Below are 72,089 nucleotides of genomic sequence, written 5' to 3'. Positions count from 1 at the left end.
TACAAGCTCCCGCCGTCACTACGGACCACAAACTGCAGTCTGAGGTGAGTAATGAGTCAAAACCTGAATCACTGTACCTGTTGTTTAATTTTACCTCAGACGACCTCAAAGTTAACTAAAGTGAGAATGTGGTGATCTTCTCGTCTGTGATATCCAGACTGAATCGATATTTTGTTTTCATTTTTTGTACTTTCAAAATTAAAATTATCTCAAAGATTTGTACTCCAACATGCTCCACAGTAGCAGACAGCCTTCTGCCAGTGCTGTCGTAGCTGCACTTGATTCAAACGTTGTCTGTGAGGACATCTTGTATTGAGGAATGTAATGTGTTTGAAGGTTGTTCAGTTCTTGCAGCTCGATAAAGGACCATGATGAAGTTCTGTGTGTCCGTATTTATGCAGATATCGGCGAAAGGGATGATTAGATAATGAGGGAATTTTTATTTAGGGCAGAACTGCTCCTTTAATCCCACTTACCCCATCTTAGCTCCTGGCTGTACAGCTGAATGAGCTCCACTCAGTCCCATCTCCTAATGATTTCTGGTGGCTAGAGGGAGATGAGTTCACTAAGGTCACTTCCTGGTTGCCCTTTAATCACACTATGGAACCTGTGACAGAAGGACCATCAGTCAGATAAAAAAAAAATACTTTATGTGCCACATGAGTGCCGACTTCTCGTGCATCTTGTATTTAGTGTTAATTAGCAAGTGTTATCATGCTTTTACTTATCATTATTTTTTTAAATTGCTCTGTGTTCACCCACTGTTCATTTTGTGTTTTGGTGGTTGCTGCGAGTAGTTTGAGGATGTGCATTTGCAGAGAGAGTGTACTCTGTGAGACAATATCTTAGATAACAGTTAGTATATTACATACCATAATGTAGTTTAGTAATGCATTTTCTTTTGAAGATTATTATGCACAACAATAAAACCACACAGGAACTGCCCTCAAGAATTTATGGCCTGATGTAGGCTATACATACATACATACATACACACACACACACAGGCAGCCTTTATTAGCATTAATTGGATGAGCAGTAAAGGCAGTTAAAGGATGTCTGATGGACACGTAAAAAAAGAAATGAAAAGACGCAGGACGAGTGATACACTGTGGCTGTTGTAATTGTATTGTATAATATGTGTGTTTCTTACTGCTGTGTGGGTTTGTGTTTGGCCAGAGAATGTGTGTGTGTGTGTGTGTGTGTGTGTGTGTGTGTGTGTGTGTGTGTGTGTGTGTGTGTGTGTGTGTGTGTGTGTGTGTGTGTGTGTGTGTGTGTGTGTGTGTGTGTGTGTGTGTGTGAGACCTAATCTGATCCCGGTACACAGAAGCAGATGGTGATGATTGTTTTGGCACACAATTAAAATAACAAACTCTGAGGACAACAAAACTATCACATCTCCACACTGCTTGGATAAATGACTGTATAATGACTTGCACTCCGACACACACACAATAATACGCAATTTACTATGCTCAGACAAAAACTATTAGGCCTCCTGACTGTCAGGAGTAACTGACATGATAATTGCTAACACACACACACACAGACAGGCACACAGACAGACAGACATGCTCATCAAACCTGAAGGGAAATATACACGTCACTTGTAAAAGTTGTAGCCGACAAACACGTGTCTTACTTTATGGTATCTGACCTTCACTGTGCAAAATGAAGCCTCCTGTTATGAGAATGAACTTTTTATTTTCTTTAACTTAATAGCAGGGTTTTACACAAACAAGGAAAAGCGTACTTTATATCGTATCTGATTATTCTGTAAAATGCCAATTTGCTTTAATGTTTTTTTTTTTTTTTATGTCTGTCCCATTTTGCAGTATTGAATCTCATTGTTGGGGCACAATATTTGAAACTCAATAAAAATATTTGAAAAACAAGGAAAAGCAAACTTAATACAAAAGTTAGATAACACAACACTGAGACAGGAACATCATTGTTGTGTCGGATTTAGGGCCTGAAATAGAATATTTACATCCACTGTCTATTTATGGCACTTGGAAGTTTTTTCAATGGGCATTGGATTTTATGTAGTATATTTGCCACAGACTAAATGGCAGGTATTGTGTTGTCATTGGTTGTTTCTACCCAGAATCAACCAAATACATAGTATATATGTCTACATATACAAAGTAATTGAAACGAGTCAACAAGATGTGCAAAGGATATGGAGATGAATCCACTGGTTCGTCTCACGGAAAAATGTTCTGTTCTTCTAAATTTATTATCCAGCGAATATTGTAAATGACTAAGACAGATCCACCATACACCATATTCAAATGGTGACATTTAATCTGTGTAAGTGTACTTTGTAAAAAGTGCCTCCACTTTGTTTTTCAAGAGAGAGAAAGAGTTTCGTCTTACAGTCTGGATTTAAACAGTTTTCTGTCTTCTTAAATTCACAGCATTCAGACCTTTAGACTTTGCTCACTCCGGCGCCCTTCATGTTGCAGTGAAAGTCATGCATCAGTTGGTCACTCGTAGAAATGCCCTCAGAGTTTTTGTCAGTAACGAGCAACAGCTACATGCTGATGGCCAGTGTGTTCAAGGTTCACAATAGAAATCATGTTTTACTGTCACGTCTGGCCCGCATTGAAACACAGAAGGAGTGTTTTTAGTGATTTTTATGTATATTTGTCTCGCCAACTTGTTAAACGGGCATGGAAATCTTGCAGATTTCACCAAAAGGTGTTCTACGATGTGAATGTTATCACAGTGGAAGTCTTCTGAAAGGTTTAAGTGCAGGAAGTCAGCGACAGCACCGCATACTCGTACACAAGGGGAGCGCTGAATGTATGTTAGAAAGGACCCCCGACCTTCTCCAATTTCTCAATAGATATTCGTACAGCAGAGTGAATTTTCTCAAGCTCCAGACGGGACATTTTTACTCTCAAGGTGTTAAAAATGTGTGGGTGGGATTAGCTTCCTTCCAGCTCAACAGTACTCCTCGTCTCGCTGGAAGACTGTCAAAAGTTACATCGTTACATGTAGTTGAGTTCAAATGTGAATCTTCGTCGGCATTGTGAACGCGGGAGGTTGGATTCAGTCACAGTTTAGAGTTGCGAGAATGTTTTAAATAAATATTTGCAGGAGTTTTCTAAACTGTGGCGCAATGCATGATTTCTGTTCTGTTTGTGAAGCCAGTGTGTTGGTCAGTAGAGCTGCAACGACTAGTCTGTAAATTAATCAGTCGATCGAAAGAAAATGAACTGCCAACTCCTGCAAAAAATCGATTCATTATTTTGAGTCATTTTCTAATTGAAAAATAATAAACAATTGGATTCCAACTTCTTAAATGTGAATATTTCCCCCCCATTATAATAAACTGAACATTGTTTGGTTGTGGACTGTTGGTTGCTACATGTTAGGCTGCACTTTGAGTCTTGAGAAAACACTGGCAAACATTTTTCACTATTTTCTGACATTTTAAAAACCTGCGTGTTCACTTGTTATATTTGCATTATTACGGCACACTCTTTAACAATGAGCTAATGAGCAGCACTTAGCGTTGGACGCTGCTTTGCTATTTACAGGGGACGTACGTGAGACGCAGCAATCAGCACGAGGTCACTTTTGCAGTAATTACATCTTGGATCACCCAGAGTCACGTTTACACATGCAGAAACAGTTTTACGGCAGAATTTTACACCAATACAAAGTGAGGTTGTAAGTGATGAAGACAATTAAATATTGGAGGTGTTAATGATCTCGGGTCGCTGCTTGAGTCTTCACTGGTTTGTACAAGGGATTAACAAACGTTCCCAACTTTCTCAGGAAACTGGAATTTCGACCCTGCATCATTAAAGTCTTTGTCGACTCCAAATTCTAAACAGGTCAACTCTTAATAAAAGCTGAGACTGAAATTTCACGCTTTCTTTGTAAATTCTTGTAATTCTATGATCTAACAAATGACCTCTTTTTCTACGTGGCACATGATTTATACATTATTGATTTGGTCTAAATGAAATGAGCTCATTAGGTAAGTAGGACAACTGCACAGTTGGAATGTAGGTCTTTTTTATATGTCAATTACTCTTGATGAAATCTGATGGCTTCCTGACAAAAAACAAGATACTTTGCTTAGGTGGTCCGGCTTATTAGGAGTTAATCAATCTTAGAATGATTAACCAATTCATTGATTTGTTGGCCAGCAGAAAGTTCATCAGTATTCTTATTTCCAATTAAGTGTTTTCTCGGGGGGAAAAAAAGAAAGATTTTGTAGTTTGTCCAGTGTGGGGATTTGCTGCTTCTTTGTCATTGTTTTCTCTGTTTCACATCATTGTTATAGTTTTTGGGGGTTGTTTTTTGGACGAACCAAGACATTTGATCACCTTCCCTTTGGCCTAATCCATTAGTCAAAAAAATAAAAATATTAAAGCAATATTACACCCTGATAAAGAATGGGCTTATCTGCTCTGTCAATACTGTTAAATATTTTCACCTCTTCTTTTCCTCGTAGCTGCAGACATTTGAATGCACCAAAATTTTATTCTGGCGATGATGAAAGTCCAAACGAACAAAGCAAAGTCAGATTTTGCGTTCAGTTGCTTAACATCACCCCTGTATCGCCCCAGTATGTTGCACTTGGACAGTTCAGTTGAATCTCAGAGTTGCAGCTGATGGATCGTCTCCAAATCCCAAAGCTGCTACCTCACAAGCCACTGTGATTTTTTGGGGGGGATTTTTTTAATCTTGGAAATGCTGTTCTGTGTGATAACTCTTTTTTTACGCACCCACTCGCTCACTATGTATCTTTTTTGTAGGTCTTCCATTTCTACGCACCAGTTCTAGACTTGGTTCAGCTGGTTAATCTGTCAGACCTGCCCAGCTTTATGATGTCCAGCAGCCAGTTTGAACTGTATCCTCATTTTAAAGGGTGTGTGTGTGTGTGTGTGTGTGTGTGTGTGTGTGTGTGTGTGTGTGTGTGTGTGTGTGTGTGTGTGTGTGTGTGTGTGTGTGTGTGTGTGTCTTAAGATTTTAGCCATATAATGTCACATGCAAACTGTATGTCTGTCTTAATAAAATGTATCAAAAGTGACTATTAAATTAGATTTCACATATTAATGTTAAAAATGGCTTTTTACTTTGTTGCCTGAGGAATTTTCCTGTTTTTAAAAAACTCTTACTCCTGATGTTGTAATGTTCCTTCACAATGAACACACAGAGGCCTGTCTGGGAAATCAGTGAAAGCTAAACTTCTGTTGGACCAGCTGAGGTCACTGCGTGGAAAGGTATCGTTCCCAACACTTACTTCAGCCCTCAGTCAAATATAGATACAACATAGAAGATAATGTCCAAGTTTAATCTTGAATATGTCATTTATGTAACAGGGGGACAGTGCGAGTGTATGAATATCTACTGTGTTTCTGTCTCTAGGCTGGAGCTTTGTTCGGCCTGTCCTGTATAATCACTCCCATTGCCCAGCCTGCAGCCAGCCAACTCAGCTCCCAACGCTGGAGAGAGTCTCTAGCCAGGAGACCAAAGACCTTACTGGGTAAGACTGGAAATGTTCAAGTCCTTTTCAAAACCTCGTTAAATGGATGACCGCTAGGCAGCAACAGAAAGGAGCCATATTCTCCTCTGCTGGGAAATTAATTGGTTACTACGAGTACGCTGACATAGATAAAATAGTCTTACATTGGGAATGCAGACTTATATGTGATACTGAATTGATTTGGAAAACACAGCCTGAAATATAGGGGGGAAAAAAACGATAAAACAAGATATAACTGATTAATATGCCATACATTTTACACTTTTTTTTGTGTGTATGATATAATGAGTTGAAATGTATGAATTAAATAACCAGAAAATATGATAAGGACCATTGTGAGAGCAGTAGATATTATAGTGAAATATGAAACATTTCTCGTCTGTCGTGGATTAACCGTCATCTCTCGTCTTCCTGCCTCATCCTGTAGCGCCTGATGTCGAGGTGAAAGGTGAGAGCGCACTCTACTTCCTGTTGGTCCAAGGCTCAGACGGCGTTGGGTGTGGAGCCTGCAGGGCCAGAATGTTGCACTCATACAGTCAAATTAACGGAGCGGCTGCCATGGCAACCATCTCTGGGTTGCTGAGAGAGAAGCCTTTGTCATCATCAGGTATTTTATGAGGAAATGTTCATGTTTATGTGTATTTCTGTGTGCCGCTGTCACTGTGAAGGTTCTGCTGTCACTTTAACTTCCCTGTTGAATCGTGTTAACTTTGGCCTCACAGTCTGTTTGAGAAAGTGAAGAAGCCTCAATCAAAATGAAGATAAACCTGCCTATAGTTTTGCCTATATTTATTTACATTTTGGAAAATGAACACCTTTAGTAGTATTAGCTATTACCAGTTCATGCAATGTACCCATGGCTGTACATACAAATATTGCTTTGCTTTACTTTTAAAGAAACCTTAAAAAAGTGATGGTTGTCAGGCACTGAACGATGGTAGTAATTGTGTCGTTGGTAAAGAGTAAGTAACTGACTTTATAAAAGGGTTTTAAGCAGTCTTAATTGTCTCTGAGCTGTTGGTCACAGCTTCTGCTGTAGCTCCGACTGACCGGCGGGCTAAATCAGTTGTCCAAACTACAATAAATATCATGTAGTTGTTGCACCAGCTCTCACCTGTTTCCTTCACCTCACACAGTTTTGCCTCCTTGAACAATTCCACGTCCAACTCCTCTTGGGAAGTGCGCCTCACAATTTACTCTCATCGGATTTAAGGAGCATGCTGGTACTTTATCAATATATTTGTAGGTTTTGGAAAATCTAGCTCTAATTTGTTGTAAAGAAAAGCCCTTCAAGATCCCTGTTGTTTTAAAGCAGCTCCTCAGCTTGATTGGAGTAGAAGCCCTTCTCTTCATTGACAGAAGTTGAAGGGTTGTCATTGTTCATCATGTAAACTTGTGTTACAAAAACTCATAGTCTTCAGTGCTGTTGGCCATCCGGACTCCACAGTTTCTTTTATTAGAGCTACATGTTCCTCTTTTTCTGCCCTTCTCTTTCTTCACTGTTCCCTTCCTCTCTCACAGCACTGGATAGTTTCCTTATCTTTGACTCTAACATGTGAGAAAGGGACTGGGAATAGATATTAGTTGGATGGATTGATTGACAGACAGAAGAGAGGAGGAATCACTCAATCACAGGTTAATGATTGAGTGACGTGTGGACATTTGTGCTTATAGATGGCTGGACATCTATTGAAATGAAAGTCTTTTTTTGTTTTGTTTTGTTCCCTGGACTAAAAGCTTCTCCTCTCATAAAAGTCCTTCATTATTCTCGTGCTTTATATGATATTCAAGAGACACAGTATGATGTTTCCTCCTGAGAGTTTCTGTTCTTGTTAACATTTTATGCAACCTTCAGGATACTTCTCTTTTTACTTTAGATACTTTTAAATGCAGACCATAAAAGGTGCCCTGACTGCTTCAATGACACGACAGCGATTTCAATAAAAAAAAATAAAAAAAATAAATACACACCAGAAGGTTGTTGCACCTGAATACAACCATGACATTTTAAACACACCTTTTGTATTCTGCGCCAGTCAAAAGTTTCTGGGTGATTTCAAAGTCTCTTTTGCAAGAAAAGAGGTGACAAATTGAGTCAATCATCCATATGTTTACTGCATCGTATTAGAGCAAAAACCTGAGCTTGGTCTTCTTGTTTTGGTTTGTTCGTTTGCTGATTTGATGGTCCCCAACTCTTTGAACCAATGAAGCCTTAAAGTAAAGCATTGTATACTTGAAAGCCTCGGTCACATGTGGCATATGCAGAAAGATTACAGACATTATTTTGTGTTTAACAAAAAATATCCTCTTGACTCGACAGGTTTGTCTTCTGACACTTTAGAGGGGTCCTGACCAACCTGGGAACCACTGTATTAATCCATTGAGCAAATATAAATATTTGCAGGATCTGACTGCAAAAGTTGTAATCCTTGTTGAAAAGTTCTCGATACTCACTTTTAGTCACTATTATGGGTCAAGTTCCAAACATAAAATCCTATCGTAACTGTTATCTTTCATTCGGCCATCTCTAACTCTTCCATCCTCTTATTCAAACTCAATGCTCTGAGTTTTCATTGCAGGTTTTCTGTCAGATATTTAAGTTAACTGACTATTTTGTGTGTAAAATCAGTAGAGTGTCCCCCTGAACTGTCAGTTGCTTCTGATACCGCTTGACAAAAATCAATATGCTGCAAGAGTTTCATCAAAAAAAAAAAAAAAAAAATTCATTCACTGCCTATATCTTTTCGATCAGGAGCAGCTTCAGGCAACATCTTCCGCCTCCTGCCGTGTCTCCAAGGAGACAGCCTGCTGCAGAGAGAGAAAAAGGTGGCCCGGGTTCAGACACTGTTACTCAAAGAATACCTGAGTAAGTACGACATTTGAAGATTACGTTGTAGCTCTGAAAGGAAAAGAGAGAAGAAAAAAAAGTGAAAGGTTTACAAATCAGCATTGTGTAAACAGTAAAGCAAACTATTGTAGTCTGAGTTCATCAGCTTTTAGTGATCCTATTTTGTTTTTATCAATTGCTCGCTTGTCAATGTATGATCATATTTAGCCTTTAACACAGCACCTTCAGCTCACTTAAATATATCAATCTAAATTTTAAAGCCTCATAATTTACAGTCTCTCACAACATCTTGGCAACTACTTTATAAAATAACTTATTTATTGCCAAACATTTGCTGGTATCAGCTAATCAAGTATAAGGATTTCCCGCTTTCTGTTTTCTTATGTGTTATTTAACTGTCTTTGATATTTGGACTGTAGATAAGATGCTGTAAGACAAGCAAATTAAATAAATCAGGTCGGACTTTGGGTAATTGTGCTTTGGGCTGACGTATTGACAATGAACACAATTGTCAGCTGCACCTTGAAATTAAGTTACAATGTGATAATTAGGTGAATACTGTTTTGAAAACAAATAAAGCAAGACAGTCAGTGTGCAGAGGAGTGGAGCCAGATTAAAGGAAGCGGAGTGAAATTTGTCAGAGTTGAAGAAAAGCAATTGGCTATTCTTTGAAAAGGCCACGAGCAGAGTGTAGATTCCTGACAGACCACAGGCCTTAATGAAATTCATCTCTATTTATTCTGACTTGGCATTAAATTGGGAAACGGCATGTCCGTATAAATTTGTTAAAGTTAGAGGCACAGTTGGAATTTTTTGGGGATTATTGTGAAGTGTGTGTGTGTTTGCATAGTCATGGGTCTGTCTTTTTTATCTCAGGGACTGTAATCAGTCTTTGTCTTTGCATGTGTGTGATTAGCATGTGTGTGCCAAGGACTTCATTTATCATTCTGTTTCCATTTCACTGGATTTTTAACTCTTAACTATGAAACCACCAAAAACCAAATTAAACGGATGTTCAAAATCTAGTGTATTTTAGAAGCCAAAGCATTTTATATACCATGAATTTAAAATGGAAAATTGAATTTATTTTGTTTTTGACAAAAAGGCACTTTGACCTAGTATTTTTTTTCTGACGGTAATGAAGTTTCAATTCATGAAACGTAAAACTTTGAGGCTAAATTGTTTCTTTATTGAGAAAAACGATTAAAAAAAAAAAATTGCCACTCATCATTTCATCTGCTAAGTGGAGCTTTCGGATAAAACTAATTAAAGCAATAAATTCCTGTTTTGGATGAAAATCAATCCTCAAACTGCAACTTTATTATGTAACATTATGACCACTGATGCCAAATTTCTTCCACCAATTGTAAGTTTGCCAGTAAATCAAAATCTAAAACCTGCTTCTTTTTGTGACCAGGACAGAAAGAAGAAGCTTCAGGCTCCACCTCAATACCCATAAATGAGCTGAAGGTCATCCTGAGTCTGGCTAGGGAGCAGTATCTGAAGACGGTGGACGCCACTTTGCCCTTTGCTGCCACCTGTCTGACAGACGATCACTCAACCAAAAACTCAGGTATGGGACGAAAACAAGACAACGCTGCAGTAGATGCAAACAAAGTGGCCGGTTGACTAAAAAGCAGATTCGCCTCTATTATCACGCAAATTTTAATCCTCAGTTTTGTCCTGCTTTACTTTGACTTCATTTATTGTGAACAAGCAAAATATCACAATACCCTGATGACATCAAGAAAACCAATGTTGTTTACCCATTTTCCAAAATATTTTGACTTTTTCCACAGCAGCACATCAGTATGCACTAAACGTGCCTTCGTGGGACGACCGTCTTTGGGGAACAATACCAGCTAATAATTAGTAAATAAATTGTTAGCAATAAACCAAATGCCAGCTTGCAGCTATGTGCTACAGTGAGGGCAACGCTGGTTCTGAAAATATAGCTGTGGGGAAATTGTGTTAGGAATGTCTGCACAACGCTGTCCATCATTATGTTTATTGCATAATTATCTATGCTTGTAGATCGAAGCATCGGCTCACCGTGTGTAACAATATTAGCATAAACGGCAATGGATCGACACCATTACCAGAAAAACGGTCGAGTTGCTGGAAACAGCCCACATCGTGGCCTTCCAGTACATTAATGTGTATCCTGTTTTGAATTTCATATTTTGTATTTTGTGCCACTTCCATGCATTCATCTGTCCCAGACCTCCCACAAAGGATGTAGTTGAATTATATAAGTTGTGAACCAGCCAGCGTCGAAGCAGCAGCGATAATATGGTGAACACATGTATAGGTGCACAGTGCAAATCGGGTTATTGTTGCCCATAATCCTTTCCCACCCTCTGCTCTGGAGACGGGAATGTCTTTTACCGCCATCCACCCGATATGTCTTTTTCATTTGTGCGTCTGCATCGCCTAAAGGTGGGAATGACTTTGTGTGGGCTGTCAAACCGCTGGCGGAGAGCTTCAGTCTCCCAGCACGCTTTCATCCTCGGGCCCTCGTCTCGCCAGCGAACCTGCTGGATCCTGATTTATCACATTTCTGTCCTCCTTGAGATAACATACGATCTCCTTTCCAAACACAAGAAAAGTGCAGCGTTGCTGATATTTTGGGATTCGGAGAATTCGTACTGTTCGGGGTCCCGCCTGCCAAGAGTTCAGTGTGTTGATCTGCACTGAGTGAAAGTTCACATGACTCTTGCAATCCATCATGCAGTATATAGCGATTATATTACACAGCGTGCAGAGAAAGGGCACTGCAGGTTATTTTATTCTTTGTTGGGACATGAGGTAGTTTCTCCATGTTTTACACATCTTTTTTTTTTCCCGGTAACAACAAATGATGGATGACTCCCAATTGTTCTCTCATGTCATCAACTACTCTGTTTCTAGGCTGAGCAGAGACGAGCATTATAGCATCATCTGAGGCACAGCTGTCATTTGGATTTTTAGGCATGTCCATATCTAACAGCTGAAGCCTTTTATATGCAGCTGCACCTCTTTCTTTACAAATGAAGGCTCATTTACTAGTAAGCTGGTCTGGAGGGACAGTATTCTCGTGTTTCTATTGGTTATTGCCATTTAAAGGAAATCAAAAAAATGAAGGGTTTTGATGGAGGAAGAGGTTAAAAGTGAGTTTTTCAACTGTTGGTCATATTTTCAATCACTGCAACATCTGATTCTGTCTTGTTGTTTTCATTTCAGGTTTTCAGACCGTTTCCCAACAGCCGTCTGACTGGCCCGAGAGAAGCGTCCTTCACAACATAGAGAACCTCCAGAGGAAACAACAGAAAAAAAAGTAGATGGGATTGTCTTTTTTTTTTTTTGGTGCTAATTTTGTCCTGAGTACTTTTCATTCTTAAAATATCTGATCTTCATTTGTGTGGTTTTTTGTGTGTGTGTGTGTCTTAGATTTGGTCTGTTAGGTCCAGGCTTTACTGACAGTCTGCTGGGTCCTAAAGACAGTCACAGGGGCTCGTCTGCTTTACTGGACGCCAAAGAACTTCTAAAACACTTCACATCTGATGGTCTGCCTACCGGGGAGCTACAACCACTGGCTGTCAATAGAGGGTAAGTTCAGTCATCAGATTTCTGATGGCACCTCCCTGACTGCATGAACTGTATTTAGCACTAGTTTATGGATTTTAAATCCATAAACATCAACCCACTAAACGCCTTTACTCAGGCAGACAGAACATTTTCCGATTTACAAACGAACACACGCGTATAGCATCCAAGGTAAACAGTATGTGTGCGGTTATGAGTGTGTTTCTACGATGGATCTGAATTAGATCCATAATTAGGATTTGATTATGACCATTAGCTGTCTAAAGTGAGCTTACAACCTTGAGAGGAAGATTATTGAGCTGGGTTACAAGAATAGAGCAGAGCAGTGATCAGTGAGCGTGAAAAAATCGTGTGTTCAATTAGGTAAATCATGTTCATGTGGTTTAATGAAGATAATATTAAATTGAGAAGCGAGACAAACAGTAATTTCACCCTCCCATCTCTCTGTCTCTCTCTCTCCCATCTCCACTCGTCTTCCCACATTTTCCTTTCTGTTCAGTAATAATGTGTTTCAGTTGTCATCAGACCTCTCCCCCGGGAGAGTCACCAAGATGTCGTTTGACAAGGCCTCAGCCTCACATTACCATGGCATAGAGTAAGTTTCTACAAAGTATACATCGACTGTTCCACTACAGTATTTAGTATTATACTGGACGGGCACATATAAAATATTAATCATGATCAGCAGCAGCTTAGACTCTTAACTAGAAGGCACATCAGTCTGTAGTTCATGCTTCTTTATTTATCAGTCCCTCCAGGAAAATCGCCATCTTGTGATCAGAATAATTCATTCTAGTTCAACCGATCACTGAAGTATTTACAGGAGCTTTCAGTTATAGTAAATTCCTGTGTTTTCTCTGACATAAAGATACTCAATTGAAACTCTGCTGAAGGTGTTACAGCAATAAGTAAACCTTTCCAAACAAAAATAACTCCTCATTTTAAGTCAGCGAGGCTCTTTAACCTCTCATCATCAAACAAACCACATGCAGATTCGTTGAAAAAAAAAAAAAACAGGACGCGATGGGATTTATGGAGAATGTGTTTTTAATTGAGAATTAGACGACCAATCATCAAACTTCCTTGAGTCAGTCTAATTATACAGTACGTGTTTTATTACATGAGTTTTATGCCTATACCTTATGCCTTTCAATGGTAAGAGACCGCAAATATTTTGTAACTTTGAGCGCAGGGTTATCTAAGTTCAGAAAATAAACATTGACGAGAACTAAAATATCTCCAGCTATTTCTGTTATGTACAGCACTAATTATCATAGGAAGTAATTAGATAATGAGTCTTTCTTCATGAGGTTGTAGATTTGGCTATTTTTGTCTTTTCCAGCAATTTTACTGGAAAAAAAACAAAAACAACTAAATATCACATGGAACTCTGGAAACGGCATCACAATTTTTGAGAAAAGCAGCTCCAAAATCAACCATTTTTTAAATTGCAACTGTCACCAAAAATCTCAGTGAAATCCTGGAGGCACTGATGTATCATTACACTTCTTCATGTATTTGTTCATGTAGGTTCTGCCTGGATAAGCAGCAATCCCTAGAACGGGACCAGGCCTTTGTTCGGCTCCAGTCCCGTCTGATACGTTACGAGACCCAAACCACCTGCTCCAAGGAGCCCTGTGCTCTGCCCTTTGCCCTCAGCCCCGTCCCTTCGCCAGCTGTGATGTCAGAACCAGGAAGTGTGCCTGATGGAGAGACTCTGCAGAACAATGATGTCGCACGGCTCAAACGCAGGTCCTGGGAAACGGACATCGTTGGAGGATATCCTCGCAAGAGGTGTGAGGACGGTTGTTCCTCCTGTTTAGGGCGTGAATTAATAAATCGATGGACGGATTGAGTGAATTTGGAGATGAAATGTCTGTTTATTTGAATGATCCAGGCTGGTGAAGTCAGAGAGCAGTGACTCGCTCTGTTCTCAGAGCAGTGGAAGCAGCGGGACACACCCTGTCATCAGGTCGCTACGACAACAGCCAAGCAGATCCCTGTCCGCCTCCTCCTCCATGAGCACTCCCTCCTCTTCAACCGCAAAACGGAAATCGGGTAAAACGAAACGGGTGACCCTTAGGTCTGCGGCATCATCTTTTAAAAGAGGGTGTGCTCGATAACAGCGCACTATTATAATTTTTTCTGACCTGACCTCTGCTTTGGTCATTATATTTTGGCAGCGCTCTGCTGAGAGTCACAAAGCTAACAGATGCAACAAAACAAATAGCATAGTCGGGTAGTTGTCAATCAGGCCGTCTGTACGATCAGTCTGGCTACAGTGACTCTTTTCAGTCTGTTTTTTAATTACTATTTGTTCACCAGAGTTCACTTAATAAAAGATTAGCGTAACTTTTATCTTGTGTTTTTTTTGTTGTTGTTTTTTTATATATATTTCCATAATTCTGTTTTGAATGTAGGACTTGTACTGCTGTTGGTGTGATACCTTATTGTTCATTTTTGTCACATCACTCCCCAGGTTTGGTGACTCTCCCCTGTGCTGACAGACCTACACAACAGCAGAAGACGCATCAGGGACCCACAGAGGACAAACCTGGCAAAGAGTCACGCTCCCAGAAACACAACAGGGTGAGTGCATGGAGGAATCTTATTTTGAAAGAGATGTCCTGCCTTCCCTTTATGCAATTATACTGATTATTTTCTTTCTCTCTTTTTTTTTTTTTTTTAAACACATTCATGCTTTTATGATGAAAGCAAAAAATAAGTGTAACTCCGAATGATTGTAACCATGGAAACTGGTTCTCATCAGCACCAACAACCTCACTTGTTTGTGCATTTCAAGTACGCTTCCATTCACGTACAGGATTGCAAAAGAATTGAAGAGCACTTACTGTGGACCTCTTAGATATAATGTGTTACAGGATTTTTTTTTTTTGGTTCATATCTGAACTACAGTAAAATAAATATGATAATAATTCAAGTTTTTTCCTTTGTGTTTCCTGTTATAAAACGAAAAGCACATTAAACTTGCCAATTAAAGTCACCGATCACACGTTATACAACAATAGCGAGACTTCTTTATAAACTATTCTCGCAGAGGTCATGTTTCTGTCGTAAGAAATGAATCCTTAATCAAAGATGGATTACTGTATTGATCCCTGAAGTAAAATTACATCATTGGAGTAGCAGTTCACATAGATTGCAAAACGCACAACCCATAATACAGGACTGAAGAGGTTGGTTAAAAAAAAAAAAATGCTATTCTACGAGATAAAATAAGAGAATGAAGTAGAATTTAAGATATATTTCTGCAAATTAAATGTAGAATGTGCACTGTGCATTTCTACCCAGAGGGAAGTCATTACATATTGTTATTGTGGTTGACAGGAGTGACTTCCTGCAGCAGCCCTTATTACATCAGTCCCCGGCACAGATGGGGGTAATTTGACTTTGGAAGATGATATTGGCCGTGAGGACGTAACACGTCATTTCATTTTATTCATCCAACTATTGTACTCGGCAATTTACTTAAAAATGTCTCTGTCGTTAAAGAAGATGTTTTTATTTTATTAGATTGTTTTCTTTAAAGGAAAACTGTGGTTTATCCCAACTTTTTGTTGTCTTGGTAACTCTTGCCAGTGGCCGTACATGTTACATTTGGAAAGCGACACTTTCAAGATTTCCACGCTGTGAAATAAGGTGTCATCACAATGCTCATCACACTTTCTACAAAAAACTACTACAGCTAAAGTGTTGCGAAATGCTTCAAACCATGTTTACGTCTTGTTAGAGGTCACACCGAGCCAACTATTGTAAATATGCCGCACTCTACAAAAGATCTAACATCGGAACAAATAACACGAGTGAAGTGCACGCTTTCTTTGCAAATCTCGTAAAATGCACAGTCTCTGTGGAGCATTGTTTGTTGGCCTGCTGTGCTCACTGGGTTTCCTTCTGATTGGTTGAAGTGCACCGGATTATGGCTAAAAGGAAGAGAGAAAGGATAATGAAGACAAGAGCTGGTTTTAAGGTTTTACTTATTGTTCCTTGTCCATCGGACCTATTTTTTTTTTTTTTTTTTAGCTCATTTTTTAACAACGTGCTGAAATTAGACCAGGATTATCAAAACCAAACCGAATTGAACTGAACCGAACCAAAGAAGTGGTGGCTGGAAGATCCCCACAAAAAAACAAAACAAAAAAAAAAGGCTCCAGAAAAGATAAACGCTTTATATTTTGCGTGCGATCACTGTGACCGTGTGGGCGGCATCATAATGTCGCAGCAGAACCACTTTAACAACTACACTGTTATCATGTCACCGCTGCCTGCCTGCCTCCACACACACACACACACACACACACACACACACACACACACACACACACACACACACACACACACACACGGTTTCCTCTTTCCCACGTACAGCGCACAATCCGCATCCCGACCTTGACTTGTTCTGATTTCTGATTACTGTGCAAACACGCTTATCACAGGAAAGAACAGTTGGCCCTGTTCGGAAATAATGACGGCGGTTTATTCGGGATCGGAGATTAAAAGCTGCCTTTCTGCTCCTCACGAGACTGAATGGCACCGACGATGCCTCCTCAATAATTTCTGGTTGTTTCCTCGCAAACAGTCGGCGTGACAAGATTAAAGGCGGATCTATTTCTTTCAGGAATGTGTTTTCCCTGTCGACACCACCGGTGAGATATTTGTACACGGTTGTACCTGCGAGCCCACGCTGTGAATGTAAAGGCATGTGTCGGTGCGAGGACGTCCCTCCCCCCCTCCCGCCCCCGAAAGTCAAGACATCTCTGACATCCCTTCCTTTTAAAAAGCGGAGATGCGCTAAAATTAGCTTCTCCGAACCGGGCCAGCGTCGGCTGGTCGGGGAATAAACAGAACCAGATTTAATGTTTTCGCTAATACAAAAGTGTGCGTCTGTCTTTTGTGTTCTCAGATGCTGCAGGAGGTAGTAGCTAAAACACTCAAACACCACGGGATCACTAGCGAGCACGAGTGCTTTGAGGCCTGCAGCAAAAGACTGTTTGATATCTCTAAATTCTATCTGAAGGTTTGTCTTTTTACTGCCCTCGCAGAGTTGGTGTTGTCCTCTTTATTTGACAGCTTTTCTATTTGTATAACTCTATGCATCCAGGACTTGTGTTGTGCTACAGATCCTTCTCACAAATGATCCCCATAATAGGAGCCGTTTGAAGACACCCTTTTTCTACTTTTCTATATTAATTTCTTTTGTGCCTCGTTGTAATTCCTGATCAGGTGTTTTGTTTGACTGAATAAAAATGCGGAGGGAAAACAAACTTAATGCCAAAATGTTACTTTATATAAGTCTTATCGCGCAAGCTTTTTCTCATTGGCCTGTGTTGCTATTTTTGTAAGAACTCAAATTGATAGCAAACCAGCCAGCATCTACTGACTCTGCCCACGTATAATACTCATCGTTACGGTCCAACAGTGTTGTTTGTTGTTGATTTAAAGTTTGTTTGATAATGGAAAAAAGGCTTCTGCAGGCACGGTGTATGTTTTGTATTTAAAAAAAAAAAAGGTTAATCTTAAAAAGTATCTATTGCTGTCACAACTGTAGTGAAGTAAAATATTTCCCTCCTGAAATGTAGTCATGTATAATGTAGTAGAAAATAGAAAGTTCATGCATATCACAATTGTCCTTGAGTAAATGTATTTCCACCACCGTGCGCTGGTAATGCCTAGTTTAACTTACTTTAGACTTATTCCTTATCCTCTATTTTCCTTTCAAATTAGTTCATCTGTGTTCAGTCTGTGTGATGCGACTGTACCTCACTGATCCTCCTCTTCATCTGATGTTTGATCCCAGGATCTGAAGACATCTCGGGGTCTGCATGATGAGATGAAGAAAGCAGCCAGCAGCAATGTTAAACAGGTAACGCCACCAAACACAACTGCTTTTCTGCTTGTTTTAGGTCTTCTAATTCACACCTCGCTGTCATGCGTTTCTCTTGTAGGTCATTGACTGGGTGCTGGAGAAGACCTCAAAGAAGTGAAGATGTTCTTGAAGAAGAAGAAGTGGGGGAGGGCGATTAAAAAAAAGTCTCTTTTGATATGTGTTTGAAGAGGATTTTGCCTCCAAAAAGGGCAGATTCTGTCAGATTTTAACACATTCAGAAGGGTGTTTGATTTTTTTTTCTTTTTAAGCCTCTCCGCTTGGTTTTAAGTTGTTACTTTAAGCCTGTTTTAATTAACTTAATCCTTTATTTAATTTTTGTTTTCATTCACTTTTCAGGAGATCATATACTGAAGTACCATTTTAAGCTTTTGTTTTGTGTGTGGATGTATGCGCTCATGCACCCCGATATCCTCCCACTGCTCCAGAGCCTTGAAACCGATGAACGTAAACACCGACAGATCGACAGCGCACACTCTGCTCCCGCTGCAGAGGTTCAGGTTGCTTTTGTCTTTTCGTTGTAGCAGTTTTTTTGTTGTGTTTTTTTTAACTCCTTTACCACTTGTTTACTTTGTTTCTAAGTACAACAATGATTTTATGGCTTTACGAATGCACATATTTTATCTTTTTGTTTTGTAATTTTCTTTTCGTAGTAATAAATGTATTTGATTCAACTTTGTGCCGAGTGCAGCTCAACTTGAGAGCAAGTTTCTGCGGGAGAGGCGGTGTGTAAGAAATATGTGTTATATTATCACAGCTGACAGCGAACAGCCCGGTCTGGACGGTAGCTGCGATTCAGACGGTGAAAACAAAACCACGAGCAGCGCAGCGCGTGTGTGCGGCGATGATTATAACTGACAATCAGATTGATCCTGTTTGTACTGGTTTGTTCTCAGCACAGATGCATCAGGAAACCGCCGCTAAGATTTTAACATCACCACGGTGAACTACAGCACTCAGAGCCAGCGTTTCACACCTGGCACCATAATTACTCCCCCCTTCCCCCTCCCAAGAGTAGGTGGTCGAAGGTTTCTGACAACAGGAGAGGTTGTTTTTTTTGCCACGTTAATGTAAAATAATCAGCTTTTTTTTTGTTTTGTTTTTTTGTTTTTTTGTGAAGTTCAACTTCACAAAAAAAAAAAAAAAATGCTCTAACAGCAGGTTTTTTTTGTTTTTTTTCTTTGTTTCTTTGGCTTGGTGTTAATTTCTATTACCTGGTTGACCAAGATGCCTAAACAGAAACAGTTTTAATACAATGCATGAGAGGTCAATTTCCGCTCAGCTAAAGATGGTGAGGAGAGCTGACTCGCTGTTACGGGAATAACTTGATAATGCTTTAGTACTTGGTACTCTGAATTATACTGTTGGGTAATGCTTTATTTCAGGGATCAGTACTTTTTGACTAATGTTTCCTGAAAAATGCTATACAATGTGGTAATAATGGTAAAAGCAGAATTGCCTTAAACCCAAGTAAATATTAATCTGCTTTAAAGGAAACTTCTACTTTCTATAGACCAGTCAGCCACAACATTAAAACGAGTTTAAGTTCCTTTCCTGCCACCAAAACAGCTCTGAAGGCGTCCTGTGGTATCTGCCACCATGGCAGCAGATCATTGTATCGGATTCGTTTTTTTCAGCACATCCCACAGATGCTTGGCCGGTCGGAGGAATTTAGAGGCCGAGTCGGCACCTTGAACTCTGTCAAATTTCTGAATCGGTTTTGTAGAAGTGGCAGGGCACATTAATATACTGATAGAGGCCGCTGCCATTAGGGAATAGTGTTGCTGCTATGAAGGTCTTCGTGGTCTGTGACAGTGTTCGGGTATGAGGTGGATGTCACAGTAATGTCGAAATGACATGACCCGAGGTTTCCCGGCAGAACATTACTCGGAGCATCAGCTGGCTCCTGCTGCCCTCTCTTCCCCCAGGTAGGCAAGCAGACCTGGCCACCTTCTTCCATTGCTCCAGGGTCCAGTTCTGACGCTGCCATGCCCATGGTGGTCGCTTTCAGCAGTGGTCAAAGGGTCAACATGGACACCTTTCTATCACACAGTAGCTCCTGCGTGGGATCAGACCACACGGACCAACCTTTGATCCGCAGAAGCATCAGTGAGCTTCGGGTGCTAACGACCCTGTCACCGGATCACACGCCACAAGACCTGCTGTACCGGAGACGCTACGACCCTGTCGTCTAGCCCTTGTCAAAGTGCCGCTCAGATCCTTATGCTTATCTATTTTTACTGCTCCCAACACATCGGGTTCAACAACTGACTGCTGCCTAATATATCCCACCTCTCGACAGGTGCCATTGTTAAGAAGTAATCAATGTCATTAACTTTAAAGGTTTGAATGTTGTGGCTGATCAGTGTAGCTGTCGAATCATCATACCTGCAGACAAGTTTCACACTGTTGTGTGTAGAAACATCTTGGAAATGAATTCATGCGAAGTAAATACTCGGCTTACTTTTCGATGATTGTCGTACTGGAAGTCTCCCGAGGCGTAGGTGATTCTCCCAACACCGTGAAAACCAGCAAAGCAGAAAAATGGAGGTAAGTGACACTTTGTTCAAAATGGAATGCTACTTTGTTATATTGTGCTTTTCATGGCAGGAGTTCCCAGTTAAGGGCATTAAAGAGCATCTAAACAGCAGAGGCTGATATCAAAATTGTGTGTGTTTTTCTAGGAATGGACCATCAAGCACGGGAGAGCAGCACAGAGTTTCAGGGTGACGGAACATAATCTTGAGTATTATCTGCATGTACTGGTTGTATCACAGCAGGCCGACAAAAAAAAAGATAAAACGGTTTACAATGTACCTCCGACATCTGCGTCACACAAACTCCTTGGTAGAAAATGACCAAAAAAGGAACACATTTTTGTTGCTGTGCAAAGGAGGAGAGACCAAATGGTGCCACTTATCATTAGTCATTGGTATAAAGTGATAAAGAGAAACCTCATTTAGTCTCTGAGCGAAACATATTTTATTACTTTATTTGTAAAAAAAAAACAAAAAAAAAACATTTAAGTCACAGAACAATTTCAGTTTTAAAGGACGACAAATACACAAACCAGAGCGCGATGATTTCTGTGGAACACCAGATCCAAATCTACGGGGTCTTTAGTATTGTGGTGGCAGACATGCTCTCTTGGGTTTTAATTTCAGGACCCTAAATGATTTACAGACATGTTCTGTGGGCAAATTAAACGAGTCAGCCATCTGTTGTTATTGATGCTGCTTGTTGTAACATATAAAATAATTGTTATTAATGGCCGTGGGATGTTCTTGTTCCACTGTTCCAGAGACTTGAAAATGAAAGTAAAGAAGAGAGATGTGAGAAATAGGCTGAAGCAGATTTGTATAACTAAAGAGAGAAGAGAGGTCTTCTCATTTCTAAACGGTTTAATTATAAGAAAAACATGTACATTTTTTTTTCAGCTTTCCACTTACCACGTTGTTGCTTATTTTCCACTGACGGGTTTCAGTCTCTCTAAAAGTCATTTTGTGATCATGCAACTCCATCACAATGGACTTTCTCAACCATGAAATCGACAGTAAAAGCTTGTCCCTTTGCTTTGTGCTGGCTAAATTAAAAATGTCCTGTGATGAATGTGCAAATGACTTGCTTTTAAATGTCCCGCTGTGCAGTGGACAGAGAGGCACACGGGGTTAAAATGATGTGCTGTCAGTCCACCTAATGGACGCAGACAGTGTATTTCTGTAGTGAGGGTGGAGTTGGCCTTGGTGTTACAGTTCATTAGAAGGGATTGGGGGGTTCTTGGCTTGAGCAAGCCTTACAGCTGGAGGAACGAAGGCGTTGCGGATCCGGCCAGAGGAGGATCTGACCCTGTGGTATGTCCTGCCTGATGGTGGGCGGGTGAAGAGGTTTTGGCCGGGGTCTTTCACGGTGTTGAGATCCCTCGTGGGCGCGCTGATCTTAGGTATGCTGGAGAGGACGGATGATGATCTTTTCTGCTGTTTTCACCATCCATTTTAAGGTCTTGCAGTCTGATATTTTGCAGCTCCCACACCAGAGAGGCGGTCAGGATGCTCTCAGGTTTGCCTCTGTAGAATGTGGTGAGGATTGGTGGAGGGAGACTCACCGTCGCATGAAATGCTGCTGTCCTTTCTTGGAGTGTGCCGTAACAAGTGAAGCCCAGGAGTAGTTCTTTGTGATCTACCTTCCCAGGAACCTTGTGCTGCTGATAAAGGTTGTTGGTCTTACACTACACGGCGAGAAGTTCCCTCCTCTCTCTAAGCCGTTTCACCTTTGGTGCATGAGCAAACACCAGCAAACTTAAAGCATAAACAGGAGTGGGCTGACAGCCCTGTGGGGATGTTGTGGTGATACTGGAGCTGCAACTACAGATCTGCACTGACTGTGGGCAACCAGTGAGGAAGCCCAGGACCATGCAGATGGAGGGGCCTAACCAGCCTCACCTCTGGTGTTGTGAGATGTTTGTTGAAGGCTGAAAAGTGAACGACGAGCTTTCTTTCTCACGAGATGGCGGAGGACATATATTGTGTTTAGTGGTGCGATTGGAGTGTGGGGGGGGGGGTCTCGTGGGATCAGGTAGCTGCACTAAAATAATACGCCGCAGGACCAGCCTCTCGAAGCAGTTCCTGATGGTAAGAGTGAGTGCTGGTAGAGAGTTCTCAAGCACTGGGATGATAGTGGTCAACTTGAGGCACGTCTTGAAGATGTCTGCAAGGATTCTGTCTGGTCTGGCTGCGTTGCAAAGGTTTTGAGAGGGTCTTCTTCACACTGTCCCACATTTACCATTTACATATGAAACCCGGTGATGGCCTGGCAGGCGCATCATAATTGTAAACTCCAGCAGCACTGAGCAGTGTTTGGTCACAATTAAAGCGTTTGTAATTGATATAAACACACAGACAGCTGACCATAATAAGTCTTAGAGGACAACTATGATTCCCTGTTGGTTTGTCAAAGATGGAGCAGTTTTTCGTTCCATATGAAGTCCAGTTTGTTATCCAGCAAGCATACATTAGCGGGATAGATGGACGGGCAGATCTGCCGAGTATAATTCCAGCTACATCAACAACAACAAAAACAACTTTGTGACACACCGAATTTAGCAGACTTGAACAGACACTATCGTGTCTTTACAATCAGAAGGATTTGCTGTAGTCTTTAGACAACCGTGTTTAACCTCGTATTAAAATCACTCTTAGTTTGATGATTGATTCTCTATACCTGTCGTGAAACTAATGAGCTGCTCGTTGAAAGAAACAGAAGTCCCGAGAGAAACAGGCTGACAGACTGCTGCATTTGTACATTTTATAGAACGGTAATTAGTGCTGAACAGACCATAGGAAGCCACTCCGACAGTCACAGTGTTTGTGTGTGCGCTTAATCTGGAGTGTCAGTATGGGTAGGTGGCTGATTTTGAACGGGTGCATCAGTGTGTGACAGCGCTCATTTCGGTTGCGAAAACAGTTATGCCAAAATACATATCATCAAATGTTTTATGAGACTTGATGAAAGCCATTTAGCTGAAATTACATCTGGATTGCCATCCAACCAGACATAATCTGTACCAAAACTTCGGAGACATTACTGGAGCCGACTGACCATGACCAGACAAAATGTCACCAACTTCTGACACACACAGCTGAAAGACATTTTTTTTAATAAGATTCTTTTATGTAAAGAAAGTATGTCAATTTGATGAATATGCTTATTTGCTTTCTTGCTGCAATTAAACTAATTTCATTTGTGTCATTTATTGTGAATATGAAGCGACAGCCAGGAGATGATTTGGTTATCTTAGCTTAGTTTAGCATAAAGACGGGACATTGAGGGAACCAGCCAATCTGGCTCTGACTGGAGGTTAGACGTCTAAAGGGCACTAAGAAAACAACAGTCACACCATAGACTGTGTATAAAAGTGGACGTAGCTTCTGGGTCTAAAAAGTGAGGCCAATGTGGAAGGAGCTTAACCTGCAATAGCATCGAGGGCCACTAGGGGTTGACTGCAGAAAGGCTCTGTCTCTATAGACTCCCCTTCCCCTTTAAAGGATATAGGAGAATCTACGGTTGCAGTGACATTTAAAAAAAAAAAAAAAGTCCTCTTGAGAGCCTGTGTTTGGTTTGTCCTTACTGAGCTACTGTAAAAATCTGCCAGCCTGTGTGGGAAAGGACCTGCTCACTATGTAAATATGAAGGGCTTGTTGTCGGGTCACAAACACAACAATTCTTGGTTTCAGACGATGACACACCAATGAAAACATAATTATGATTAAAACCGCAAGCAGTGATATGCGGACACTCGCACGCTGCACGTCGGGGATCCAGCAGGTATATACTCTATACTCTATAATCTATATTATATACTATATACTCTATATTATATACTCTATACTATATACTCTATACTATATACTCTATATTATATACTCTATACTCTATATTATGTACTCTATACTATATACTCTATACTCTATAAAAACTAATTTGGGTCACTTTTTGGATGACATGCTGTGTATTACTTTTTTTCTTTTTTTTTTTTTACATATTTTGGACGAAATGGTATGACTTTTTATATTTTGGATGACTTTTTTTTTTTTCACTTTTTGGAGTATGACCTTTTTCTGAACAGCCAGTGCACAGTGAAAAAAAAGAGTCTCTTTTGGCTTTTTTTTGGTTTTAAGTTTTGCATTGTTGTTGACCTTTGGTTTGGTATTATTATGACTGCACGTACAAAGCCGAAACTTGTGTGGCGGACCCTTAGAGGGACTCGCCTTAGGGGGACTCAACCATGTGGCTCACCGTTAGAGGGATTTGCCTCACGAGGTCTCGCCCTCCGTGAACCACATGGCTCACCCTTACAGGGATTCGCTCTCCGTGAACCATGTGGCTTATTAAGGGGACTGGCCATGAACCATGTATGATACCTGAGCGGGGCTCGAACCTGTGTCTTACATGAGGTCGTTGCCAGCTCGGCGTCGTAGACCGCTGGAGTATCTTCAGCGCCGGAGAACGAGCCGCGGTAGGATAAAGTGTATCACGGAGTTCACTCAGAGCTTCCAGTGATTCAGCCGACAGTCTGGTGAACTCAACAGGTAAAAGATTCTACTTCACCGAGGTTGCTATTAATGGTTCAAATTCCACCTTGGCCTGTTGATATTAATTCAACTTTTAGTGAAGTTGAAACGTTTGCAGAAATCAAAGGTTTTGCATGCACTGCACATTACAGGAAGATATTTAATATCACTGCAGACCCCCTTGAAAACACGTATATCTACTTTCCACAGAATGTCTACGGCAATTTTGGTCGCATTTGAATGAATATTTGTGGACGGTGAAGTTATAGGTTGCAGTGAGCCAAAGATTTATCATAATGTAGAACACTTCCTGGTAAGATTGGTGGTGCAGTGGTTAGCACTCTTGCCTCAGCTAGAGGGTTGGGAGTTTGATTCCCCCCTTTGTTATGACTTTAAAAAAAAAAATCATTCTATAGCCCTCTCGGTTTGTCAGATCAGATCTCATCTGAGTTTTTTTTTTTTTTACTTTTGTGAAGTATAACACCCTCCCGTTTGTTACTATACAAATTTGGACGACAATACTGATTATAAACAAGTGAAATAAAGCAGAACGCATTTCCCCTGAGCCGTTCACAGGGATTTTACATGAACCCTGCACACGGTCCCGGTCCCTGTTTGTCAGTGGGAGGCTATCTTGTGACAAGCAAACAGTTTTAGTTGAAGCTGTGCCCTGCTCATCAAATCATATGATGACACAATGTTCCTGTGTCGTATAAACTAGTCAGGAAGATCACCGCTTCAAACTCCTGTTGGTGCTATTTTCACGACACATCGTACCCGTGGGATCCAGTGACGTGCGAGAAAGCACACACACGTACCCAGCGCTTCTGTGCACAGGTTCACGGTACAGAGGAGAACGCAGAGTGACAGTCTTTCGGTGTGAGTGAGTGAGTGTGTGTGACTGTGAGTGTGAGTGTGATAGAGATGCATTCAGGGGCACTGTGGGCACTTGGCAGTGGCATCCTAAAACATTCCTTTGTCTCACACACGTGTACCCGTTCCTCTTTTATCATCATGTTCCCAAAGACTGGTGCTTTGTATTTTGTGTGTGAGCGAGAAATAGAGGAAGGAGGCAAAGTGTCTCTCCCTTGCTGCCAAAGACAGTATCAGAGTAGGTTGTGTACAGTCAGTGGGAGTGCGTAGTTTCATGAGTTGAGGCTGCATCTGCGCACAGGTTACATTTGGGCGGTTGTTTGTGTGAAGTAACAGCCGTCTTTAGGTGGGAGGGTCAAGGCAGCAACATTACCTCACAAACATGCCTCCGTCTGTCCTCCAATGTTGCAAGACAGCGTGTCTCCAGTGCATGTTTGTTATCAGTGTGTACATGTAGCTGAGAAGGTTACTCAGCCTCCTCTCATCTATTAACGGATAATAACAGTGATGTGGTGAGATGACCCAGTTTCTTTCTCTTGCAGTGCCTACAACATGTGCATTTTGTCCAGCGTATTGATTGTGAATGTTCTCACCCAGCCTCATTTAAATCAGAAAGCAGAATCGGTGTCTGAATAAACAGCTGAGATATCACATTTGTCCATAACCCCTTTGGTTACTCTGAGAAGCAGCAAAAAGTGGCATTTTAAAGACAAAATCTCTGTAGGAAATTGAAACAGAACTTTCTCGACTGTCATGGAGCTAAAAGGGACTTCAATGAAACCTCTATAAACTTTAAATGTGTCTTCATTTTGGGAGGATTTACAGTCAATGGAAAGTGAATGGAAAAGATTTTGTGTGGAGAATTGTTGGCTTTTGCTTCATTTCTCTTCCATCTTTTCCTCAGTGTACTCGGTAGTGAGCAGTGAATTGAGATTTCTGATATCCTTTTGAAGAATATTTTGTAGAACTGCTCAACAGAAAATTTGCTATCTACAAAATGCTACTGCTGTGGAATTTTTGAGATCAGTATAATAGTGGATTTATACATGCATACATACAGTGGGTACGGAAAGTATTCAGACCCCTTTAAATTTTTCACTCTTTGTTTCATTGCAGCCATTTGCTAAAATCAAAAAAGTTCATTTTATTTCTCATTAATGTACACTCAGCACCCCATCTTGACAGAAAAAAACAGAAATGTAGAAATTTGTGCAAATTTATTAAAAAAGAAAAACTGAAATATCACATGGTCATAAGTATTCAGACCCTTTGCTCAGTATTGAGTAGAAGCATCCTTTTGAGCTAGTACAGCCATGAGTCTTCTTGGGAATGATGCAACAAGCTTTTCACACCTGGATTTGGGGATCCTCTGCCATTCTTCCTTGCAGATCCTCTCCAGTTCCGTCAGGTTGGATGGTGAACGTTGGTGGACAGCCATTTTCAGGTCTCTCCAGAGATGCTCAATTGGGTTTAGGTCAGGGCTCTGGCTGGGCCAGTCAAGAATGGTCACAGAGTTGTTCCGAAGCCACTCCTTTGTTATTTTAGCTGTGTGCTTAGGGTCATTGTCTTGTTGGAAGGTGAACCTTCGGCCCAGTCTGAGGTCCAGAGCACTCTGGAAGAGGTTTTCTTCCAGGATATCTCTGTACTTGGCCGCATTCATCTTTCCTTCAATTGTAACCAGTCGTCCTGTCCCTGCAGCTGAAAAACACCCCCATAGCATGATGCTGCCACCACCATGTTTCACTGTTGGGATTGTATTGGGCAGGTGATGAGCAGTGCCTGGTTTTCTCCACACATACCGCTTAGAATTAACGCCAAAAAGTTCAATCTTGGTCTCATCAGACCAGAGAATCTTATTTCTCATAGTCTGGGAGTCCTTCATGTGTTTTTTGGCAAACTCTATGCGGGCTTTCATATGTCTTGCACTGAGGAGAGGCTCCCGTCGAGCCACTCTGCCATAAAGCCCCGACTGGTGGAGGGCTGCAGTGATAGTTGACTTTGTGGAACTTTCTCCCATCTCCCTTCTGCATCTCTGGAGCTCAGCCACAGTGATCTTTGGGTTCTTCTTTACCTCTCTCACCAAGGCTCTTCTCCCACGATTGCTCAGTTTGGCTGGACGGCCAGGTCTAGGAAGAGTTCTGGTCGTCCCAAACTTCTTCCATTTAAGGATTATGGAGGCCACTGTGCTCTTAGGAACCTTGAGTGCTGCAGAAATTATTTTGTAACCTTGGCCAGATCTGTGCCTTGCCACAATTCTGTCTCTGAGCTCCTTGGACAGTTCCTTCGACCTCATGATTCTCATTTGCTCTGACATGCACTGTGAGCTGTAAGGTCTTATATAAGGTCTTATATAGACAGGTGTGTGCCTTTCCTAATCAAGTCCAATCAGTTTAATTAAACACAGCTGGACTCCAATGAAGGAGTAGAACCATCTCAAGGAGGATCAGAAGAAATGGACAGCATGTGAGTTAAATGTGAGTGTCACAGCAAAGGGTCTGAATACTTATGACCATGTGATATTTCAGTTTTTCTTTTTTAATAAATTTGCACAAATTTCTACATTTCTGTTTTTTTTTGTCAAGATGGGGTGCTGAGTGTACATTAATGAGGAATAAAATGAACTTTTTTGATTTTAGCAAATGGCTGCAATGAAACAAAGAGTGAAAAATTTAAAGGGGTCTGAATACTTTCCGTACCCACTGTACATATGTTTGTACACTCTAACAATTTTGTAAATAGGGAATGATTTGGGACACACCTTGTTGTCAAATCATTCCTTCAGGCTGTCATCAGCTTTTTGGAAAAGCCATCATATAAACATCATTCATTATTATCTTGTTTTCTCAAGATAATGAATATTGTTTTGTCAAATAACAGTTTTACCCTGTCTGTATGAACTGATGTAGTCTTCGATAAAACATTAGTGGTTTTGAGCTGATAACATCAGATCCCGGAGGTTAAGCCAACGCAGACAGATGTTGAGCATTTTCTGTTGAAAATATTGAAAACAGTCCTATTAACAGCGATGCCATGCCTCATCTGCAGAGGATGTAGAATCTCATTTGGCAGCCGGCCGCCCAACATTTATGAAAACACACTGCATCCGCCACCACTCTGAAATCTTGTGCCGTCTTCTCCCATGTCTCAAAATTGCACGCAATCCACCTAATGTGAACGTGTCATAGAAGATTTTGACCTTTAATACCAGTAAAATTACCCCCGAGAAGTTAATGGAGACCAAGTCAGACTTTGATATTTGAATACTGATGGAAGGTCGGAAACACAGCATGAAATGGATGCTAATGTTGCTTTCTATGTGCTGCTGGAAATGTACATTTTTTTGTGATCACATTCATAAAATCAGCTTAACACGGTGGAAAAAAAAATACCTGGCTGAGGTTTATCTAAAGGTGGTTTAACTATCAAATTGTGTAGCATAATGAGAGACCTCAAGTGCTATTTATGGCCATTTTGCACCAGCAGCTTTAAAAACCTGAAGCCAGAGACACGTTATTTAACTTGTTGGACAGCCGAGAATGCGTCAGCTTTTTAGGCATGACTTTTAAGTTGAATGAGGAATTTGACTTCCTGTAGACGTTTTCAGCCACGTACTGTGTCAAAGGGACACCTCATCAATTTCAGTTTGAAGATTTGTCAAAAGCGCTCTGTGCATTATGGACATAAAAGTCCTGTCTCAAAAGACTGTACTGAGACCAAAGTCCTGAGTCACAAAAGCACAGTGGCTTCTTTTTTTAAAAGTCGTCTGCTATCTGGATCAGAGCATAGCGTGTCCCATTGGACAATGACATTTCTGCATTACATAAAATCGGCTAAATGGCCTTAGTGTTGCTGAGAGTTTATTACCTGTAATATGGGCACAAAAAAAAACCTACTAGTTCTCTTAATGAGTGACCTCACCTCCCATCCACCTTGTGAACAACCCAAGCAACTTCCGCTGGGGGAAAATAACTATTGTTCTAAACAAATCATTGTTGAATATTAACATGTTGTTCTGTAAATTGGATTTGTTTTGAATTTGGCCTTCCTCTCACTGCACTCTTCCCCTCACCTCCCCTTCTTTATCTCACCTGCCAGGTACTTCCACTGCTGCATTACCTAAACAATTTTGATTGCAACTCAGATATACACATGCAGTATGACAGGTCGCGCACACACACACACACACACACACACACACACACACACACACACACACACACACACACACACACACACACACACACACACACACACACAAGACAAACAACTTTTGTGGAATGTATTTGCATGTCACTGAGAGAAGTATCCACTGTTTGCACACGAACACAACTCAGGACAAAACACACACACACACACACACACACACACACACACACACACACACACACACACACACACACACACACACACACACACACACACACACTCTCTCTCTCTCTCTCTCTCTCTCTCTCTCTCACACACACACAGTTTATGACTGATTGCTAATTGAGCTGGCTCTCTTCCAGCCCCTTAAAATGAAAAGTTGACAGCCTTGGTCAATATGCCGCTGTCTTCTCTCACACGCTCTCCATGAGAGAGCTGGCTATTAGTGAGCGTCTATGTGGTTTTGTGCGTGTTCAGAATTTCAACAGTAACCGTGTCGGTCAATTTGTGTGTATTCAGGGCCAAACACAGCGTTGTGTATCTCAGTGGGAAAGCTGACCCAAAGAGGGATTTTCATGTTTTTCTTTCACATGACGCAACAGTTGCTATCTGCAGACGTTTAGTGTCCCCCTGAGAGTTTGACTCGACTCAATAACGGCCTGAACAGAAGGGAAACGGGGATGAATACAAAAAGGAGGGGAGCAGTGGGAAAATATGCTGGTAAAGAATGTCAACAAGTAAACAATGTCCAGAGTTATTACGGTGTTTGAGGCTTAAACTGTTGAACCTCAATACCATGAATGTGTGTGTGTGTGTGTGTGTGTGTGTGTGTGTGTGTGTGTGTGTGTGTGTGTGAGAGAGAGAGTGAGAGTGAGAGTGAGAGTGAGAAAGGAAGCAACCTCATTGCGTAGGAGCCAAGTAAACAAAGCCAAGAGTTACGCTTGTGTTAAGTGCTGCTTACAACTCAATTGCTCAATGAATCCTTCCTGCTGAACTGGTCAATAAAACTTGTCCCTAATCGAGCTGAACTGTCGCCAATACGCAGTAAATTAGCTGATCACTTTTCATCTCAGCCGTCCGCAAAATACAACTCTTCTTCTTTTTGTGGGGGGGGAGGGGAGGAGAACGTGTGACTTTTTTGCACATGAGGGTTTGACTTGAAAGGGGAGTATTTTAATTTCCTCCTATTAACATGCTATTAAAGATTAATTGCGAGCCTGTGTCATTAGCAAATAAATATCCTTTGCATTTTAATAGGACAGAAGGGTTTGATTTGTATTTGCTGTTTATGAAAAATAAATAAATCACAAGTGAAGACAATAAAAACCAACATCATCCCGTCGCTGTTAAATACATGATTTATGTGCACTGTTTGAATTAAAAACTAAGCTTTATCATTCTGATTGACAGTAGAGTAGCTGCCGAAGGCATCCGAGTGCTCTACATATCAGAGCAGCCTCGACTCAGAGCTCCTCTCCTTGAAGGTTGTCAGTAAGTGCTGGATTCTCTGTGTTACAATGTCGCTGTTATCTTTTAGTACCAACAAAGCACATATTTCTTCTTCAGTGTGGTAGGATTACAATGTGTAAAACAAACCAAAAATCATTGTTCACAGTGTGTGTAAGTGGCCATTGGAAATGTTTCAGTGTTTATGATATAAAGAAGAACATAAAGTGACAGCTGGCGGCGCGTTTCTGTGCTTGTAATCAAAAGTCATGTCGCCATCATAGAAGTCAAATAGCTTCATCCTCTGATTCAGAACATTTAAAATTCTTAATATTTATTTTCTTCAGTCATCTGAAGGCACGAGGAAAGACCTGGCAGCCAGCCACGTCAGAGACGGAGCAGCGACAGAATAACGAGCTGCACGGCTGCTGCAGGTCTACAGCAGGATTGAACTCTATCATGGCAACTGTGCTATAATGACAAATACTTGATGTAGCGTTTGTGGCACTTTGATTGAGTTTCAGTTTCAATATGAATACTGAAAGTTATTTCCATCATTCGTGGCAGATATTTTCTCGATGGGGCAGAACTTGACTGTAGTTTATCAGTTAACCAGGCAAATATGACCAGACTTATCTAGAGATCTGTGTTGGTAACTTGTTCTCCCCTGAAATGAAGATGGAAGGAGTGAACAGCATCATCATGTCTGATTAGACTGGAGACCCTCAGAGGTATACTTTAACATTTTGGGAGATATGCTGACTCGGTTTCTTGCTGAGATTTAAATGAGAAAACGGACGTTCAATGACTGGAAACGGAATCAGCTTCCCTGGATTTGTCTCGAGGAAGAACCTCTCAAGCTCACCAATTAACACATCATATTTCATTTCTTTAAAAAAAACCAAACAAAAAAAAACATCACCCTTTGGTTTTACACGGGTTTGATGACCCAGTTAAATAACCAGCCAAAATCTCCAAAGGTGCCACTAAATTTACCTTGTTGCGATTTTCTTAAAAATGGATTGAGAAAGATTTCAAACATATGTTATGCTCACTTTAAGATTTAGCTTGTTTTCAGGCAAGCTGTTAATCTGAAACCACCAAACCAGACTCTATCCAAAGCTAACAAAATCCACCGACCAGCACAAAGGATAAAACGAACAAGACAGAACCAGGCTAGCTGTGTCTCCGTGCTGCCAGTCATTGGCTGCCGACGGTAACTTCAAACGCTCACCAAGCACATTACTAGGAACGCCGGTGCAATCTAATGCAATCCAGCACAACAGTTCTAAACATAAATCCTACTATTAAAAAGCAGATATATTTTCACTTTTAGTTGACATAGAAGTTACCGTTCTACTTTATGCGTCTGATTGAGGTCACACGGGTGGGGCGGGGGAGAGGGAGGGTGGGGGTGGTGGTGGTGGTGGTGGGGGGGTTAGTGAGGGGAGCAAAATATTAGGAGCAAAAACTGAAAAATGTATAAGCGTCGTAAAACTGAAATTTATGGAAGAGCTGTTTTGGATTGCATTACACTGCACAGATGTTCCTAATAAAGTGCTCAGTGACTGTAAACGTCAAATAGTCATCGAACTCAACAAGAAAATCAACATGCATATTTACCTATAAAGATTAAAATATTGCCCTAAATTACATGGCCAAAAAAAAAAAATCTTTTCATACGTATTTGTAATATTTGATTATGATACTTAATCAGATGCATCCTTATCGTGAAACTCCATACTTCATAATACCAGTATAGCTGTCAGGTCACCATATGCAACCTGTTAAAAAGCATACGTGACATTTTGAATCTGAGTGAGCGGTCACATTGTGGGAATCCGTGTGCCGAATGTGCCTCTGAGTTTTAATGATGAATGCTGACACTGCTAACAAGACATCTCAGGGGACGCTAATAAAGAAAAATGCAGTAGTGTGTCAAGTTTTTGTGGAAGAAAAATGACGAGCGAAATTCAGAACGTTCTTTCAGAGCTAATGGTAAATAAATTATATAAATGGTAAATGGAAGGCAGTTTGCCATTACATTTCGATTGAATTAAAAGGGAATTGATCTGAACCCTGCTACACGTGGCCAGTCCACCGACGTGACAGTAATGCCCAATCTGCTCCGTCCGTCTGCATGGACGCCAGTCCATGTTTTCTGCTGTGGTTCTTCAGTCTACATTTCAGTCCATGCAGCCCTTTGCAAGGACGCTTTGCCTCGGGTGGGGTGTGTGTGTGTGTGTGTGTGTGTGTGTGTGTGTGGGGGGGGGGGGGTGTCTCTGTCAATAGCACATTTTAGTCATACCATGACTAATCTCGATTGCTTTCTCCATTGGTTTTATGGAGACCCAAAAAAAGAGTCTATTTCCAGATAGAGGCTACATTCACTCAGCTTGGGTTTCCAGCTGAAGCAGTCTGAGCTGGTGTGCTGCATGCGGGCTGCAGATAGATGGCGAAACAAGGTGGATTTCTGTTTTCGAAGGAGGTGAAATGTCCCTTTTTAGAGAGACTGTCAGGCCAGGAGGCCCAGGCGGGAGATCTTAGCCGAGAGGAAGGAGTGGAGGATGAAGACGATCGGCTTCGGACACGAGTGGAGGTCCAGTTGCTGGAGAAAGAGGGGGAAAACAAGAGAATTAAAAAGTCGAACAAAACGTGAAAAAGTGGAGAGACTAAGGTGAAAAGATCTGAAAGAGTTGAGGAGATGACAGCATCTAGATGTGGTAAAGAAGAGAAGGAAAAGAAAGGCCTGTGAAGCATACCACAATGAAAAAGAATATATTCAAAACTAAGTCCACAGTCAACAGTTTCCCTTGTGGCAGGGATTAGACAGTCCTAGCTGGAGCCGAGCTGGAGCTGAGCACTGCGTACACACAAACACCACATCACCATGAACACAGCTCTCTCATAGCCTGAATCAACAGCGGCTGATTTCACCGGTACTATGTCTCATATCCCGTTCCTAAAGCCTATCAGTCGACCTGGTCTCTAAAATCACACTTAAACCACTGTTTACTTGGTCACATTTCACACTGAAGACATTTTAGAGGCAGCTCCCCCCCCCAAGCAAACTTCGTACAAGCGAAACAAGAGCAGAGCTACACGCCAGGGCCTCAAAACTCCGCCAGCCATGGTACATCTTCTGTTCTACTGTGACCGTGACGAAATGTAGTCAACACTGTGAAACAAAAAGGCCCATCTGATTCAACTTTCAAGTGTTGGAAGTAATGAGCCATCAGCCACATCCGCAATTGGCTCGGGATTCTGGGAATCAAAAATACGACAGACTCCAAAGTCTGTTCTGCTTAGGTAGCCAACGGAGGGGTTGTCGATCAAAGCTCCAAAAGTCTTTTCTTTATTTGCCTTCAGCGCAAACGGGGCAGTCAAACATGGGTCTGTCTGACAGAGTTGATGTGCAACACGCCGGTTTCCAGTTTCTAGATCCCACATGCTTGGAGAGTCGATATTTTAGTGTCCACGGTCAGCCTCTTTCCCAGCATACAGTAAATCACAGTGCTGTGGTTTTATGAATGATTAAACAGCCATGATGGTGTTTCTGGGTAAAACACTTCGTATGATGGCCAGGGGACGGTAATAAAAGAGCTCATTCGCTTGAGAGTCACGTTAATATTCACATCATATTGTTCCATAAAATCCAGGGGAGCTAAAAACGGACACTTTCAGTACCCTGACGAACATCTTGGGTTTGTGTGAGTGGTCGTGGTTGAACCCGGCTGTTTTCAGGTGTAAACACCGACCGGTTGTGATTACTCCGAGGCCGGTCCCAGCGCTGCTACTCACCGAGCTGCTCGGTGGTGTTAACGGATTAAAGCTCTCACAGTAAGTGATGGGCTATTTTTACAGAAAGCTCCACTCTCCAACACCCTTACCTCCTAAGACCTACGTAAAATGTGAAGTTTGTTTCATTTCAGACGTTATTTTGTGATGAAGTGTTGTAATTTATTTTCTGCTGCACTCCCTCCTTCCCTCCCCCCCCCACACACACACCCTCCCACCTGTCTTGCACCCTTGTGCTGCAGTTTGTGTTTTGCTTCATTTCCCAGAAGGCCTTCTGAGGCCCCCTGAGTGGCTGCGAACTTGTTCTATTTACTGCGAGCTGAACATGACCACAGAAAACTAAGCTTGATATTGAATATTGTTTTTTTTCTCCACCGGCATGAACTGAAAAGCCCAAAGTAAAAAATGTGATATACTTCTAAAAGCCAACATAAGAGTATTTTTTTTAAAATTTTTATCTGCCGAACAGGTTTCCCAGGTGGAGAGTGATGCTACATTAGGACACCGTCATAAGATATTTGAATTACTGTACTTTGAAAACACGTGGAAAATGATGCGTAATGATCAGTGTACTAGCACAGAGTGCCGTGAAATGTCCATCTGGCACATCGCATGTCCTCTTGACCCGTCAATAAAATAGGTACTTTCACCCTCTGCACTAACACAAATCAAACCCTGCAGCGAGGATGATTATCACACCAAACTGTCTAAGCAGTAATGTGTGAAAGCAATTTGGATTCAACACCAGAGATGGGAAAATAATGGGTAAAAGCTAAGGTTGTTTTCTGACTTGTAAAATGAAACCGCCTCAGGAACATTAGCTTTCAGTGTTGAATTAGACAAGCATCAAAGCCACAGCACAGCACCAGCTCTAAATGGTAGTTAAGCACTACACAGCTTGTGTTTAAATAAATTCATCAGATTGTGTTTTTTGAGATTTGTTTATTTCAAATTAGATTTTGACAGTCCTATTTAACTTTAGCGAATTGCACAATTGCATTGTGGTCTCCTGAAGCTACCAACACCACTCGGTGAGCTTTCTATCCATTTACTTGTTTAACAGTTAGTCTGGAAAGTAATTTTTGCACCACATGTTTCTTCTATTAACTACATTGTAGCTGAACCACAAAATATCTTCAAGAAGCTATTTCTACACGGAACAAAGTCACTGCTCCGAGGTGGATCTTTTCTTCCAGATGAAACCGATTTTTCCTTTGTATCTGCTGTCGGTGGACCAAAAGCACAGGAGACCACCGAGCTGTCATCTCCTCACATTTTTTTTTGCGATGAAACGTAATGCTTAAGAACAATAAAAACACTCACAATCTCTCCCTCTTTTCCTCCAAAGTCGAGGAGGAGCATGCGTACTCCGTCATCCGAGGACATCTTTAGCTTCTCGAAGGGGTAGGAGAGGAGCACTTGGGGCTTGCTGGGAGTGAGCACAACTCCCTCCTCGCCGTCCTCCCGAGCTTCAACTTTTGGGTCCGCCAGCACAGAGAAGCCCTGCTCATAGTGGATCACCAGCCGGCACTCCTTACTGCGGTACAGACAACCTGGAAGACAGAATTTTCACTTTTGATCACTAACTAGTTGACTGAGACGAAATCTCCTCGTTCTAATGGTTATTCATGATGTTAAGGTGGCAGAAATACAGTAAGAGTTTGAGTGGACGTTTGAACATGCTGTACGCTTAATGAAGGTACCGATGAGGCAGATCAATGAGCTCCAGTTAATTGCGAGTACGTTAAAGTCCAAAAACAAAGGACCCCCCCCACACACGCACACACACCCCGCAGGCATGAAGGCCGCACTCTCAGAGCTTCATTTACAGCATAAGCTGATCTCTCTTGATGATCTACTGAGCAGCCAGTTTGTTTGACGGAGACAACAAGTGTGAAGAGAGTTTCCCTTGTTTGTTGACAGCCTGACCAAGATGTGTGTGTGCGTGGGCGCGTGTAGCATGTACAGGAAGCGGAGTGTGTATTAGCATACAGTATATGTACAGAGTGTGCACTCTGTAAAGGCCTGCATGCTGATGCTGTGTTTTCTATCTTGCAGTCATGTAATCGAGACCTGGAGACGCATATGAAAGTATGTGTCTTTTCACAGTGGGCGACAGAATATACGCGTTGATGTATTCGTGTGTGTGTGTGTGTGTGTGTGTGTGTGTGTGTGTGTGTGTGTGTGTGTGTGTGTGTGTGCGTATTGTCGCTCTGCTTCAGTCCATTCTGTCCGACTGTCAACAGGCCAATTCTCTGCTGTCAGTCGAATCTTGGTAACTGCCCTATACACACACACACCTAGTTTCACATCTTTATCTGACAGGCGATCTTGAAACCACATTTGTGACTACAGAAACACACATACCAGACAATAGTCAAACACCACTTGCAAAAGGTGTTTCATTTCCGCTTCACAGGGATGATTTGTACTGCAGAACAATGCTGACTTGATTTGAGTTTTCTATTTTTGTTAAGATGTAGGACATAACATAATTTGGTCACCAACTGTATGGGTCTGCGGAGAGAATAAATGATAAAAAAAAAAAAAAAAGTATTGTCCCACTGAAATCACCTGTGGACAAAAACAAACAGTGCTACGAAGTGGGTCGAATTAGGTTGATTGCTAATTAGCAGCAGTTGTTAGCTGCCACAGTTACAGTAATTGTCGATTGAATACTGGAGTTTACAAAACCCAAATAAAACTGCAGGTTTTTGTAAAGTTATGTTATGGGCACCATCTAAAAAATAATGAATTGAGTTTACTTCAAGCGGTCTAGTTTGCATTAACCGAGTGGATGTTTCTACTATGGGTGCTCTAATCAGGATTTTTGAGGCCGATCACAGGGTCTCTTTTAAATTTTGTAATTATCGGGTAGCATTATTTATTTATTCCACTATTCAACACTGTACATTATGTATTGAAATTAAGAGATGATAAAGTATCATTAATTGACAAATGTTCATTTATTGGCAGGCAACATGAGCAACATATTCCACTCACTCTCTCTGAAACAAAACTTAAACCATAGCAGCCTCGGTTTGATTACTGTGAACACGTTATTCAGAGAGAAAGAGGGTGGATTATTTATACATCATTTGTGTCACTCATAGCTCTCAAAGTTTACTTCTTTAGCATTAATGGATTTTTCCTTAGAAATAAAGCATCTCTGCATTTTTGGTAGAGGTTTGTTCCTCAGCAGCTTTTATTGTCCTGCTAAAAAAAAACAGCAGTCTTACGTCATGTGATCACATCACCTCATCCTCTGACCGTTTGTTTTAGAGACCACCAATCAAACCTTTTAGAGCTGTTGGCTAATCGATAGTTCAGAGTACTCTTAGTTTATACTTCACCACCAGCTGCTCAGCTACCAGCTAATATCCTCAAGGTGTACAGCATTATTACCCCCCCCCCTCCCCCCCGTCCTTCCCCCTCACTGTATGTACGACACTGCTGATTTAGCTAACAATGTTAATTAATTCAATAAGCAGAATCTTGGTGGTGCTCGGAGTCTTTGAGAGCTTCCTCAAACACACAAATCTTACTGTACATCTACTTGCTATAAATAGTCTGAAGGCAAGTGCCTCAGACTGAACTTTCCATCCTAATAAACTCGCAGCCTGGTGTACTCTATTTGTGTAGCAGGGCAAAACACATTTAGTTTTCTCGAAGGTTTAGTTCCCGTTTCTTTTAGGTGGAAGTGGCTTCTTTATTACAATGTTATACAGAATGGTTTCCTGTATCTCTATGCTGTTCTTTTCTCTCTGCTCTCCCCTCACCGCTGGAGGCAGCTGGCCACACACCTCTGAGCCCGGTTGTGTTTGAGGTTTCTTCCTGTTAAAATGGAGTTTTTGCTTCAAACTCACTGCTCATGTGGGAACTGTCGAATTGTTGGGATGTTGTTGTACAAATACAATTAAATTGAATTGAATTGCTTGTATTGTATTTACATTTATAGCCTCATTATTATTTTGGATAACTGTAGCACAAAAGCAACATTGGGGTCAAACCATATTCAAGTAATCAGAGCAGTGCTTTACAGTGATCTCTCTGCTCCTTATTGCATTACATGTGAAACACCCAAAAATAATAGAGCTGTTTTGATTACTTCAGGGGGAAATTATGACATGAAGAACTGCGAATCAAAGAAAAATGAGACACACTCATACAGTCAAGACAGTATAATATCCTGTTTTAACCCTACGGACATCACAGCCGGGATGAAAAATGAGTCTCATAATGTGTAATATTGTTCCTGTGATGTAAAAACAATGTGGCAGGACAAATGTCTCCCTAATGGTATAAATGGAGCACAGAGTGGAGGTCTTTGTTGTGTTCAGGAGTGGATATTGGATGTGAAACTCTAGTCCTTTACCTGAGAACTTTGTTCTGTGGGGAAGCAGGGTTTCCCACCAAAATACACACTCACACAGAGAAAGGGGCTTTTCAGGCTGCAACAAAAGCCCTTCTTTCTGCCTGACGGTGAGTGGAAGAGACAGGAGGAGGGAAGGAGGGGAAGAGGGTGATAACACTGAGGAACTGAATGAATCAGGGAAAGAGAGACGGTGAGAGAGGAGAGAGACACTACATCTGATACCACAAAGTCTAAAAGGTTATTGCAGGACAAAAGTTGTTTTAAGTTCCATTTGTCTTTAAAATCATTAGTACTTCATATTTTGAAAGTGTACCCCACTGCGCTCGACTAAAAGTGCCACAGCAGGTTAATGGGTTAATTTTCCACAACCACTGAGGTAAAATTACTTTTTAAAGTGCTCCAAGTCATTAAGCCATTTACCCGTTCATTAAGGAGTCCCAGTCGACCTCCAATACAATCTAACAAGTTGTACAGCCGTCACTTGAACAGCAACATTAATGAGAAGAAGGAGATGTTGGATTACTAACTTTACACAGACAAATCTGAAACCAAGGATAGACTAATGGTTTGAATCTGTGGTTCAAACTTAGTTCCTGACCTTGGAAACTACAAAAGGTTCAGTTTGTTCAGGAACTTTTCAAGCAGCTGGTTAAATAGCTCATAAAAAACACCATCACTTCTCACAAATCCCTTCAAAACGACAACTGACTTCTAATCTAACGTATAAATTAGCGAGCGAAAGAGGCATGCTGGGTCAATTTTGCACTCCAGGACAAAGCCAGGCTGTTACCTCCTGCTTTCACTCTTAAGCTGACCTCAGCTACTTGGGAGCTGGCAGTGGCTTCATATTCAGCATGCAGCAAAAGAGAATAGGGTCAATCTTCTAATCTAATCATCTGCAATAGAGTGAATAAGGTTCATTTACAAATTTGTCTATTTTCTTGAGGTTGATGGGGCTGATTGATTTCTACAAAGTTAGTTATAGTGACAGGTGTGCAGTTAAGTGAGACAAGCCAGGAGACAGGAAGATTTGCGGTGACATGATCAGGGTTGAAAGTACTGTGAATACACGATGCGTTATCCCACTAATTGCTCATAATATCAATGTAACCTCTGAGAACTTTAAGTCACCTTGGAAATAATAATCACAGAAATGACAGCAGGCCAAGTGCTGGTGAAGCTTGAATTCAGAGCCGAACAAATTACTTACCCCTTTAAAATCCCTCAAGAATGGCCTCCCACCCGGTGAATGATTGAGAGTTAATCTATCTTCAGAGCAAATCTTTATTGTAAGCTTTGACAGTGAATAAAACATCACAATGATTTAGGACGTTACACATGAAAAGCTGACAAGGTCAGCGTAATGACTCCTTAAGTGGCGACTGCTGAAAAATGAGTGAATGCACTTTGTATGCATTATCACTCTCGCTCTCAAAGAAGTGTAAACTACTTTCCTCGTACCGTAACAAGAAACTGAAGGCTTGTTGCTAGCAGCCTGTTTCTGAAAAGTTATGGGTCCATTTAAGATGTAAACTTGATAGTGAGCAATAAACATTGATTAATCTCATGGCAGGTGTCTCATAATAATGACCTGTATCCTAAATCACTTTTACAGTACAAAATGAAAGCTGCGGCAACAAATATTTGGGTCATCACAGCAATGTCAGAGCTGCTTGCATCACTACCTATGTATGAACAGTGTAACACAGACTCTCTTAGTCTGTTGAGCTCTATTGATCATTTTAGCACCTTTAAGTTCATTATTTTGGTTTCTAAGAACTGAAAATACTATTTTTATTTTTATCACAGGACTATTTCAATAAGCAGGCAGCAGTTTTTAGCTGATATACATGCTGAGCAACAACCAACAGACACATCAAAAGTTGGGCGGGGGAGGATCTGACTGATTGGAAGCCCATTGACATTACGTCCCGCCCACTGATAGCTGTAACCTGACTGCACCACAGGCCTGTCAATCAAGCAGACACGCCCCAAAAACACAGCTTTTTTTTTTTAGGCTTATTTGCTAATTATTAACGGGGTTATTATCAGATGGACCACCAGAAAACTAATAAGAAGAAGTGACTTTAGCTAACAACACCAAAATAACCATTTGAATTTTTTTTATTGACTTCATATTTCATGAGACTAGTTAAATGGGAGTCTATGTAGCCGGAGGCTTTTCAGAGCCAACCTCCAGCGGCACTTGGCGGTATTGCAGTTTAAGGCAATTCCGCATTGGTGTAATTTTTCAGACCAGCAGGCCCTGCACACTCTCAGGTATTTTCAATCCTGGCTGATTAGACCTCTGCTCAGGTTTAGGTTGAGGAAATCTACACTGAGTAACAGACTCCTGTGAGTTGCTCTAATCATCCAGCTGAAGTGAAATATGACCCGTGTAGGCCTTTAACTTTATTTGTTGATTCCACTGCTACATTTAAGCTGCAACATGTAGATATTGAGCAATTTGCACCAGTCTAGACAGCATTTGGTCATGGGATTAAATAAAATGTCTTTCTACCATTCAGTTAACTACCATTGCATGACAAAATCAGGTTATTACCACACAGCTGTATGGAGCTCTGTAGACGTGGATGAAGCCGTGCAATGCTCATTACAACGTGCAATGCTCATTACAACGTTACCTTTACACCTGGATCAGCACACACGTTTTAAGGTAGTTTTAACATGGGTTTGTTGATAAATGATGCAGAAACTACACTGACAACAAAGACATATTGTTGAGGTGGTGTATCATTTGCTTCTGGATACATGCTGCTTTATATAGGAGAGATGTCTACAGTGAAACTTAATTTGGCACAGAGTTATATATGAAGAGGAGGGGGACCCAGGGGAGAAGTTCAGTTCCCAGGACATTTTGTGCTTTGAGCGAGAGGGGAGGCCGAGAAGGTGGGGAGCGTGGTTTTCCGGAATTCCCTGGACGACCAATACCCAACTCCAAAGACACCATGCAAGAATAGCATTCCTTTCTATAAATAGCAAGTGCTTTGTCCACATATGGCTGTCAAATTACATCACAAGCCCTCTTCTATGCAGTGCATGAGTGTCCGTGGGAGTTTGTATCTGTGCATGTATACATTCTGCTTTATGCAGTGGATTTAGGCTGCAAGACCTCAGGCAGTACTTACCATTGCAGCCTCTTAAATCTCTCTGGATATATTTTTGCTGCAGCCTGCCTGAACACATCTGAGGAAGCCTCACAGACTCCAGTACACTGACCTGTACAGCTCACTCTGCTCCATCCAGTGTTTCCTGTCTCCGTAGGGCCTGAGTGTGCATGTTTCTACGTGTTTTTCACCCATTTCAAAAGGTGCTTGTGTTACTGAACCTGAATGTTTATGTATCAGGACTGACTCACTCGTTGTGACCTCTTTGATCATCTCAGCTGATGCGTGACATCCGTTGACTATGTGTCTGGTCCACATGGACAGGTCTTTGGTGGTCTCAGTGCGGAACAAGTGAGTCTCGATGCCGAGTCGTGTGCCAGTCCGAGTGGCAAAGAACAGCTCTGTGCCGGAGTGAGGCGACCCCCGGTCAGGGCCAGAGTGGACCAGACTAGGTAAACATACACACATACCATATTATTTAGTATAGAGCTGGTAGAATACTTTTTTATCAGTAATATCAAAAGTAAGTATCATTTTCTTATTGATATTCTAAAGTACAATTTCCATTACTGCGATAACACCAAATTAGTCTCCATGAAATATATCATGGCTCAAATACACTGCATATGCATGTCTTTATATAGGCCACCTACCGTGTTGCTAAAAGTGGGTAAGTGTGTGCAGGGCTCTGCCAGGCCTCCTTGCCTCTCGGTAAACTGTCATACAGCAACAGGTCCTTCTCCGTCAGCACCACCAGCACCGGCTTCCAGCACTGCTTCTCGCTCTCTGTCTGTAGCACAAACACATAAACAATGACACGAGGGACAGCTCTTCCCGTCTATCTATTTGCAGGGTGATTCAGGACTGTGGTTTTTCAAAGAAAAAAAAAAAGAAGAAATTTAGAAATGAAACTATGCAGGCTAACAAATGTCAATTATTTTCTTAATTTGATTTGATTGTTTTGTAGAGTGCACAAATTGCTTGAGCCTGAAGTATGCTGTGTCATTCAGCGCTCTTTTTCTTCACCTCGAATGTTTCTGATGTAGAACTTGTTTGAGTCACTTGGTTTGACACAGGATTATCAGCACAATAGGACCTCCTGCTAAAGACCTACACAGCCAAACAGTGGTGGTAAATCAGAATATGTGTATATGTGGCACCATATTATGAAGAGAATTGATTACCAAGTCCAACCAGCAGCACAAAACACTATGAATAGATGACAGGTAGATAATAATAGTTTAATGTGAATTGAACAACTGATTACTAAATCAAAGCAGTTGGCCCTGCAAGGTTGCTCAGTTTGAATTGGATTACTTTATTGCTGCACCTACTGCACCTACTTAAATACTAAAATCATCCCATTTTTTAAGTGAAAGTACTGGTGGATCATAATTTAACTCAGTGTCAGAGAGAGGAATGATGTGTGTGTGTGTGTGTGTGTGTGTGTGCGTGTGTTTAATGTGTAAAAGACTCTGTGTCATAAAGCAGTTCTGGTCGGTTGTTGCATGAAACGTGTATTCTCACTATATAGTTCACCCAGAGGAGAATTAGTTAAAAATAAATGCGGCAGGCTGTGCATATGCAGGTATTCATTTTTTTTTTTACTGTGCCCCCTCACCCTCCCGTCTCTCCAAACCCCTCATTTAGAGCACACACACACACACACACACACACACACACACACACACACACACACACACACACACACACACACACACACACACACACACACACACACACACACACACACACACACACACACACAGCTCAGTATTTCATTTTACAATGCTCCGTAACTATTCTCATTATGAGAGCTTATCTGCAGCCCAGCCATGGAATCCTAAGCTGCTCTTTGAAGTTCTGCCTCCACCAGTCATATCGTGGGATTTACAGGGTCATGGGTCATCTTTTTAACATAATGAGAATATGTTGCTAAGTAACAGCATTGTACTGCATTTGAAGGATCAAATGTTGGCAAATTCACGAGGACTAAATTAGAGGAGGTATGGATGCGTGTGTGTGTTGGATATGTATGCACAGGTGCGTGACTGCATATAAAAGACAGAGCGGAGTTTTAGATGTGTGTGTACTTGGTTGTGTGAATTTTAAAGATGTGTGCATGTGTGTATACAGTAGATGTGCACAATGCCAACACAGGAACCTGTAAATGCGAATACACAAATTTGTAATTCAATACTTCAACAGATATTCAAACATCATGTGAACCTGACCCCCTGCCAGACACACACACACACACACACACACACACACACACACACACACACACACACACACACACACACACACACACACACACACACACACACACACACACACACACACACACACACACACGTTTCTGACATGAGAATTAGCAGGGCCAGTGTCCAATAATTGCTGCATCGTTCTCAAACAGACGAAGGTGAGAATGTATGCAGCCTTCTCAAGCTGTCATTTCACAGCACAAATATTTCTGCTGATGAATTTGATGCATTTAAACGTCGACTAACACATGCCCCCCGTCACTGTGACTTGGCCTTTTACACCCCCTACAAGCGTGCCTGTTTTTAAGTGTGAATGTTTCAAGTGTTTGGCCACACACTGTACCATCTTGCTCAATTCAAAAAATATCCCAACCTTTACACACAAACAACACATAGCACATCTGAGGAGGTCATTATCTCAGGCGCCCGCCCTGCTAACAAAATAATAGATTTTAAAAATGAATTAACAATTGATCAACTAATAAATAAAAGGCCATTTTTAGGTAATTCACCAAAATAATGATCAATCAACACACAAAGCAAATGGCCCAAAATCTTAAAGGTTCAGAGTGCAGGATCTATTAGCAATGGAATATGATATTCATAAATATATTTGTATTAGTGTATAACAGTGGTCTCCAACTTTTTTTTTTCTCCGACAGCTACTTTGACAAAATAAAAGCGTCAGCGATAGGACACTGTATCCTTACAAGCTGGTTGCAATCTGCAACTTCTTCACTAGATGCCAGTAAATTCTGCTTGTTACAGAATCATTGCTAAAATAAGAGCTATAAAAAATGGGCTTCACACACACATACATAAACACATTCCTACCTTCCCTGCCAGCCATCCCAGGTGTCGTATCTCTTTGCTGCCAGCAACCCCTGTCCCGGCTGTGTTCTGGATGACCTCTGCCAGCACCCGCTGCGGTGGGATGACAGATTTTAGAGAACGTGATCGTTCAGGACTCACAACATTCACAACCGCTCTGAGGAGCTGAATCTTTGGCCATTGAAATATTTCATGGCACACCAATTAGGAGAGTTACCTGTATAATCAATCAAATTAAGGACAGACCTGTGCCAGCGTTGATGTGACAGAGTGCATGGCAGAGAACCAGGACAGTGCAGATGGCTGGTCTGGGCAGCGCAGCACCACGGTGTGCCTGGCATCAGGAGAGTGCAGCTCCAGTTGTCTGGAGGAGGAGATAAGAAAAGTTAAAACAGCTTTAACCTCTCTGTCATCATTGAAGGGCTCTAAAACTTTTAGAGTTCACAACCCTGGATGATAAAAGAAAAAAAGAAAGAAAGAAAAAAAGAATCCTTATTAAATATTAAAAATATACTGTTGGCCTTATCAAGCAACTCCAATTTGGTCTCAACTCTTATTTTAGAAACCAAATGTTATCCATTAAGGTTTCAGCCTCGACAGATGCTCATTTGTCTCATCCACTTGATAATGGGCACTCAGTCAGAACAATGAAAAATAAGTGAGCTGAAATTTGACTTTATTCAAGTCAATTCAAAACATGAAGCAGGCAGAGCACACGCATGGATTCTCTGTGGGGCCATATGACACAATGCTGTCTCCTACTAAACCAGAACTAATCTGCTTATCATATGGGAGTGTTTCTGGCCTCCAGAGAAAAGCAAATGCTTCTCGATCTCTCTGAATGGCTCTTTGATGGTGTGCTCTGTGAATATGAATTTTAAAAAGGCACATGAGACTGCCTGAAATGCATAAAGCACTGCACTGTTCCCGTCTAGTGAGGCATTAAGTATTCAGTTGTGTTAAGCGAGACAGGTACAGTGTGCTAAAGTTATCTGCCCGCTGCACTTTTTGGAAGAAGAAAATATAATAATTTCCGAAGGTCATGTTTTTCTGCGTGATTATTTCCACATCCACATATTTAAGAGAACTGGGTTTTTTTTGTCATGTTTAATTTCACAGAAAAAGCGGCTTTTGTTGAGAAGAAGGTTGCATTTTCTGAGCTTTTGGAAAGTAAAGGCGTCAACCATTTAAAGGGCAATGTATGGAGTAGGATTGTCGAACAACCAGGCTGTCAGTATAGTCGAGGATTTAAGGTAGTTTACTTTTGAATGTAGTTGAGTTGGGAAAAAGCTGCCAAATGTCACAGCAATTGGACTAACAAACCAAAATGCCCTCTGATTTTGTGGAGTGAGGAGTAGGAGGAAAAGATCATCATCACTGGATGATGTTGAATCTCTCATTTTCTTCTCAGAAATTAGCTCACACAAATGTATTCAAACCATTTTCAAACACAAATTTGCATGGCTGCTGGTATGAATAGTTTTAATGCAAAATATTCACAGGCGAGTATTTTCCATTTTTGTGTGGTGTATTTAGCACGGCCCCCCGGGGTGGAAAGGCTTTAAAGGTGGAAAGTGAGGAGTGATTACAATTATTTTTGACATGCAATCTATGAATGATTCCTAACTCAGATTTAGAGGACTGGTCATGGTAATTGACTGTACACATGACACTGCCTCATGCTGAGATTTGGCCATATTTGAAGAATATAAACTTCAGAGTGTTTTTTTCATGATGTTCTAGCACTAAAAATGCACAAAATAATGTAAATGAAGCTTAGGTGGAACCTTGACAACATTTAATTCTCTTTTTAATTCTGTAAATTATATTTGTTCTGTCTGTAGTAATAGAAAAAAAGCTTTAAGGTCAGACAGTAAATAGAGCTGTAAAAAGTCAAACTGCATGTCAACATGGAGCCATTGTATAGTGAATGAAAAGGGACAAAAGTGAAAAGTCATAGTTGATCCTTTGAGTTTACCACCAACTCTGAAACAATCGAGCAGCCGTTCACCATCCAGGTGCTCATGGTTTTTAAAAACAGAAACTACTCCAATCCCAGTGTGGTTTCAGCTCTGCAAACATGCTTTCTTTGCAGCTTTCTTTTATCAAACACACGCTGGAGACCTGGAAAAGCCCCAGTGAATGTGATGAATTTGCTGTTCTCAAACCCTCTGAAGGAGGATGGACCATCTTCTGTAGAGCCACTCCAGGTGTTACTCTGATTTAAAAATAGAACTGGTGCCTGTAAAAGGCAAGTTGAATAAGGACAGGCCAGGCGAGAGCAGAGGGGGGAGAACTCCAAGGCCAGATGTGCGTTCAGTCACGGAGCTTCTTTAAGGATGGAGTTTGTTTTAAGAGTTATACAAAAGCTTATTTACCATTTTCTGACTGAGGTGCAGAGGGACTTTAAGGGTAAAATATCTCTTGCATGCATGATGAAGACATGGGGAACACAGGGACTCAATGCCAGAACAGAAGATCTATAGATGACCGCTGTGAATCTATGGCGTTACACAAGTCTGTCCCTGAATGAAGTTCAATCTCTCAATTGATCAAAGGGTAGTTGTCCTCCAAGGATTATCACTATATATAGCAAATATGTGTTCAAGCTTGGTAAATCTGTTCCAGCATGCAGATGTGATCTGTGCAGTGACTGGATTATAAATATTCATTGATTAACTCTGTGTGCATACACAACAGTGCCATGAAAGAAATGGCCTCGTGGCAAAATATCCATTTTTAAGAAACAACACAAGTGACAGTACAGCTGTTTTTAATAAGACTAAATATTAGCTTGTACAGAATCAAACTATTCACTGTTTAACAGATGATGTAAGGGTCAAAAGATTTAATATTAAAAGTGTGTAGCTGACCGATGCTGTGTTATTTCTTTACTCTACTGTTTTGTGATTTAACCTGTTCACAACTTAAAGGGCTACTGAAGCAGTACGTTGCTGGAGGTAGCTCGTCCTCATCCAAACTGACTTTCTTATAATAAGGGGAGTGTCTTGTCGATTGTGAAGTGCCTTGAGGCAAATTTTTTATTGGTGATATTGGACAATATAAGTGGAACCGACTTGCCTTGACTTAAAAGCCCTGCTTACTCCTGAGAATAACGTGTGATCTGTATCTGAATACTTGACTGCGATAATGATGTCAGAATAAATAACAGTTTGTAGGATTAATTTTCTACACCGCACCAAAAGGAGAAATAAAACTGAGGATTGAGTGGATGGTGTACTTTAGGTCTTTTTCCCATTAAACAATTTGTCATGGTTAAACTGAGAAAATGTCATACTGTGAAGGATCGTGCTGGTTCTTCCAGGAGTCTCTCACTTTTAGACAGCCATACGTGTTCTGATATCCAAAGCTGAGCTTCGTGTCCTCATATACAGTATATGTTAAGGTGAAAAAAAACCTTCTTCAGCAAGTTGACCACCTAAATATGAAGACAAATTAAGTTGTCATGCCTAAATACAAATTATTTTTCTCTTCTCTTCTCTTCTCTTCTCTTCTCTTCTCTTCTCTTCTCTTCTCTTCTCTTCTCTTCTCTTCTCTTCTCTTCTCTTCTCTTCTCTTCTCTTCTCTTCTCTTCTCTTCTCTTCTCTTCTCTTCTCTTCTCATTGTCTTTTATAAAGTCTTCTCATCACTGTATGTGTCCTGCATTTCCTCATACCCCACACTTCTGTAACTCCTCTCAGGCTTAAAACACTGTTTGTACCATCTGCTGAAATGAAGAGAAAACCCTCACAGGGATTCAACATTGCATTGAATCTAGTAAAGGAAGACGAGCCAGATTCCCCCCTCACTTAAAGTCTCTTAAACCGTTTTATCCCTGAACCCAAAATAAAGAAAATCCAAAGTTTAGTCTTGCTCAGTCTTTAACTTCTGCTTATTATCATGGAACAAACTCAGAGAAACATCCCATTTTCCAGTATAAATGTGAGCAGCTTTATAAAGTTTAATGGATAAAACATATCAGGCTGCATTTTAACTTGGGTGTCTTCCCATTTAAACATTTACTAAATATTTACTAGTGAGTCAAAGGTATTTGTCCTGACAGCAAGGATAAGGAAAGATCTTCATAAAAAAACATGCAAGGTAAGGTAAATTTGGCCATGGACTTTATCTTCCTGTGAAACTGCCCGGGCTTTATCAAACCACACAACACAGCATTATCTGTGTGAAGCAAAACCTCACTGTGAGATATTGACCCAAACTCCTTGTACGAGTGGCTCACCAATAAAGTCAATGTTATGGCCAACAAAGTGAATGTTCAACTCTGCGGCACTCTTAAATGCTTTAATAAGTTAACCAAGATTTATGCAGCTGAAAGTTTCACTCAGCAGTTTGTGGGGATTTTGAAAGTAATGTCACAATACTATCATAAGGAAGAGACTATTTATAGACAGTCGACTAGCTGAGAAGACTTTTCGCTCCAAACATGGCTGCAACATGTCCATCACATAATGTTCTCGTGTGGCCAAAGCTGAATTACCACCCTGAAAGGCCTCAGCACCACAAACCCCTGGTTAATAATAATTAACTCCAACTTTGTTCGTAGCATCAAAGTGTAATATAAACTGACAATCTTAAAGATGGGGACTGCTTCAACTTATCTTGAAGTCCTACTGTGTTAAAATCTCACTGTGAAAAATTGTGAAACAAACTTATTTATGTTCTTCCAGAGAGTCTTGATGAGAAGGTCGATATACTCAGATATACAACAGGATGCAATTAGCTTAGTTTAATCTTAGAATCACAGGGAAACAGCTCACCTGGCTCTGCTCAGATATAAAACACATTTCTACGATGACCTCGACAATAAACTAGTTGAAGCAACGTATCTTGTTTGTGTAGCCTGTAAACACATAGAGGTGTAGCGCACTGTAAACACAGTGAAAAACATCATGCAGGAATTGAGGGGAATTAATTAATCTTTTCCAGTGAAATCTATCTATCTATCTATCTATCTATCTATCTATCTATCTATCTATCTATCTATCTATCTATCTATCTATCTATCTATCTATCTATCTATCTATCTATCTATCTATCTATCTATCTATCTATCTATCTATCTATCTATCTATCTATCTATCTATCTATCTATCTATCTAGCAAAGTTTGATTTAATTCACGTTGATTCAAGTTGAGTAGATTTTCTATTCAGAACATCTCAGAACTTATAAACACAAGTTTCTCCAACTTTGTCTTTTAACTTGAAATGATGAGTTGTATGAAATTAACTCCTGAGACTTCATTCAACTCATCAAAGTGAGTATAGAGACATAATTAGCATATTAGCAAGCTTCCAAGTATGCAATGTTTGAGATTCAAAAGGTTCCTGATAGCCTTCTTTTTTGTAGTTTGAGGAAAGGAGAAACGATGAAAACTTGCCATTTATCTTTAGTATATGATAAGATAAGCCACGGCTGTTTCTTTGAATAGAAACATGTTAAAAATGTTAACCATGGAGGCAAAGGTTATTCTCAATTTTACTCCTTAACCCCTGTAAACTTATTATTCAAAAAAACTACTGAGAGGAGCAGAGGCTGCTGCAGCTATAAGTCAAATGAAGGACCGACCTTTCCAACTGACCATTTTTTAAACTAAAGTAAATCAGAGCACCATAAGCATCAGTAACAACAAGAAGTTGTTGATTCAACAACTTTCTTAACTCCATTCTTAAGTTTATTGAACTATTCCTAAATTTTCCTCAGGGGATAAATAAATCTGTCTATCTTTTTTCCAGCCAACAGAGAACTATATGCTCTGTACATGGATTCTATTCAGATTTTTAATTTTGTTTTTAAGTGTTTGTTTCCAGATTGCTTGTGTGTCATCGACAAGAGTCCAACATTGTCGATACAGCTTGAGGAAATCTGAGGTCACTGTTCAGTGTTACAACTGTACTTTGATGTTGCCTCCATCGTCTAAAGCTTTCAAGCTGATTGAGGTTCAGCTTTCTCAGACTTCTGAAGTCATACATGCAGAGGAGGACACGCACAGCGAGAAGGACAGAACGAAAGGGAGACATTGAGAAATGTGGTAGGAAAAAAATAAAATAAACCAGGAGAGAGCGAATGAAGGAGAGTGAAAGAATGGAGATAGAAGAGAGAACTGATTTGGACACAGGGCAGATAACAAACAAAGCTGGGCCCACCAAAAAGACATGATGAAAGAAAAGAAAGGGAGAGGACAGCGAGCAGACAAAAGGAGACAGAAAAACACAAACAAGTACAAATGACTGAAAAACAGACAGTAGAGCGCAATGACAGTATTACACGTAGGAAGAGAAACAACCCAGTAAGAGAGACACAGAGGAAGAGACGACCAGGACAGAAGGCACACATACTGTGATAAAATTTTTTTTTAAAAAAGACAAACAGTAAATCAACCCTGGCTGCGCCCCTGCTGTTTGACTGGGCCATTGTCAAATTACCAACCAATTAGCTTGATGACATTTCCTAACATAGGACCCCCCCCCACTAACCACTATCTAAATGAAACTTCAAACATCTGTCTTTAAGAAAAACTGAAAATGGCCTAGAAAAAGTGGAAGAAAACACTTTGGAGTAATCCCCTCAGGATAGCAGAAGAAGACTGCAGAGGCAGAGACTTTTGTTCTCTCTCTGTCACTGTTGAGTCAAGACGTGGAGAGGAGCTGGCTAACCTTCAGTTAATGAAAGTACCATCTTCTGGTTGTTTCAGGGTTGAACTTTGGAACATTTTCCAGTGACAATTGTGAAGCAAAGTCTATGAGCTAGTTTAGATTACACTCAAGTGACTTACCTTTCTTACTCCAGCTTATATCCACAATGTACCATTTTTATGAAGGCAGTGTACTTCAACTCTCACTCTTTTATGTAGGCAAATATAATATATAACGACCATGTGATTCCCTCAGCAGCGATTGGCTGACATTTGAGAGACAGTATTGCAAGAAGACACGCTGTCAACTTCCACAATGCATTGTATTAATTGTAGTCGTGTTTAAGATTGTCTTTGAAGAATAAGGCTATTTTGAACAAAATTAACAAATCCAATAGCTATCTCTCGATTATTTCAAGTTTTGCAATCCACCCTGTTAGTTCTTATAAAAGATTTAACAAATCTTTAAAAATGATTACAGAACTATGTGAGTGCTTAATCGATGAATTAGTCTGTGAATAGAAAGCAGCAAACACAGGAGGAGTATACCAATAATCTTCATCCATCCATCATCCCCAGAGAGCCTGCTCGAGAATGAGCTGTGTGTGTGTGTGTGTGTGTGTGTGTGTGTGTGTGTGTGTGTGTGTGTGTGTGTGTGTGTGTGTGTGTGTGTGTGTGTGTGTGTGTGTGTGTGTGTGTGTGTGTGTGTGTGTGTGTGTGTGTGTGCGCGTGTGTGCGCGTGTGTGTCTCCCCTACCTGTTCTCAGGGTCCGGTGTGGTCATGGCTCGGGTTACATAACACATCTTCAGCAGTATGCACCTCCTGTCGCCGGTCAGAGACAAGGAGGGCTGGGTGGGAGGGCTCGGCGGGCTGGACGAGGAGATGATGGGAGAGCTGCTGAGGCGGGGGGACTCAGGAGGGGGGGTCTCCCAGCCGATCTCTGACACAGGGGAGCCCTTTTTGACATACGGCGTGGCCTCACGCATGTACTTCACTGAGGAGGATGAGAAGAAACAGTGAGCATCGTAAAGAAGCTTGAACAGGGAGATTAAAGAATTACATACATCTTGCAGGCCTTCAGACACTGTGCAGTGGTTGAGCGCATTAAGGGACAAAATGAAAAGATATAAAGAATCCAGTTATCTTTGGCACACAGTATTTCTCTTGGTCACATAGATTCCTACAAATATAACACAGAGATCACTCATTCATTTAATAGTATTGAAAAAAACAACTGAAAATCCCTTTCTGGTCTTTACCATTGTTGTAGGCTTTATAAAAGTGGACGTGGCTTCTGGGTCTGCAAAAATGAAGCCAATGTGAAAGTGCCATAAACTGCAATACCACTGAGGGCTAGTAGGGGCTGGCTCCAAAAAAAATCTGGCTCCATAGAACCCCATTCTACTTCTCTCATGAAATACATAGTCAACACATTTTTTTCCACAAGTTCTTATGTTGTTGTTAGCGAAAGTCGCTTCTTCTGATTAGTTCTCTGGCGGTTCATCTGAAAATAATCCCATCATTAATTAGAAATAAGCCTCAAAAAGCCGTGTTTTTGGGGGAGTGTCTATTTGACCTACAGTGAAGTCAGGTTTCCTCTATTGGTTGGCGGGACGTAATGTGATTTCGTCGGGTTTCCAATCAGATCGAGTCAGATCCACCTCTCGCTCCTCCCCAGCTCGTCCAAATGACTTCACTGTTGGTTGCCGCTTGGTCTTTCGACACTCTAGACCGTTTCATTTATAGAACGCTTAGTAAATTTATTTTTTTTGCTTATACATATCTAAGTTTTCAAAAACAAATGACCAGAATTTAAATTAAATCAAGGTCAGCTGCACGGCACTGATTTTCTTTGGCTGGCACTTGTATTGTTTTAACCTCATTTAACACAGAGGCTAATTAAAATCTGAGCATCGTGTTTGACCAATGTCTTTTGATGTTCAACCCCGTATATGTTTCAACAGTAATAAGTAAACGTGCTGCTCTGGAGGTAGTTTGTCTCTGTCACAAGTCAGGGGAAGGATGTGGTGACACCGCAGATGTTTAAGTACACAGCTCAACTGGAGAGAGGTAGATAGAAAGTTCCCAGCATCAGCTCTGTGCATGCTTCAACTTTGGTGCACAGGCCCAGGAGGGTGTGTGGGCAGAATATGGAAACTTCAGTCTGTTTAATATCTGTATCATCTGATCGTGGTGAATGGATTTTCTTTGATGTAGACTTACATCAATAAGTTATGCAGAAATACTTTCAAATAAATATGTTACATCTTATTATTCTGTTATTGCGAAGTATGCAGAAACAGTTCAAGTTTGGAGCACAGAAACAGGAAGCTCAGTGAAAAGTTTAACGTTCGTGCTCCTGTCACAGCGAGCTGCCACTGTTGGAGCCTCTGACGCCAATTTGAAATAATAACAGCAAATGTCAACATGCCGAAAGCCAAAACAGACTCCAGTAGCTCTTCACCTCTCAGTTCATTTGTGAAAATGTATTGATAATTCACGCCATGTCTCTGCAGCTGCAGGCAGGCAGAATTAAGACCCCCCAAAAAACAGGAGCCTCACCCGACAGCCTCAGCCATTTACTGATAGGACATTCGCGGCTGATCCTGGCGAGCGACCTGAGAAACTTTCCAAGCGGTAAAAACCAGAAACCTTTCCTTGTAAAAGTCAAGCTGTGAATCACTGGAGGCTTGATAACTATTTTAAATTCCTCACGTCCTCAAGGTTTGGGAAGGGGAGAAGAAAGGAGAAGACAGGACACGTTTCAGTGAAAGACACAAAATAGAGAGGCAGCGATAAAGCGGATGCTCAGCATGCTTTCTATGTCCTGACTGTTCTAAAGCTTTGGACTGGCCTGGATGTCTAATTGGCATATCCCACTGTACAGCCGCGTATAATTGGCATATGGCTGCTGGCATTTGTAATCCAGCATGTAAACTATTCTCAGCAGAAGCACTATAGATCCCTATGAAATGGTGTAACAAGCCTGACGGCCAACCTGCAGAGAAGGGATGACAAGCTGACACAAAACACAGAGGAGGAGACGGGGGTGAAGTAAGCGTGTCTGCAATGGACCCACCGGGACGACGTGATCCAATTGCACAGAGGGATAACCCGCACGGTGAGATTAGATTAAAGGTCTGAAAAAAGGCTGATAGATTTGTGGAAAGGCATCACAACAAGGTAAATGTCGGATTTTGTTTGTTAAGAGTCATGCATTTATGACACTAAAAAGTGACGTAAAGGAACGAGAGGGATTTAAATTTAGGAAGGAAAAAAGAAAGATTTTCACATTTGGGATAGACTTATGTGAGAACAAAGACACGAACATAAACACACACGGACTGCCTCATGCTTTGTGTTGTGTTGATGAAAATGCAGAAAAATATGAGAAAAACCTTCCATCAGAAAAGAGTTTGTGGTTTTTTTGTGCAATTTGAGGCCCAAATTCTTAAACCACCTTAGCAATGCATTGTGAGGATGCATTTCGCCTGGTCCTCCCGAGGTCAAAGGGCAGTTTATAGGTCAAAACATGGTTTCCATTATATCATTTTATAACACTGTGCTCCTTGAAATACTGACTCTTGATATTTGTTTAGCTTAATTTATCCATTACTACATCTGTAGCTGCTACAGCTCCGTAAACTAAAACACACCTAAAAAAAAATTAACTGCGCGTTTGACCTACAGCTTGTATAAACTGCCACGTGCTAACAACAACTCTGATGGCAGTGTCATCTTGTGTTTTCTACTTTATGATGGTCACAGACAAGACAAACATGAAGCAAGTTAAAAAAAAAATTAAAAAAAAAAAAAAAGTCTCACTTTTGTTTTCCATATGGGCATCCAGTAAAGTCAAAACTTCTATTTTTAAGATGATGGCATTTTTATGCCTTTCTTTGATAGTGACAGTGGACAGGAAATGAGGGGGGGGGGAGCAGGAAACGGACATACATTTAAAGGTGGCTATGGCTCAGATGGTAGAGCACATTGTCCGGTAATTGCAGGACTAGTGGTTCAACTGTGTCTCTTCCTGTCTACATTTCAAAGTGTCCTTTGGCAACACACCGAACCCCAAGTTGCACCTGACAGCAGGCAGCTCTGTTGTCATTGGTGTTTACCGCAAAGGTAAAAGTATAAGTGCAGACCCTCCTGAAGTGTATGACACAGGAATATGCGTGTGGTACTGACCACCTTCAATTGAAACCGTAGGTTATAAATTTACAGTCCATTTTCCAATCTGACTAAACTGAAAACAAATGACAATCAGCTATTATAAAAAATATCCAATTTAGTGGATGATTTGTTTTGAGTTAACATTTACAAAGAAGATTTACAGTCTGGCAGCAGGAAATGTAAACTCATTGACCAGTGCCTTTGTGCCCAGAAATAGCTGTAAGTGTTTCCAGTGGAGGGGGAAAATAAACAGGGTGCAGTCCACACACTCATTACACTGGAAGCGTGTACACGTGTGTGCATTCTCTTGGGTCATGTTTCTGTTCCATTACAGCACCAACGCAGCCAACTCTACACAATAACCTCAATAGCACGGGAAGAACTTGTAAAGGATGGAGCTCGTACATTTGAGCCTTGATTTTTAAACGTGAGCTGGTTTGCCGTTACATAAGTCAAACCAAAAGATCCAACTGAGAGGCTGCCCTCCCCCATCTGTTGGATTTTATTTTCAATTTTTCTGGCTCCTGCTGGAGACAAAAGCAAAGCATGCGCACACATGCACAACTAAATCTGATGATGACTCCCATTCTCCACTTTGGAAATAGTAGCTTCCGTCACAGTAGTTGTGACGCAAATGGCGGAATGAATCACTACAGCTGTTCAACTCCCCATCGAAACTCTCATTCACTTCTGTTGATGACATTAAAACACCATTAACTTATTTTCAAACTGTGCTCAACCCTTCACTTACGCATTTTATAACTGAGGCAATTAATTTCCTCTGAAGTGTTAGAGCTTGTTGTGTTAACAGTGGAGCCAACAGTTGATGGATTTCAGTTGTGTCCATAACACAGTCACAATGAACACACACACACACACACGCACGCACGCACGCACGCACGCACGCACGCACACACACACACACACACACACACACTTTTTCAGTTGGATTCCTCAGTGTGTGTGTGTTTGCGCAGCACCAAACCCCTTTCACACACACTATCCACACTCTATAACATCAGGTGTAAGCACTATGTCGTCTCTTTGTGTCTTTAACAGTACTTTTCGATGTCTGAAGTCACTGGACTTTTTACCATAATTATGCTCTGATTGGAGGGGGAGGGGAGGGGGGGAACGAGAGCTCCTCTCATTACACCTGTGGGACAGAAAGTACGAGCTTTAACAGCGGCAGCTGCTGGAAAAAGAACAAACCAAAGTAAAGAGGTGGAACAGAAGAAAAAGGCTCATCTGACTGCAGAATGAAGCCTTTTTACTGCCTGTATCTGGATACTTCAGCGGCACAAAAGGGCTTTACAAATCCACCCTCAAGGCATCTTTTTGTTAGGCTTCGAACAAAATCTCAAAGATCTCAAATACTGCCTTAAAAGAAGAATGAGCAGTGATGAAGGTGAAGAGCCTTTTTAGTGTCAAAATTTGGCAGAGGAATTTGAAATGTGCGTAGCTAGAATTGCTCGTTGACACTGAACATTCAACTTGATCTCAAACAGTTACTAACTCGCTAAAGAAACACCATTTTCCACAAGTAGAGAAGCAGAGGCATTACGTGCACGTTTACCGAAAGTGTTTGAATCTGGTGAAGAGGTTTGCTTAAATGTCATCTTTTAACATACTGTCATTGGTGCTGGATTTAAGAGACAGCAAAAGTGAGCTGACACACAATAGTGGAACGTGCAGATTAAAGAAAAGTAATAACTAGTGTGACAGGTCTTCTGTATGGAGTTTTACAAATTATAATACATTTTCCTGGCCGTAAATGACTGTGAATGTGGGATTATGAGTCACTGTCATTTAAGTGCTGCAAAGTTTATCGTAAAAACTATAAAAGTGTACCGAATTCTGAAAAGAGAAAGGACTAGTGCTCAAAAGCTTATGTGCACAAAGCTCTGCAATATACATTTACATCACACTGTTTTCAGGACATTTGACATCTCAACTACACTAAACAATTACCTGAATATTAAAGGAGAAAGATCTTTAACAATATATTACATTGCACTTTTGTCCACAGTGACCTACAACTGACTTTTTAAAGAACAAACATGTCTCGTTACTTCCCAGGCCAAGTTCACATTCTGTCTAATTACATGAATTTGTGGGGTTGAAAAAAAGCGTAATTGCATCAAGGAGAACTGGATACAGGATTCAAAGATGATGCCCCTTTCATTCCTGTAAAAGTTGCTCACTTGGCGAAAGAATAGGATAAAATAAAGTAATTACACAGCTCCACCAGACTTGCTGATTGACAGATTGCTCTAAGTTACAGAAGCTAGTGGAACAAAGGCAAGCCCAAACATGGCATCATGACTTCAGCTCTTTATAGGAACATATATAATATCATATAATATGTCCTGCCCACCCACGTGAATTGCACACAAATCTATCAAGGTATTCACTTTGCTTATGAAGTGCTGAAATCAACAGAAGCAGCTCATCCTCCTGTCAAAAAAACTGTTTGCATTAACTAGCTTCCTCACTACGCCTTAAAGTGATATAGTACATCATGTCCATTAGCATCAGTCTTGAAAACAGAGAGCTGTGTCTACATGTTCACTTATGTCCAAAAATGGCAACATGAAACACCAAACCTACTAAAAACCACAGACAGTTCACACTGAACAGATGGTAGTTTTGAACAGTATGCTGTTGACTCAGTGAAGATGAAACAGCTTTAACAGAAGGCAATGAATCTACATAACTCTCTAACATACTTCACTACGCATCATCTGTGGTCATCCAGTTAAAACTGTTTGGAAATAATGTAGATTTACGTGTTTCTCTGCCGGAGGAAAGTTCAGCTTCATAATGACAATCACAAAGAAACTAGGCAAAAGCAAACATAATGTATAAAAACATAATGATTACACCTGGAGGGGGAAAATAAGAGTTGTCTTCTTCAAACAAAGCCAACAGGAAAAACAGATGAGTCTTCACTGCAGGTCTCCGCTTTTGTTTGGGTTGTATAAACATTCACAGAGGAGTGAAATGAATGATTCAATCTATTATCTTTGCCACAACAATCACCAGTGCATCGCCACAGTTGCTGTCATTATCATCACCATCATCCGCTCCGAGTCAGACTCCACAAGCTGTAACGAAGGAGATGATAGTTTTGCTAATGACATAAACAGTCAGTTGACATATTCTCTCTCTCTCTCTCTCTCTCTCTCTCTTTCTCTTTCTCTGTCTCACGCACACGCACACACACACACACACACACACACACACACACACACACACACACACACACACACACACACACACACACGCACACTTAACCATACTGTACACTGACCGTAGCGTCGGTCTAGACAACACACTGCTGATGATTAAACTCGTGGGCACATATTCATAGACACACACACACACACACACACACACACACACACACACACACACACACACACACACACACACACACACACACACACACACACACACACACACACACACACACACACACACACACACACACACACACACACACACTCACATTGCTGACAGCAGCATGTATCCACATACAGAGACTCATCCAGATGTCAGGTGATGACAGGTTGGGCTTGTTAAGGGTTCAACAGGAGAGCTTACAGAACTCTGACTCATTTCCTGGCTGCTGAAGTGTGGCAGGTATTCTTTATTGTATGTAGACTTTTTAGGCTTAATTTCTTCTACTTATTTTTGGATGCTTGTAATAATATTGCTGTGTGTTGTATGCTGTAATATTTTCTTTAGTGTAATTACTGCTGATTCCACCTCACTTCAAGAGTTTGGAGGGTTGTCATTTTATGAAGCTTTTCCAAAACCAAAAACACAACAGCAGATATATTTTGTTTGTTGGCATGTCCAGCTAACTAGCTTATAATCAACAATAGTAATTATCTTACCTGGTGTTACTTCTGAGGGCTTTAATGCACACATTATTTTGTGTGGTTAAATTTAGGTCCTCAATTTGAAAATGGAAACTTTTTGCCTGGGAATTGAGCGTTATTCGTCATATGCAGCTGTCATGGGTAGAAAATCTTTTCAAAGTTCTCATTTTAGAACAAGTCAGTTGGAGATGACATTTTCACCCAAGTTGATGAGCTAACATTACCTTAACTAGCAAGCTAAAACACATAAAAATTCGAGCCAAAATTGTCCATAGAGCAAACAAACAGCTGAATGAAAAGGTTATCTGCAATCACAGACTAATTGAATTCTATTTTAAACTGTACCATGCGAGAAGAAAGAGTTGTACAGTACATACAACCCTGTTTCCAAAAAAGTTGTGGCGCTGTGTAAATGTAAATAAAAATTGAATGCGATGATTTGCAAATCATGTAAGCCCATTTTTAATTGCAAAATAGACCAAAGACATATCAAATGTTGAAAGTGAAAATTGTGTTGTTTTATCAAAAATATATGTTTATTTTGAGTTTGATGCCAACAACACATCTCAAAAAGCCTCTAACCTGTAACGCAACCTTGGGAAGGCTTTATTCAGCCAACACTTCACTTAATGAATGATCACAAAGGTACAATTAGAGTAATAAACCTGACCTCTCATAGACATCGTCTATTTCTCAATTTGGCTATAAATGAGTAAATCAAATTTGGAAACATGTTTGAATGTTCGACTATGCTGTTTCATAAACACAAGTGAATTAAATGGCACAGTTCTCCAAAGGAATTGTTCTCATCTCTTTTCATCTTAGCCAAATTACTCCTTATGCTGAGGGGGGAAAAAAATAAACTTCACACCCACATGGTTGGACTGAAACTTCCATCACCATTGCATAAAACAGACACAAACTGAAATAGAAAGAAAACAAAACATTAACTGCTGCCAGGTCATGGGGGTCACATCTCCGATGTTTCCATCCAGGTTTATTTCACAGGTTTTCTATGGGGCTTTGATATTAAAAGAAGGAGGCAGATTAAGGCCTGGGTTTGCTTACGAAGGGAACACCAGCATCCCTCAGCAATGTGAAAGGGCTCAGAGCACTTGAAACAAACTGGCTGGTATGACATGACAACCCACCAAACCCACCATCACGGGCCCCTCCTGGCTTCATCACACTGCTTCCCGGTCTCTCTCAAAGAACTCTGTATCTCCTGCACACGAATGTTATCATGCAAATGGGACAAACAGTATCTCCTAAGAGGCATCCACGATGCTTCCCTCACAGGATTGTTAAAAGTAATGGGAGTAGTTGTAGCTGGAAAATGAAAACTTGCGAGTAGATCCAACCCTGCTACTGTTTCCCCTCTGCTTACCTGACCATAAGGCATTTTCTACAGAAGACACTCATGTCCCAGAAAAGAAAGAACAGGTACATATAAAACAGTTCATGATGGCTTAATTCCATTTAGCTGCTTCAGTTTCAGTATCCTGTTATTGCTCATGCTCACAGAAGCAAAATTAAATTCAGTCATCTCAATTTTATTATTTTTCTAATTGCGCTTTTTTTGTTTTACTGCGACATGTCAAAATGTCCTCCATGAACACAACTCACAGAAAACTCTGGCTTTTTATTGTGGCAATCTGCTGGGATTTAAGGCTGACCTGATTAGGCAATGTTCCAAGTGGACCTCATTAGCAAACAATCTTCACTGCAAATGTCAAACTGCCGTGCGCTCTGCGAGCTGGACATCACAAGGCTAAAACTGGTAATATTCTGAACAGAAGCCTTTATTATTCAATGTTCTGTCCATCAGTATATAATTGAAGTAGCCATTTATGCGTCACCAGTCCTTCACTGGACCACCATAACACCACTGTCTGTCGTTTCTAGGAGCTTTGATTGATCCCCTTAGAGAATTTTGTTTGGCCTGTCAGACTGCATGCTGAGCACAGACCAGAGCCAGCAGACAGACAGCGTGGTGCTCGGGTGACACTTTAACAACGCTCCCTGACATGGAGGCTTGAACTGTGGTTCTCTTGTTGGTGAGCAGAAGGAAACCACATGGTCAAACTGCGGCCGTCTTAGAGCCTGGTGGCCGTAAGACGGCAGCCGAATCTGTTCTTCATCATTCTAATGAGTTTCCGATTACAAACACGCACATACAAAGTCTCTTTCAAAGAAACGCTCGCAAAAAAGCACACCAAAATGCAGTCGCAAACTCCACTCCTGTGAGACAGGCAGTATCTCCTCAGAGATCAATCAGATATTTCCTCTTGATCTCTTTCCTTATGTGATACAGTCTACCTCTGTCAAATCTTAGAGGGTGGCTTACACACAGAAATGAAAAAGGAAACATAACTCATGTTTGGTCTTTATATATTACTGCTCGAGTCGTTTTACTTGAAATGGAAGTGTGCATGCATGTTCAGCACCTTTCATACACACACAAACAACCATTAAAAACCTATCGTAAATGCACCTAGTTACTTCGATCTGTGTTTCCCTGCCTTCCCAAATGCAAATGATTTCTTAAATTGTGGTGAACTACTGTCTGTGTTATCTTTAAGTTAACCCTTGCAGTCATCTTTATATCAGCCTCCTCCCTCATTAGCTCTCCTTCTGGTTCCGTCTCTAGCTCTCTCCCTCTCCACACTTTCCCCCTTTAAATTCACATTTCAACTCGACCCCCTCCTTTTTCCTCCCCCTCCTCCTCCCCCTTCGTCCTCCCCCCTTCTTTCATATCTCGATAATCTTTCAGCTGGGACCGGCTTTTTCCCTCTGCAGCATAGCTGGTGTGTCCCTATGGGAGGGATCATCCCCATGTTTGCATGTGTGTGTATATGAGTAAGAGTGGTGTGCATGAGTGTGTGAGAGAAAGGGAAAAAGAGCGACAGAGGTTGAGAGATACTTTGTTCTTACTGTCTTGAGTCAAAGAGTCCTCACAGGAACAGGGATTAAAAAAATTAAAAAATAAAATACGAGTACACACTTGTGTGCAACAATTTCTGGTGTGAGTGAGTGTGTTTGTGCATGTGTACGTGTGTGTGTTCGTCTGTGTGTACAGTGAGCTAACAATAGTATACACAATCTGCCTGCCCTCTACCTAATCTTGATCTTCATGTTTTGGGAGAAAACGACTGGAAAATACCAAACTGGATGATTGTTTGAGGAAGTGTAAGGCCGGTCAACATCACTGAGTTGCCTTGAGAGTGAGTGTCAGGGGAAGGGAGACAAAATGAGTTTGATCTTGCATGAGTGTCCTGTGGTACTGTAGTCAGATCAGAACTATTTCCACAGAAATCTGAACAGTCAGTCACCTGTTTCCAAACTATAGAATAGCCTCGTTTGCACCAACACCAAAGTTGCACAACATTCAGTATGAAGCAGTTTTATCTCCTCTCCTCTGCAGCTAAATTCAATAAAGTTACAGTGAACAAAACTTGTCTTCGATTTCATACCCTGGAAGAGACTGCATGGCGACGACAAAATGTGACTTTGTAAATGAATAAAAAAACGAATTTGATGTAAAGCATTATGAATAATATTGACTGTTACAATAAAACCACATTTTCTTTCTTAGTGCTTGTTATTAACCAGTAGCTCCTTTCTCGACTGGAGAATACTGTAAATCACATTCTACAGCAGAGGCTTTCATTCCCGTGCTTCAGGCCACGTAATCCTGCTGTTTTCATCCCGTTCCTGTAATCAGGGAGTGATTTAAACCAGAGAAGCTAAGTGAATACAATTAAGTGGCAGGTAGGATAGAGACATTTCAGTACTTTGTGTCCTGATGACCACTAACATAACTGAGAAGATGCACAAAACAGAACAACACCAGCGTGTGCGGAATAGGCAGTCACGTGGAATGAAAGCTCTTAATCCCACGGTACATCTTCCCTTTAATGAAGGATGAGGTACCCTGAAGGACCACCCGTTATACATCCCCAAATTTTTTTACAAAGAAAACTTGACCAACATTTTATAAATTCAGTCATAAAATGACCGTGGCTGATTTAAAACACAACTCTCATCCTCCCAGATATGTTGTCCAAGCCTTCACTAAAGGATGTCTATTGAGGCACAAACACACATGCGGGCTTCCAAAAACAAGACATTATCTCGTGCGAGTTCACTGGGAGCATGCATGTGGATGAAAAAGTTTGGGATAGCTTGACCTCTTCCTCTCCCTTAGATTCCGCTCTGTTTCTGTGATCCTCTGACACACCGTCTGTCCAGCCTGCTTACCTTCCAGAGTCACCTCTTTCCCGGCCCGTTTCAGCGCCTGCACAGCCTCGTCGTGGGTCGCGTCCCGCAGGTTCATGCAGTTCACGGACAGGATGGCGTCCCCGACGTACAGAGCATGAGTCTGGTCCGCTGCGAGCCCCTTGAATATTTTACTTATGAGGATGGGCATCTTATTCTCCTTCCCTCCTTTGATGCTGATCCCAAGTCCCCCGATCTCCTGCTTGGTCACCTTGACGCACCGCTTTCTGTTGGCGATCGCCTCGGGCACTCGCTCCGGGAGGTCCGTGAACGCGGTGCGCGCAGTTTGGGGGCCATTGTTGGAGTTAGTGTTACTGTTGTCATGGTAAGATCCGTTGGTAACGCCGTTGGAGTTGACATTGTCTTTGACGTCGTTAAGGCTGCTCTCCTCGCAGCTCAACGTGAGCGCTTCCTCGTTCAAGTTGACCAAAACTTTGTGCCACCGCTCGCGCACCAAAACCTCCATAAATCCACTTTTTGGCACTCCAGAGCCACTCGAAAGTCCCGTCACTACTACCACCGCCATCTTTGGCGCATTTCTGTAAAATCACATGTGACTGAGTTCCGAGCACGCTCTCACACGTTTAACTTCCACCCTATCTCCCTCACGCTCAGGCTGGACTTTGCCCCTCTGAAGTTTTCGGCGGGACTTGTCAGGCGTCCCGTCCAACCCCTTCAGCACGAGCTGCCCTCCGCTCCGCCTGCCCAAGATCCTATCTGCTGGGTGGAGTTTTCCTCCCCCCGCCGTTAGCCGATCCCATCTCCAGATCCTGCACGCACAAAATTTCTTCATCATTTCCCAAGTAGCCTGTCTGAGACATGCCAACTGATGGAAAGGTAGATATATAAAGCACCAGCAACATATTAACAGAAATCCATTCCAGTCCTCTCGTATCAGGTTGATATTATTTACCCTGATGTCCAGCTACTGTGATCTTAAAGTAAGCTGTATTGATTTACAAACTGGTTATTGAAGGATTAAAAGTCTGTTTCAGGAATTATCTTTTTTTTTAATTATTATTATTTTTTATTTTGTGCGCTATTTAGCCACATGGAGACAGAAAACTGGCCATTTTCAGTGTTGGTAGCTATTTCAGAATATCTTTTTAAAACAAAACACTAACTTAAAATATGACTCAACTGATTTCCAGTCTCCACATGTCTAATGAATCCCACTCCTCTTCTCTACCGCGTTTACGTCGCAGAAGTGAGATCGGTTACGCGCGTACAGGAATGCGCCTGTGCTGGTTTTGATGTTTCAGAGAGAAAGAGAGAGACCACGTTTTGTTGGGAAGCTCTGGCAAGTGAGGGTCCCCTTTTGAGGCTTTTCTCTCAATTTCAATTTTTATTATTATCCCAAAGGACGTCATCAAATTCTTTCAATTCTACATGATTATGAGAGTTAAAAAAAAAACAACCTCAGAACTCAGACCGTGAGTGGCAGCCACTAATGTGACTTAAATGACTGGAGTCGGTCGGTGGACAGACGGTTTGTTCATTACAGAGATAATGGGTCCAATGAGTGACCGACAGGGAGGCTGAGAGAAGATGGAGATAAATGCCACGATCAGCACAATTTTTGAAGAATATAAGCTCATGTTGTGACTGTTATTAGAGCTACAACTCCCCCAAAAAAAGCTTCAGCAATTTGGATGAGAAAACAATTAGCTCTGTACATTTTTTGAACAGCTGTCACCCTGAAGCTTGGCATCCTGCTCACATTAGCAAACTGCTGAGGTTGACCATCCTTTCACACGGGTGTATCAGCAATGTAGCTATGACACCTACTGGTGAGATTTAAAAAATTATGTTTGACTCTCTGTGGGGATTAAAACTTTAAAACTCTTGCCATTACAGTAATTGCCATTACATTTTTTTTTTTTTTTAAAAAGGTCCACAAAGTCCTCAATTGTACCAGGAGAAATCAAAATAATAATAAAAAATATCTTTATGCTTCAGTTACATCATTTGAATCAACATTATTTGCACTCAAAGTAGTATTGCTTTATCCTTTTAAACTGTCTTGTCTTCTTAGTAATGCAAATGCCAAATTCCCACCCAGTACAAAAGAGATTATTCTGTAAATTGGCCACAACAGTAACTCATATTGTAATTTTACACTTTAGAATTACAGGACAAACGTAAACTAATATTCTTTACTATATTGTCCAAAATATGTTATCATTTATTTGAAAGAGCAACTTTAGGCTGATGTATTTTCCAGAACATTCACGCTTCTCTAGTTTGACAGTGTGTAAGATTTTATCAAGAAGGAGATACATTTCTTAAGAAAACATAATTTTTGGACACCAACATGGGGCTCAGTTTGGGCGAAGGCAGGGTACACCCTGGACAGGTCGCCAGTCTATCACAGGGTCAACACAAAGACAGAAACAAAGACCATTCACACCTACGGGCAATTTGTAGAATCACCAATTAACCTGAGGTGCATGTTCTTGGATGGTGGAAGGAAGCCAGAATACCTGGAAAGAACCCATGCAGGCACAGGGTGAACATGCAAACTCCGCACAGAAGGCCCCCCGACTGAGGTTTGAAACCAGAACCTTCTTGCTGTGAGGTGACAGTGCTAACCACTGCACCACTGTGCCGCCTAAATTATATATATGTAAATAATATGAGAAATAGATATAAATAAATATTATATAATATTTTGATCTAATATTATATATGTCACTGTGTGTGTGTGTTATAATTAATCAAATTGTGCAATCATGGGAATGCCTACAGAAGAGCTGCAGGAGCCAAGCTTCTCTATACATGCCCGCCCTTTCAACTCCATCAGATCATTACTGAGCTGCACCAAAGAGAGGATTAATGTATTTATTCTGTGAAAGAGACTGCAACACAATGAGGATATTTTGGTTTAATGAGGTGTAGGAGCTACAATTGATTTAGACTTTTATATGGAAATGAGCTATCAGATGAAATGTACATTCTTTGTTGTGGTAATGACCTTCAGTACAAACAAACAAAACCAAATAAACAAACAGAGTGTGATCTTATTAAAGGTGATGGTATTTAAGGCTTGTTAATGACTCTTTTTTTTTAATCCTCAGTCAGGTGGGTTGATTACACTCTGTGTTTTTATTGCATGAGCAGGTGTGGCTGGACAAACAATCATGAAGTTTGTTAGTCTATAAGTGAAGTGCTCAGGTGAGGAGCTTTTCTCCGTCCCTATTTTAGACTTCCCTTCATTGACTCATGTCTACTTTTAGTAATCCCCCTTATTTTAGATGGCGCTCTTGCTTGTTTTATTTTCCCGCCTCTATTAATACTTAATACTACCTTGCTTCTTTTAGCCCCAATTGTTTCTTTCCATTAATCACCAGTGCCTCCTTGTTCTTCACCTTTAAGGAAGTACACTTTTCATGTATTTACGTTTTACAGGGATGAACCTCAAGGACACAGAGACAGATTGACATGGTGTCCTTTTGCACAGATAAGACAGAAAAGTTCCATGACAACTCTGGGGTATTAAATGGAGATTTACTTCCTCATTAATCACTCTAACAGCCTTTTTGTTTATATGTATATATATATATATATATATATATATATATATATATATATATATATATATATATGAAACTGGCAGCATTAATGTCCACTGCCTTTGTACTTGCTCGCATGCATGTGTGTCCTCTCACAAACAAAATGGGGACCCACTCCTGAAAACACTGTGCCAAAGCAAGAACGATGAGGTGGCCCGAAAGAATGCATTAACAGACAATATGTCAGGAGCTGGCTTTCACCATAATACGCTAATGCCAAATGATGTTTGATATCGAAATTAAATGCACAGACATCACACTATCTGAAATCATGGCCATGCTGGCAGCAGTAAGTGGCTGACATCCTAAGCCTAAGCTTAATTTTACATATTTAGCAACATAATGAAATGTAATCAAATTAGATTAGTCAGTGAAACATGGTGTTATCTGCCTTAAGTTCGTTTGAAAGTCTAACAACTGAACATAAACTTGTAAAGTTGGAAGGAAGAGGTAAGAGAAAGAATATTTGTGTAATGATTCATTTCAGTGAACAAAACACTAAAATTGCTTTTTAAGTTAACCCCTTATGAACAAAGAAATATCAGCTAACAAGAGGCCGTTTAATGTTTGAGGCAGGCAAAGATACGTGTTGCATAAGTGACAACAGTTAAGAAGTAGTCAGGCTTTCTTCATGATAAATATTAGAACTAGAATTATTCTCTAAATGCTATTTCATTTCCTGTCAAAGTCTGCTTGTGGTTCATCTGATAATGGGTTAATGTCATGTGGGAGGGGCACATTTGCGTCATTTATAGAGAAATGAAACCTCCTATTGTGGTTCTGCACAACTGGTAAACACAGTTGAGTTTCTGTACAAGGAGTGACAGCAGAGCAGAAAAATCCCATCCAGGAAGGTGAAGTTCAACTCCAATAATATTTAATGAAGTTACTCTTTTGAACATGTTCATTAGATATTTTTTATGAAACTTCAGTTCGTAGCACATATCAGTCACTTCATGGTAGGTAGGTAGGTAGGTAGTTACTTTATTATGATTTATGATACTTTTGCCTACTTTATAATCTGTTGCGATTGTTGATGTTTTGTTATTTGACCTCTTTTATGTACAGTGTATGCACGGTGTTAAAAAAAAAAAAAGCATTATCATTACCATATCATCAGCTTTAAAATCTGTCCTCTACAGATATGGCCACAGCCAGCAGTTTCCTGTCTGAAGATCAGTTCCTGTGCTCTATCTGTCTGGATGTTTTTACAGATCCTGTTTCTATTCCATGTGGACACAACTTCTGCAAGGCCTGTCTCACCAGACACTGGGAAGGCAAGGAGCGACGTCAGTGTCCACTGTGCAACGAGAAATTTAACAAAGAGCTTAAACTTTGCATCAACACCGGATTCAGGGAGGTTGTGGAGAATTTTAAAACGCATCATGAGACAGCTAACAAAGTTTCCGAAGTCAAACCTGGACAGGTGCCGTGTGACTGCTGCCTTGCCAACAAGTTCAGAGCCTTTAAGACCTGTTTGGTGTGCTTAGCCTCCTTTTGCGAGACACACCTAGAGCCTCATCAGACTGTTGCTTCCTTAAAAAAACACAAACTGACGGATCCTGTGCAGAATCTGGAGGACAAAATATGCAAGGAACACAACAGGATTTCTGAGTTCTTCTGCAGGAGTGACAACACCCGTGTTTGTGTCTTGTGCACAGAGCATAGTACTCATGATACAGTCCTTTTGGAGGAAGAGTACGTAGACAAAAAGGCTCAGATAGGGACGAAAAAAGCGGAGGTACTGCAAATTAAACAGAAACGAGGAAAGAAGTCTCGAAAGATAAAAGTGGGAGTGCAGAGTGAGAGGAAAGTCCAAGATGAAGCGAGAGAAAACTGTGTGGTGTGTAATCAAATGTCAGATCCTCACGTTTGGTGCTTTCCCAATGAAGACGCATACCCTTTCAGTGGGTATTCCTCCATCGCTGGAAATAACGGCTTTGCTGGAGGGAGATTCTTTTACGAGGTTCAGGTTGACGGTAGGACAGACTGGGCTTTAGGAGTCGTGAGTGAATCAAGGCACGGGAGGAGGAGATTCAAACCGAACCCCAGGAATGAAAATTGGGTCGCAAGGCTGGGCAATAATAACTGCAACGTTCCACATAACATCCCTGTCTTGAAAAGGAGACCCGAGAGAGTCCTGGGGTTTGTAGATTATGAGAATGGATTGGTGTCTTTCTATGATGCAGGCATGGCAATCATCATTTACTCTTTTACTGGCTGCAACTTCAATGAGAGGATTTTCTTCTTTTTTAGTCCTTGTGAGGGTGTTAGCTGGACACAGAGAATACTGAACAGGCTTCAGGCGATGTCACCTGTCACAATCTGGATTATTGTAATTATGTTCATAGTTCTGATTACAGTTCTGCTAAATTGAATGTCAGAGTTAGTAACAGATGATGGGCCTGAATCGAAAATCTGATCATGATAAACTCAATTGTGGGATATTTTGAGAAAAAAATGTACACACATTATTACACATAATTAAAGTTGAATGTATATTTTTTTCCAATCTATATTATACCATTTATTTTTGCAGTTACATACATTATGTGCATTTAACAGCAACTATATACAATTCCTTTAATCACTTACTTAATTAATTAATTAATTAATTAATTAATTCAGTTAAATAAAAACCTGTTTTGAAAACTTGCCACAGTGGTGGATATACTCACAGAACAATGTGTAACAGAATGTTAAAGTTTCATAAAGGGCTATATGTAAATCACAATAACTATTTTAGCAGCTGTATTTTTGACTTTGTATTCATGTTTGTCATTTGTGACTACATTTTCAGTGTTTATGTAAAATTTTACTTTTCTATGACATGAAACATTTCGCTGTACAGCACTGTGGTTTAAGCTGATAGCAGTTTGTTCACTGAAAGGATTGTGAATTCACGTGACAGAAGGGTGGCAGAGACACCACAAGAGGGAGCATTTTACTCATCCTTCACACAAGCATTTGATTTAGACATCAGTTAAGACGGAAGATGTGTATTTATACTAAACAAACCCTTTTTAAATCTGTATTATTGGTTTTTACAGGAACTATCATGTAAAGCGTTAAGCTTGGAAATTGGACTAAAATAAAATAAAAATATGAGTTGAACAAAAATGGAAGCTAAACATGGAAGCTGCACAGGATGCATGATTATGGTAGATTATCCTGAAAATTCTCATAATTTTTGTGATTCCTTGATATTTCATCCGGCATCATGGGGTCACATTTTCATTGTCTGTTTCTGACTAAAACTATCCTAATTAGATTTCTTTCTGGCCTCCACTACTTATCAGCCAGTGTGCAAAGTGCAAAGTGTTTCATTAGATTTAGCGTCTTCAAAACTTCTACTATTTGAATTGATGTGATCATAACATCTTTCAAAATAGTCTATTGGCTTGCTTGATTTTGAATGTAGATACATTAAACAATGGCCAAGGCCTAGGGCCTAATAAAGTAAATACCTACCTACCTACCTACCTAGGGGAGGAAGGGTGCATAATTTGCTGTGCTGCCTTGGATGGTGGAGGAACTGCAGGAGTTAAAAAAAAAAAAAAAAAAAAAAAAATATATATATATATATATATATATATATATATATATTTTCAATGGTTAGGTTCATACTCTAAAAAGATGATATACAAGCACCTCGGCAAACTGTTCGCCAGTAAGAAAACCGGGAGCTGACGTCAATCAAGCCAGACGAGCACAGCAAGCTTATCAGCTAGCAGCCTACTGTAT

The 72,089-nt window shown here is 40.8% G+C and overlaps 3 protein-coding genes across 3 annotated transcripts in view; 2 read left to right on the top strand and 1 right to left on the bottom strand.

The window, feature by feature from the left end:
* The window catches only part of mtbp (MDM2 binding protein), a 26,727-nt gene extending 8,206 nt beyond the window's left edge, over positions 1 to 18,521 (top strand). Inside the window, exons 8-23 of the mRNA XM_069693219.1 lie at positions 1 to 44; positions 4,779 to 4,873; positions 5,180 to 5,246; positions 5,392 to 5,509; positions 5,937 to 6,116; positions 8,262 to 8,375; positions 9,775 to 9,930; positions 11,580 to 11,673; positions 11,787 to 11,945; positions 12,442 to 12,537; positions 13,473 to 13,736; positions 13,840 to 14,000; positions 14,422 to 14,531; positions 16,867 to 16,980; positions 17,761 to 17,826; positions 17,909 to 18,521. The exon at positions 1 to 44 is cut by the window's left edge and continues 73 nt beyond it. Of these exons, the coding sequence (XP_069549320.1) occupies positions 1 to 44; positions 4,779 to 4,873; positions 5,180 to 5,246; positions 5,392 to 5,509; positions 5,937 to 6,116; positions 8,262 to 8,375; positions 9,775 to 9,930; positions 11,580 to 11,673; positions 11,787 to 11,945; positions 12,442 to 12,537; positions 13,473 to 13,736; positions 13,840 to 14,000; positions 14,422 to 14,531; positions 16,867 to 16,980; positions 17,761 to 17,826; positions 17,909 to 17,947 (1,877 nt within the window). The 3' untranslated portion in view covers positions 17,948 to 18,521. The remainder of the gene's footprint in view (positions 45 to 4,778; positions 4,874 to 5,179; positions 5,247 to 5,391; positions 5,510 to 5,936; positions 6,117 to 8,261; positions 8,376 to 9,774; positions 9,931 to 11,579; positions 11,674 to 11,786; positions 11,946 to 12,441; positions 12,538 to 13,472; positions 13,737 to 13,839; positions 14,001 to 14,421; positions 14,532 to 16,866; positions 16,981 to 17,760; positions 17,827 to 17,908) is intronic.
* A 15,122-nt stretch (positions 18,522 to 33,643) lies between these two features.
* On the bottom strand, positions 33,644 to 65,457 carry sntb1 (syntrophin, basic 1). Its single transcript, XM_069693204.1, has 8 exons — positions 64,756 to 65,457; positions 53,189 to 53,426; positions 46,025 to 46,142; positions 45,782 to 45,871; positions 43,334 to 43,470; positions 42,932 to 43,128; positions 36,501 to 36,730; positions 33,644 to 33,987 (listed from the first exon to the last, which is right to left on the bottom strand). The coding sequence occupies exons 1-8, from the start codon at positions 65,297 to 65,299 to the stop codon at positions 33,895 to 33,897; spliced, it is 1,647 nt and encodes a 548-aa protein (XP_069549305.1). The 5' UTR covers positions 65,300 to 65,457; the 3' UTR covers positions 33,644 to 33,894.
* Positions 65,458 to 69,133: 3,676 nt separating this feature from the next.
* Positions 69,134 to 71,099, top strand: LOC138617874 (E3 ubiquitin-protein ligase TRIM39-like). Its single transcript, XM_069693203.1, has 2 exons — positions 69,134 to 69,199; positions 69,488 to 71,099. The coding sequence occupies exon 2, from the start codon at positions 69,490 to 69,492 to the stop codon at positions 70,720 to 70,722; it is 1,233 nt and encodes a 410-aa protein (XP_069549304.1). The 5' UTR covers positions 69,134 to 69,199; positions 69,488 to 69,489; the 3' UTR covers positions 70,723 to 71,099.
* The last annotated feature ends 990 nt before the right edge of the window (positions 71,100 to 72,089 follow it).

This window comes from Brachyistius frenatus, unplaced genomic scaffold, assembly GCF_029030835.1.
Source record: "Brachyistius frenatus isolate BFR_SWC_R1_liver_20210118 unplaced genomic scaffold, ASM2903083v1 Contig_14, whole genome shotgun sequence".
NCBI lineage: Eukaryota > Metazoa > Chordata > Actinopteri > Embiotocidae > Brachyistius > Brachyistius frenatus.
The sequence above is the reverse complement of the archived record's forward strand: the minus strand, read 5'-3'. Positions and strand labels throughout refer to the sequence as shown.

Coding starts and splice junctions, on each gene's coding strand:
- sntb1 (XM_069693204.1), bottom strand. CDS start 65,299: ATGGCGGTGGTAGTAGTGACGGGACTTTCGAGTGGCTCTGGAGTGCCA. Junction 45,872..46,024: donor TCACATCAACGCTGGCACAG/GTCTGTCCTTAA, acceptor ATCCCACCGCAG/CGGGTGCTGGCAGAGGTCAT. Junction 36,731..42,931: donor GATCAAAGAGGTCACAACGA/GTGAGTCAGTCC, acceptor TCTGTCTTCCAG/GTTGTCTGTACCGCAGTAAG.
- LOC138617874 (XM_069693203.1), top strand. CDS start 69,490: ATGGCCACAGCCAGCAGTTTCCTGTCTGAAGATCAGTTCCTGTGCTCT.